This window comes from Durio zibethinus, chromosome 7, assembly GCF_047325235.1.
Source record: "Durio zibethinus cultivar Kanyao isolate XHJ-2024 chromosome 7, ASM4732523v1, whole genome shotgun sequence".
NCBI classification, from domain to species: Eukaryota; Viridiplantae; Streptophyta; class Magnoliopsida; order Malvales; family Malvaceae; genus Durio; species Durio zibethinus.
Genome location: NC_143168.1, coordinates 16049573 through 16121661, shown reverse-complemented (window position 1 = coordinate 16121661; position 72089 = coordinate 16049573). Strand labels below are relative to the sequence as shown.

Genomic DNA, 72089 nt, shown 5'->3' with positions numbered 1-72089 from the left:
TGATTCTAATTCCTATGTGTAAATACAATTTCATCAAAAAGTTTTTGATTGCATCTAATGTTTAAGTAATAAGGCCTTGTTCAATAAATTGTTGAAAATTTACATTGCAATGAAATTAAAAAAAAAATTTCAGCACTTTCAATTTTTTAATACATTTGGTAACATATTTTAAAATTCATTTAAAAGAATTTTTTGAATCAAAAAATATTGAGTAAGATAAATGAGTATGACCTACTTATCACTTAATACAAAAAATATTCAGTAAATTTTTCTCTAATTTTTTTTTATTTATTATCCTGTTAAAAACTCTACTTTATTATCTGTAACGAAAATATAGGTAAAAAAATAAAATGATAAAATTCAAAATTTTTATTTATCAAATAAGATATTTATATTTAGCATTTAATTTTTATTAAAATAATAAACAATTTTTATAACTCAAATTTAGTACTTATCAAACTTAGTATTAAAAATTCAGTATTTAATTTTTCAGTTGACAGAAATTTCTGTTTGGTTTGAAAAAATGTCTTTTTTTAATTATTTTTTAAAAATATAGTTGGTAAATGAAAATAAAAATTATTTTTTAAAAAATTTAAAAATAAATAAATAAATAAAATATTTAATGATATTCCTATTAATGACATCTAATTATAAATATAATATATATTTATTAATTAATGACATTAAAAAATAGTCAAATATAATAATTTACAAAACATAAGGAAAAAAGTAACGAATATCCATTTTTTTTACAATTGAAAATATATATTCTTTTTATTTCAACTCATTTTTAGTTTTTTTTTATTTTATTTTTTTTATTTTCAATTATCAAACAAATTTTTATTCAAAATTTTCATTTTCCAAGAAGATAAAAACAAAAAATATTCTACTTTTTAAAACCAAGCACTAACTAAATATATTACTATTTTTTAAAACCATATGCTATCTAAATATAATTTGTCTTTATCCGATGCCAATAACCTAGAAGTTTATTTGCAGCATGAAACCAACAAACCAATCAAAATAAAAAGTTTATTTGCAGCGGATAACAGCTGTTTCCAAATATATATATTTACAAATTAATGAAAGTATTGGATCTGAGTTGCATAATAAATAAATAAATAAACCACATTTTCATTGAAAAAAATTATGGTACAACAGAATCAAAGAATGCTGTACTGCTGGTTCCAACAATCTAAGCAATAGAAGTGGGTAGTAAAGCAATTAGTAAAGTCAAGAATGTTAGAATTCCTCCAATTGTCGAAGTGGAAGCTGAACCAACATCATGGGCACCAACAGAATACACCGTTCCTGACTTTTCATCCTTTACCTTGATGCTTGAAGAGCCTAAAATTAACCACAATTACATATTACAGAAGCTAACTCTTTTATTTTTTGTCTGAAAGTGTTTTAAAGACTGTAAAAATGGAGGTACTGACTTACAGATAATAGTGAAGGTCTATGAAAAAAAAAAAAAACTAATTAAAGGATTCAACCAAAAAAATAAAGATCTTCAAGAAGGTACTCACAGTTGTATTCAGTCCATCCAATAGTCTGGCTTTCGATATCATATATAACCAACTTATTTGAAAGCACCAAATCTGCATTGTCAAGAGATTAAATAAATAAAATTGGAATCACAACCTTTCACATTAGATTATTCTTCTCTTCACGTTGTAGCAAATTAAAAGAACAGATTAGTTAAAACAAATCGTAGCTATAATATGTTCAACTGAACTACTTTTCTTCAGTATTCTTCAGAAGATCAATGCCACCAACCAACAGTCACATTAAAGCAGCATGAGGGAACACTAAAATTCACATTCATAGGCTTTTGGTTTCACAAGAAAAGTTAATAATGATAAGTTGGGATGCCAGGCAATTATAAGAGCCAAATATGCATAAAACCAAAGTTCTATTTGTATGGTGGAAAGTGTTTTTTATGATGTAGAAAAAGATTCTTGTAAACCATAATTTATTAAAAAAAGAAAATAATGGTCTGTAAAACTCATTTTCTGGTAGATCCTTTGGAAGTATAAGTGGCTATTATGTCTCTGAAGGGGATAGGGTTATGAAAATGTTACTTCTGGTGATGGATGACCAATGAGGACAAACGGGATAATTGACAACTGCTGTAGGTAGTAAATGGGCAGTTTTGACTCGGATTGTCTACGGGTTTGATTCATCCTGGGTATGGGTCATGTTCAGGTCATTTCGAGTTTGAATTTCTTTGAGCTAGGGTACTATCAAATTTTGGTTGCACATCTTATAGTTTCAGGCTGCTTTTACGAAGCTGTGACCAATTTAGCATGATTTTCAGGTTCAGATCCATTTTGGTTTGGGTTTTCTTAAGTTCAGAATGTTTTAGATTCAAGTTTCTTTGGGTTTGAATCTTTACTTTTTTTGGTCAACTCCAAGAGGCTTGTGTTCAAGTTCAGGCTTTTCGGGCAGATTTTCGAGTTTGGGTTTATTTTGCCACCTCCAACAGATATAGCTGAAACTCTTTTTTAAAATGCGCAATTTAGACCATCAGAGAAGAGCATCAGCATAAAATAAAAAGCACAGAGACATTGCACATCTCATATTTTGCAAGCAAAATGTCAAATGAGTTCTTAACGACAAGAAATTCTAGGATATACCTCCCAAAAGGATAATTCCTTTGCCATCTTTAGATTGGTTTCCACTGTTCTGCCAACCAAAACACCAAGCATCTTCCTGCAGAAAGCCAAGAAGTGATATTTTAACCCACAATTAATAAAAAAAAAAAAATGAAGATTGACTCCATAAATATATTGGAATAAATTATATAAACTAATTTAACAATTGGTTGCCCAACAAATAATTAAGCACTAATGAAAATAACAGTAACAAAAAGAACATGCTTCCTGGCCTTGCTAATTCTCAGGAACTAGAAGAAATGAAACTCAGACGGAACTACCTTATTTATCAAATATAGCATTCATTAAAAGAAAATAAACTCCATGCAATAAGCTTCACAGTTGACTATAACAGTACCATGGAACATAAGGCTATTAGTAGATGCTCTCGGCATATGACAAACAAAAACCATCACCAGCATCATCCTTGAACGAACCAGTTTTCTATTCCCTCTCTTTGTGTCTCCCTCCCATCCACCCACCCACCCAGCCCTTCCATCTCTTTCCTAGGTAAGTTGGCAGTTTGAAAGGTGTTCTTAATGAAGAACAGACTTACTATGTAGGGATTGTAATTTAAAAGCTGCATTCCACAGAAATGCCAGTACTCATAGAAATGATAAATTAGGGTGCATGATAACTGCAGTTACATAATTTCCAGGTTGGAAGCATTGTCATTAAAGAACTTGGTCAATTTAATTTAATTAAATACTTTTCAAAAGAGAACTTGGATGAAGTAATTAGAATTTATTTCTCCACATTTTATGTTTTAATTGAAGCATGAGCGGTGAATAATTTATCGATATGTGGGAAAAGTAATAACTACCAAAAGAAAGTGACTATCACCATAAAAAAAACTACTTGAAATTACTTCTAGATCAAAATTCAGTTTCAGAAGTAGGACCATTAAAAGGAAGAATTTTTTTTTTTTTTTAGTAGGCCATAAGAAAATGGAGCTATAGGAAAAGAGGTTCACAAAATCTTAAAGGTTGACAGAAAGATTAAGAACAATCATAGCAGTTTACCTACAAAATCAAAGAATGATGTATTCAAGATGGAAGTGTCAAAAAAAATGAATAAACCAAGAGGCCTAAGTAAACTTAGGAAGTTACCTTATTTGCCTCTATTATGAAAATGATGACTATGTTGAGAAACAAAGTTCACTACATACCTGACCATATAATGAAACCTTATGGACTATTAGCTAGTATTCTTCATTAAAAACAATCATTCCCTCCGTAAAATTCCTAACTTGATTAGCAATATAATACTTCAAATATTTACATTGACATACGAGAGAACCATGTTTGTGGATCATAAAATGAATTAAAAGAAACAAACTGTACTTACGCGAATTTGGAACAGATACTCATGGGGATAAACTGCTAAAACAAGGGAATCTTTAAAATGGAACTTTACGACTGGAAATCCATCATCAACACTGCAAGAGCACAGGAATGGAATTAAAAAAAAGAACCAGTAAGTCTTAGAACAAAGTATTTCACAGGAATTAATGAAGGAAAAAGGCATTGATCTGTCCAACACAAGTAACCTGATCTTGAGGTAAAGAAATGAAATAACAAGGCAAACAGAATATAAATCAAGAATTTCCCCTTTTCTTTTAAACTTTTTAATAGAATATGGATAACGACTTTCAAAGTTGTTTCAGCACAAGAAGGCAACATATAATAAATCCCCTTTTCTCATAAGCAAGGAACCAAGAAATACTTGTGAAGTAAAAAACTTGCTCTTGATACACAGGTCACAACTGCATGATACATCTTTTTGACAAGAGTAGGATGAAAAATCAAATCATCACTAATTACAATTTTGTGACATTTCTCTAACTCCTTAGAGATTCCAAGCTAGAACAACGTTTTCTGGTCATTTTGGTTGTTCAAATTTAAATATATATATATATACATATTGCAGTTAACATATGATTTCTCATCTCTACTTCTTGCTCTTAGAAAAATCGGGTTTACAAACTAAGAGCATTTGACATTTTAATTATTTTTTCTTAAAGCAGCATCCTTGGTTAAATGCACATTCTTTGTTGGTAAGCATTAGGGAATATTAGTAAACAATACTTCAATTTGGAATTGAATCCAAAATGAGATATCTACCAGTTTCAAAACACTAGATATAAAATCAGCATAACCAGTCATAAAACATAAGTATTATTGAAGAAAAATATTTATATATAGCAGCAAGAACATTGCAGCATAACATGTTTATTGATCAAAATAAAGTAAATGTGGGGGGGAAATGTAACAAATATTTGGAACAACAGAAGTTGCAAGCATAGCATTCAGATTGTGCTGTTATCCATATCACAGATAGACAAATTATATGCATTCACAACATATATAGCAGAGAGTGCAATTGCAGTGTCTTACTTTTCCACAAACTTGAAACAAGTAAACTGGTCCTGTACCGTATGCAATTTCAATGCAGGCTGCTGGGAGAGAACCTAGTTGATAGAAAGGACAATGTGATTAGTAATAGACAATGTCAAAATCAAAGTAAGGTAAGGAGTAACACTTACATTTGTCATTAGTGGTTCATAAATTGTGGATGGAAGATATGCTAAGGTTGTACCACTATCAACTATTGTTCCTTTTTGATCTGCATCATCAAAAGTATCACTTGGTAGTTCTAGTACAGCATCACCAACCTCAACTGCCTTCATTACAATGTTATAATGTGCCCTAGGATTGTTGAGAAAAGTATATTTATTAATTTATAAACCAAGAATTCACCCGACAGATGAAAAAGAGTAAAACCTTAAACAAAAACTTTAAAACTACAAGGCAATACAAAAACTTTAAAACTATAAGGCAATCCACAAACAAACTCAAGTAAATAGAAAAAGAGTTAAATTTTTAGTAGGTTTTTATTTTAGGAGTTTTAACATTTTTTGGGTTATTTTCTTTATCTTTGCATTTGGAATTCGAATTTGAAAGAAGAGATTTGGATTCTAAATTTTCTTGTTCCAATATCACCCTCAACGAGAAATGCTTAAATTATAAGTCATCAGTTATAAAAACCATAGATGTTAAAGAAACTAAGAAATTTAAGATAGATAACTTACTGGTTAGGAACCATAGGTGTTGTTTTCACTTTTGGTGATACTACTTCACCGATTGCAAAGATTCCACCACCATCTATATTATCCAAACAGTGTGCAAACATTCTTTTTACTTGCCTGGCTGCAGCTAGTTGTGAAATCATAGATGAATTTGCTTGTCCAAATCCAAGTATCCCATCTAGTGCTTCACTTGATGAACCTAATTCCCCAGATTGTTTAGCACCACACCTAACCAGAAAATGGAAATTCTAATAATTCTAAATTACATGAATAACCAAAATTACATATCAGCAGCAGTGCAGAAAAAGATCCTTCCGTTGACAAAGTAAGTTCCACCCCTCCAACCAATACACATCAAGAAACTGGGACCATCTCTCAAACCAATACCTCTAAAAACCATGTGCAACTTCATTTTTTTTTTATTTGGGGGGTCCAACAACGTGTTGAAGAACTAGCAGAGAAAGCAAAGGATGGGCACAAAAAAATACAGGAAAATTTTAACAGAACTTTACAATAATCAACCAGATTGACTCAGTCAGAACTAATGCCAGTAGCTAATAAACAACAGAAGAAAGAGGTGGAAGGAAGATCAGCTGAAGAAAAACAAGATCTCATTTAGTATGTCATGCAATCCAAGGACCACAAACATGGAGGAATTCATACATCATAAGAACTGGTGCACACCATACATTAGTTAATCAGTAATTAAATGTGATAGTGCAAAAACAGTCTTGTTTAAAGAAGATGGAGAAACAAAAAAAAAAAATTCCATTTGTATAGGCCATATGCAATTTTTTTAACCCCCATTTTCAGCCTTGTTTAGTAAGATCCTAACCTAAAAGCAGAACTAAGATTTTACCACAACAAAGCAAAGTGGTTTCTTGTATTAGTGCCAAACACTTAGGGAGAACAAGAAAACCTTCTTTGTATGCTATAGACTATAATCTGTAACAAGATTGCTCAGCAAATCTATGAATACTTGAATAATTTTAGACTGTGAGCACCAAAGTGAAACCACTCATCTATGTGCACCCAATAGACTTATGTAGGACAGAAACTGGTTGCAAACAGATGTTCCTAGGTCAAGTAACTAATGAAAGCCACCCTCAAAGACAAAGCCATGCTCAAGTGAATTACTAAACATTTAGCTTCTTAATAGAGAAAACCATCGTTATAAGGGGCATTTTCAAAAACAAGGTGCATAAGCAACAATGGCAGCCAAATAAAATGTGTCATGAAAAATAAGAATTCATCAGAATTCCAACTAACCCGAATATAACAGTCCCATTTGTAGATCCAGTCTTAAGGTTTCCAGTCACCTTCTGGAGTTGTATGGTGTCCTTAACAAAGTATCCAGCAGTTGAGCTTCCATCACCATAAATGACATTATATTGGCACTGAAGACTGGGTTTGCAACCAGGGAGCATACCATCATATGTCGAAGTACAAAAATCGTGATCACAATAAACCAAGCTTGAAGTGGAGGACTTTTTTGGATCATATAGTGTCAATTCTATCTGCAATAGAATTATTAAAACAATAAATGTTTTCTTAACAAAAATTTATCATAATTCAAAAAGAACACAACAACCACAACTTTACAGTATGACATAGAACTAGTGACTGTTGCATATCTGATAAAATCTACAGAGATTAATATAAAATTATAAAAGGAGCATACACCAAGGTCACTTTTTGTAGGGCAGTTGTCACATCCAGCACAATTCACCCATAGAATGTCACTTCCAGTATCAACTTGCACATAATAGTCCTTTGATGGATTTCCTAATCCAATTTTAGCAAAATATAGCCTGAAAAAAATTAAGAAAATGAGCAATAAATTAGCACCCCAATATATGGAAAACGAAAATTGTTTTCAATAATACATTTATAAAATTAATGCAAAGAAAATAAAGTCCTCTTCCTTATATATCCAATAGAGCAAGTCAGCTGGATCTTAAGCTACCATTAGCTCAAGTAAGATGCTTTTCAAGTATCTCAGCTTTAAAAATAATTACAACTATATGTATACGATGGAATTTGAGAGCAATTAAGAATATAATGGCACCATGGAATTTACAACAGCTGAATTTTTCTACTATGTAAAGATGAAGAGTTAATTACATTTTTGGTACCTGAACTTTGGGAAAAGGTATAAATTGGTACCTAAAGAAATAAAATCTATAATTTGCGCTTGACCTTTCAAATAATATATTATTTTAGTCCAAATTTTAATACCATTAATTTAACTCGCCTATATTGTATTTAACCAATATAATTTTGTATATACATGTTATTTGTTAAATAAAAGTGTTAAATATTTTGTAAAAAATCATGTGTATGTCATTGGATAGTATGTGTGGTAAATAAAAGAGTTAATTTATATTGAAAAAATATGTTGATAGTATGTGTGGTAAGCACATAACTTGATAACATTTGTCAAAAATCATATGTATAAGCTGATAAGATTAGCGGGAGTAGAGTTTGGGTTAACATGATGCATAATTTGAAGGTTGAGGTGTAAATTGTATATTTTATTTCTTTAGGTTCCATTTTGTATTTTTTTTAAAGTTTAGGTACAAAAATGTAATTAGCTCCAAAATCAATTTGAAAATGAAATTTGAAAATACTTGCGAAAAGATAGCAAATTCAAATTCAATTATAGTTGACCCTCCAAAGAAGAAACTAAAATAAATTAATCCTTTTTGGCAGTAATTGAATCTCATCATCAAACAGAAAACATCAAAATTCAGCCAAACCAAATTTCTTTCAAAAAAGAAAAAGAAAAATAGCAATTCCCTTCACCTGAAAATCTATTTAGTGCAAAGAGAATTCCTTCAAATATAAGATATAAAAACACCAATATCTGTATATAGAACCAAAAATAATTCATAGAAACAAAAACCAACAAAGAAACATAAACATTTGAACATAAATATATAATAAAAATGAAAAAACTAACCCAGTTTCAGAAGGTTGACCATTGCCACCTATATGGAGATCGACGTCGACAGTAGAGAGAAGTCTACCATGACGACGGATATCATGAGCTCTCAATGCAGTTAAATTCTTTCCTTTACCTGCAAATTTATGTTTTACATCAAAAGTAACGACATTTCCAAAACTACAACAACCGAATTCACCCACAACTGCCATCGCCACCGTCACAACCGCCAACTCCAATCGCCTTAGATCCGTCATCTTTAACAATTATAAACAAATTACCTCCCCCTCTCTCTGTCTCTTAAACTTTCAAGCTTTTTTGTTTATTTTAATAAAAAATATAGCTTTTTTTCTGGGTTTTTTTTTTATTTTTATTTCAAAGAGGATTCAAATAATGTGGGACATTGAGAGGGAGAGAGAGAGGAGGCAGAGGCGAAGGCAAAAGCCCAAGAAGAAGGAAAAAAAAAAAAAAAAAAGTAGAGAAATGCGCGTTTTCAACGGCAAATGACACGTCTCATTTGTAAGAGCACGGCGATCCAGGAAATTTTTGGTAAGCTATAAAAACGTCCGCTGCTTTCTTGTTTTGTCATGTTTTTATTTTTATTTATTTTTTGTTTTCGTAAATTGTCTTCTTTATTGGGGTGACGGATGAGTTTAAATTTTTCATTTTTTATAGACAAGCAAAATTAAAATATTAAAACATGTTTTATTAAATATATTTTTAAAATTTCACCCTCCACATATAAAATAATAATCTATCATTTAAATATGTGAATTTCATTTGTTGTTAATTTTTTGGGTTGCTTTTCACCTTTAAAAAGAAAAGAAAAAGAAAAGTGTGGTTAAATAAAAAATAAATAATAATTTTATAAATTAAAATTAAATTTTTTTAAGAAAAAATTTTATATTTATATATTATATAAAAATTATGTTAGGAGAGTGTTAAACTTTTATTATTTATTTGTTGTTAAATTTTTACCCCCTTTATCATTTTTGTTATTTTATTCATTTTTAATCATTATAATTTCATTTTCTAGTAATTCTTTGTTTTTATTTTTCATCCACTTTCTATTAATTCCTTAGATAGTATAAAAACAAATAACAAACACTGAGTACCAAAAATAATAACTAAATACAGCCAATCTATCAAATATATATATATATATGTATATTTTGCCATATATCAAAAATATATTTGATATTATATTTTTAAACTTATAGTTAAAAATATAGTATTCCACTTCCTTTTTTTTCAAACAAAACCAAATTTGATCTTTATTTATTATAATATTATTTGTAACTAAAATTTCAAAAAAAAAAAATCACTTTTGAAAAATTCTAAACTAAAAATTTTCAAATTTTAATTCCACTTGATATCACTAATATCATGAAGAAAGTTGATTAAATTTAACCCAAAAATAAATATAAAAAATGAGAATTTAAATTGAAATAAAAAAAATACATTACCAAAGAAAATATTCGTTTTGGTTGTTTGTACTCTATTCTTTGTTTTGGGTTTAGGTCTGTCCAGCTCTAAAGTCTTCTTTGCTTCACGTTTTCTTTTCTTCTCATTTCTATTGTTTTGGTTCCTTTCCTTTCTGTATTTGCGTTGGCATAAGGCTTCTTTTCTAGCCTTCTCTCTATTGTTTAAGGATATTGACTTCGATTATCAAAAGTTAGGATTTTTGCCAAAAGCTATGAGGTTTTTAGTAGAGTGCTAGATTTAATCAAAGAGAAATATTGTTAATATATTATAATAACTTAAGATTTTGTTTTTCAGATCAATAACATGATTTTAGAACTTAAAGAATTATATTAACAAGATTTTACATGAAAGCAGTTCATTACCATGCTCAAAGGAGTCGACTGCTTTAGACATCCAAAGAGAAGTTAGTTGCTAAAGACATGGAGTTGACTGCTTTGATAAAGAAAAACTAAAACCTGGATTTTGTATAAATAGCAATCGACTGCTAGCCTAGAGCAATCGACTACTATAGCTGGAAGTAATAATAATTGATTGCTAATTCTAATGGAATTGACTACTTTGGTTAATTGTTTTTTAGAAAATTGATCTATGTTAAAGCAATTGATTGCTATTAAACAGGAATCAACTGATTATAGGAAGCTGAATGTTGAATCTTTTTGGAAATTAGAATTACAAAGCGGCATATGACTGTTTTGTGTAAAAAAATTTTAATTTTCAAAAATGTGAAAAATAGTTTCTCTTTGTACAAAAAGTTTGATTATTTAAATGAATAAATATATCTATAATCTTTCAAAGAGATATTTACAATCAAAAGAAAATAATCTTTGATTGAAACAATACAATTAATGAGTCATAACCTTAGAATTTAATCTTTATAAATAAAGGTTGAAAGTATTTATTTGTACATTTTAAAGAATTGATAACTTAAAAACTCTCTTTTTTTTTCTCCCATTATTGCCAAGAAGTGGCTAGTTACTTTGACATAATTTCTACAGAAATTTATGTTCAAAGTATGATATTTTCATTTTCATCAAAGGATATTTAGTAGTTTGATATCACAAATGCAAGATAAAATCAAACAAGGCTTTATTGTATCTTAAAGGCTTTTCGATTATATGTCTTTTGCATGTCATAATTGGTAGAGAGACGAAATAAGCCTTAAGCAAAATGACATTTGCAGCATGCCTTAAAGTTATTTTATTGTTTTTTGAAGGTTTCATCTTAAGTTCAATCAAGGCTTGAAAAGGAAAACTACAATCGAAGATACAAACGAAAGATCAGTATCAACTTCAATGTTTGTGAAGATGCAAGCTTTGGAACTAACAATCTTAAGACTTAATTTTGTTCATTCAAACTTAAAATGGAAATGTTCAAAGGCACATGAAAATGGCTATACTATTTTGGAAATTGAAACAAAATTAATTAAGCAATTTGTGAGAAAAGGAAATGGTTCGCATATGAAGGTATGCCAAAGAAGAGAAAAAGGAAGGTTATCACCAAAGAAAGCTCATGATGATTTCACCAAAAATTAGGTAAGTTATATCCACCTTTTGATTTATGCTTGATTTATAATTATATTAATTGTTGTTACGTTTATATGATAAGATAGCAACTTTGAAAGGTAACTTAAAATGAACTTTCTTAAATTCCTTTTGTTCTCATAATTCATGTGTATCTATCATCATGAAGTTAAAGTTTCAAAAAGGCCATTGTTATGAATGATAATTTTTGAAATGCTTATGTTTAATTCTTAAATAAGAAGATTGGTAACATAAAGAACAAAAAGAAAAATTAAAACTATTATAGTCTATTGTTCATGAGATGGAGTTAAGTTTGTCTTATTCAAAAAAAAAAAAAGATTCTAAATTAATGCCATAGAGTGCACAGTTTATGGAAATAAAATCACTAAAATGATTGACATCTTCTTGTAGCAAGAAAAGTGTACTGATAACAATAAGTTTCAATTTTGTTACAAGCTTTTGATAGGAGCAATTGACTACTCACACAAAAAATTCGACTATCTATAGCTTTTGAATCAAATGTTGGCTTTCTTCTTGAAAATGAGTTGATTGCTCTATATTAGGTAGTCAACTGCACTACTTCAAATGTTAAATAACCAACTTTTGAAATGACGGTAGCTGATTGCTTAACCAAAGAATTGACTACCCTTTATGAAAACCATTTTGAAAAGTAATTACAATATCTAAATGATATGTAAGGTATATAAGTAAAGTCTAAGAATTTTTTAAAAGTGTTTCAATTATATAAAGAAGGAAATGTGATAAATATGGAATTCCTTCAAATTGAAACCTAAGTTAAAACAATATAAATTTATAATTTATAGTATGCTATAAAGGTTGGTTTCAAGATAATATTTATAACAAAAGTAAATTTGCTTTATTTAAATATGAATGTAATTTACAATGGAATATACTTTGAATATGATTATGTATGAAAGGGATATGGCTAAAACCTTGTTTGCTATGATATTTTGGCAAATAATTTAGCATGTTTATTATGATGCATGAAACTATAAAGTATATTTTTATGATTCTATGATTAAGCATGATTAATTGATATATTTAATGAATTGCATGTTTAATAAAAGATGTATAAGAATTTATTTTCTAAAATTAGAATCATGTTCTAATATGCCTTAATTGTTTCATAATAATTTTGATAACAATTGATAAAATAAGAATATATTTGTTATGGTTATGCTATGATTTTGACAAAATATGATTTTATTGTTTACTATGATATATATAAGTATATAGCATGCATGAATGATTCCAAAATTAAACATGTAGTTAACATATTTGACTCATTACATGCTTAATAAAGAATTTAATAAATTAATTTTTTAAAAGAAAACTAGTAAAATGCTTGAAACAACAAAATATGCATAGCTAATTTTGGTTAATAATACATGATTTTATAACTATTATTATGAAAATATGTGTTATGATTTTTGAACCAGAAGATTAATTGCACCTATAGTACTTGATTAAGATTAATAAAAGAAAAATTATATGAAATGTCTATTGGTAATAATCTTAAGAATTGCACTAATTGTATTATACATAATTTGATGTGAAATTATTTTTAGAATTATTCAATTATATTGAAACAGGTGAATTTTATTATATAGAGTCTACTAAAATGACACTCTTTTTGTATGGCATAATACTTTTTAAAAGATTAACCTAAAAAGTTAATGATAAGCTCTTAGTTAAAGACAAGATCATGAGACAAAGGCATTTATAACATTATATCATGATTAAATATAGTTCAAAATTAAAAGGAATAAAGTTATTCTCATGAACTAAGAACTGTAAATCAAACCTAATATTTCTAAAGGTTTGAGTATGTTGAGCGATTATAAAAGGTTTTCAACACCTATAAACTAAGAAATTAGAAAAGAATAAGTGCATTGGATTATGCACACAATAAGACATGTAGATTCATAATTTATTGAATCTAAATATCACAATTATAGTTTTATTTGTATTTGAATCAAGGATGTCATATTAAAAAAATATATTTATAAATATATTAAGGACAATTTCTCAATTTATCTCAAATTAAACTTGGAAAGATTTCTTCAAATATGAAAAATATAAAGACCTTGTTAAAAAAGTTAGAAAGTGAAATATGATTCAAGTTTTTTAATAAAAGAATAAGGGAATTATAAAACTTAGATTTCATAAAGGTTTTTATTTAAAAAACAAGATAGGTTGCATATAAACCTATACAATAAAGTTTATTATGAAACCTAATATAAAGTGTTAATAAGACAAACAAAGTTTTAATATGTAACATTCAAGAAGGATGTTATAAAAGATTAATATATACTTATGGTAAATAACATTTGTATCTTAGCACACAAAATCTCCTTGGTTCAAACCAATAAAGGTTATAAATGATATTTCATAAAAATAAAGTTGATAAGACTATAAAAAATGAACATAGCCAAATGTTTGTTAAAAAAGTTTACACAAACATGTTTTAGTACATATACATCATAGAAATAATATAAAGCTACAAAGAGAATGCTTATTGCATTCTTGGTAATTCATCAAAGTATGTGAAAATCTAATATACTAATAAGATGAATTGATAAAGGTTATAGGTTCCAAGATAAGGTTATTAAATATGTAAATTAATTAGAGTTCTTTAATGAATTTAATAACATCAAAATTGATGTGATAATTTTGGCTTATGATATCATATGACATATGATATGATAAAAATATGTTTATAGTAAGTTCAATAAGATGTCATCATTTAAAAATTATGAAGATGACATGATAATTTTGATATGAACCAAGAACTTACTAAATAACAAAAGATTTTTCTATGAAAATAAAGTGTTGTGAAAATGATTTTGAAAATAAAAATTTCTACAATATATCAAGTGAATTCTCAATTTCACTATAGTAGAATGATTTTAAAAGGAATCTATTATTGTGCAATGAAACAAAATTATTAAAAGAAAGAGGATTACACTATGAAATATGTAAAAATTATTATATGCTTCATGTATGCTAAGGCATAAACAAAGTGGGACATTACTTTTGTACTTAGCAAAAAGATTAACAGACACATGACCTAAAGTTGCATTGGGATGGTCTTTAAGATAATGTAATATACATTACAAATCAATTCTTTGGTTTTAAAAAGATAGACCAATGCAAAATAAAATGATCAACATGTCAATCTAGATTTGGATTGGTATACATGAATGGTAGGTGAAATATTTTTTGAAATTAAACAAATAATAATTTATATTAAAAAGATCTATTAAAATTTGCAAGATTTATAAGTTTTGGAAAAGACAAGTAAGGAATAAATTATATCAATAATTTTTTTAAGGCCTAAGCCAATGTATTACAAGTAGATAATTATAGGTAAGATATACTATCAAAAGGCTAAAAGCCAAATAAATAAAATCTAAACACATTGACTAAAGCATAGTTATGTTTAAATTTGACAAAAGATATGCACAATATAAATATTATGTCAAAATCAAGGAAATAAATTTTTTTTATTAAAGAATTGATTGATGTCTAGACTTTTACGAGAGATGGGTGATAAGCTTATTTATTAAGTCGCATATGATGGAACCTCAACTTAATATTGAATTGCACATTAAGTCTTGAGTTTTAATGAGAAAAGTACATCATTGGTATGTGATTGCAAATACTTACCTTAAAAAGTAAGGTTAATTGAGAGAACATAAGTGTTTTGTGGAATGATCGAACCTCTATAATTCTCGATGTTTGATTCTCCATCTCTACCTTTTACTTTTCTAAATTATTTAGTTATGCATATATATCGTCTTTGTTTGCTTAGAAATCTATATTTTTTATTCATTGTTTAATTTGGTAATCAAATTGTTAAATTTTCTAATTAACTAATTCACCTCATCTTAGTTTATTCAATATTTGGAGCTAATAATTGGTATTAAAGCTAGTACTCTATTTTATAGGTCTATCAACCTAAAAGTGATCCAAATGGCTTAAAGCAAAGTTATGTTAAGTGGAGAGAAACCATCAACTAGCGTCAACCAAAATGAAGATCAATAAGAAGTATGTCTTATATTCATTGAAATAGTTGCCACATCCTTTGGTAATGAAGGACATTTTATTGTAAGACCTCCTATATTTATTGGTAAAAATTATTCATATTAAAAAACTAGGATAAGATTATTTATTCAAGCCAATACTATGAAGTATGAAGGGTAATTTAAATAGTCATCTCATTCCAAAGAAAATGGTGAATGATAGAGAAGTCTTCAAAGAAAAAAGTGAATGGGATGCAAATGAATTCAAATGGCTCAACTTAATACCAAGGCAATACATACACTCTTTTATACAATAGGTTAAGTGAATACAATAAAATTTTCGTATGTGAAAATGAAAAGAAAATTTTGGTTAAATTAGCCATCACCCATAGAGGGACAAATCAAGTTAAGAAAACCAAGATTGACATGCTTATTCATAACTATGAACTCTTTAAGATGAGACCAAAACTAACAATTTGGTGAGATGTCAAATCATTTCACTGACAACATCAATTAAAGGCTCTTAGGAGTCAATTTGGAGATGGTGAAAAAAATCTTGAATAGTTTATCAAAGAGTTGGGAGGCAAAAGTGACGGCTATTAAAGAGTAAAAAAACTTTCATACACTATCATCGAATGAATTCATTAGTTTTTTACTAACCCATGAGATTAAAATCAAACATGGATAAGAATTAACCAAAAAAGTTGAAATAGCCCTCAAATCAACCATTCAAGAAAAGAAAAAAAGATTGAACAAGATGAAGTTAATAAGGATGAAGAAATGGCCATATTTGCAAAGAAGTTCAAGAAATTCATGAAAATAAACAAGTTTTCAAATAAAAAAAGACCATAAAGAGAAATTATCAAAGAAAAATCTAGTAGAAGAGAAAATAATCAAATTATATGCTTTGAATGCAAAATAGAGTCATATCAAATTTGGTTGCCCCTTGTGAAAGAGACAAAATACAATGAAGTCAAAGAAAAAAGCAATGATTGCCATATTAAGTGATAGTGAGCTCTTAGATGATGAATCCAATAAAAAAAATGTGGCTAATCTATCTTATGTCTCTTGAAGAACCCAAGGTCACTTTCAATTCTAGTGATTTAAATTCATCCACATTTGATGAATTGTAAGATGCCTTTAATAATTTAGTCATGAAATTTGAAACAATGAACATAAAAGTATAAGAAAACGATTTCTAAGTTAAAAGTAGAAAATGAGCTTTTGACTAGGACAAAGAATGAATTAAAAAAAAATTGATGTCTTAAAATTTAATGTTGATGATTTAACTAAGAAGAATATGAATTTACAAAACTCTTTCTAACTTCTATAAGGGACATTAAAAGCTAACATGCTTGAAACTCAAAAAGCTTTCTTTGACAAAGATGAATTAGGTTAGAATGGTAATGATAAAAAAACTTATTTAAAGAATTTTTTTGTTGAAGCATGTAATTAAAATGAAACATCTAGTACATGTGCATATTGTCATAAATTTGGTCATTCTATGCAATATTATTCATTGAGAAAAGTCACTCATAAAAGTAAACTCATTAGGAGTATGTAGATTTTAAAAAAGTTAACACATCTCAAGATGAAATTATTAAAATGAAATGGATTCCAAAAGGCATAAGAATTGTAAGTGTTAGCACTCAAGGACTTAAGAAAGATTGGGTATCCAAAACCAAAGTTTGAATGTGTATTTGTTGGAGGATAAGTATTACTACAAGACAAATTCAAGCAAAAAAAATCAATGATACCTTGATAGTGGATGCTCAAGATATATGACTATAGACAAGAGTTAATTCAAGGACTTAAAGCTCATAGGTAGAGAAAATTTTACATTCAGAGACAACTCCAAATATCAAATTAAGGGAACTGGTTCCATTAGCGTACTTTAAAAAGATGGTGATGAGGCATCTTAAAAACAATGAAAAAAATGATCAAAAAAATGTTGCTCAACAAGAAGAAACCAAGGATGAAGAATTCTTAAAGTAACAAATCCAAAAAGAGCTTATACTTCATAAAGAAAGAAACTATATCCAAAATGGTAAGATCATTGGTGATTCATATCAAAGAGTAAACTAGATTGTCTTATAATGTACGTAATTATGTAGCTTTTTTCTCACAAATTGAATCCAAGAATATAGAGGAGGCCTTAGGAAATAATCATTTGATTTTGACTATGCAAAAAAAAATTAAATCAATTTGAAAGAAGCTAAGTAAAGAACCTAATATCTAGACCTAATGATCATTCTACTATAGACTAAATGGATTTTTAGAAATAAAATAGATGAAAATGAAAATGTTGTTAAAAATAAAGTTATATTAGTAGCCCAAGGGTATAGCCAAGAATAAAGAATAAATTATGATAAGACTTATGCCTCGATGAAGAAGGAATAGATTATGATGAGACTTATACCTCGATTGTTAGATTAGAAACCATTAGGATGCTAGTAGCATTTGCATGTTTCAAAATTTTTAAACTTTTTAATGGTTGTCAAAAGTGTCTTTCTAAATGATTTCATAAATGAAGAGGTATATATAGAACAACCTCCCACTTTTAAAAATCTATACTTTCCAAATCATGTGTTTAAATAGTTAAAAGTTTTATTGGTTTAAAACAAACCCTTAAAGCTTGGTATGAAATATTGTCAAAAATTTTTATTTTGAATGGTTTCAATAAGGAAAAGGTTGATACTACTCTCTTTATTAAAATGGTAGGCAAAAATATTCTCATAGCATAAATTATATTAATTATATTATTTTTGGTACAACTAATAAATTTTTTTGTTAAGATTTGCTAAGTTCATGCAAGATGTATTTGAAATAGGTATGATAAGAAAACTCACATTTTTTTAAAGATTATATGTGAAGCAAACAAAAGATGGCACATTCATCAATCACACTAAATATATCAAAGACTTGCTAAAAAGATTTGGAATAAAGAACTTAAAGTCATATTCAACTCCTATGAGTACTTCAGCAAAACTTGATAAAGATAAAATAGATAAATGTGTTGATTTTAAATTATCTAGGTTTATGATAGATTCATTGCTTTATCTTACTATAAGTAGATCCGATTTAATGCTTAGTATATGCACGTATGCTTGATTTCAATCATCCCTTAAAGAATCATACTCACATGCCATTAAATGCATATTTAGATACCTAAATGACACTTCTAGTATAGGTTTATGGTACCCAAAAGGATCACCATTTGCTTTGCATGTTTATTTTGATGTGGATTTTGGTGGCTATAAAATAGATAGAAAAAGCACTTTTGGTGTATGTCAATTATTTAGGAATAAGCTCATATTATGGTTTTTCAATAAACAAAATAATATTGCTTCATTCACAATCAAAGCGTAATATGTAGCTGTTGATAGTTATTGTGCTCAAGTATTGTGGATTAAATAACAATTAGAAGATTTTACAACAATCATGGATCACATTCCGATTAAATGTGACATTAGTAGTGTCATAAATCTAACTAAAAATCTAATTTATCATTCTAAAACCAAACATATTAAAATAAGATATCACTTTATTATAGATCATTTTCAAAAAAGTGATATTGTGCTTGAATATATTGATACTTTGAGTCAATTAGCTAATATTTTTACTAAACCTTTTGATAAAGATAGATTTTGCATAATTACAGGTACATTAGGCTTAACAAATGCTCCGTAAAATGCACATATGATGATTTCCTTTATTTTTGTCAGTATGCTTGTGACTTGAACAAGTTTATCCATGCTTAAATATATTTATTAGCTTATTCAAATAATGATAAAATGAAAATAATTTTATTTAATCTTTCAAGAGTTGAAATAAATACTATTCATTTAGTAAGTAGGAATGCAACATTGAAAATTCAACCCATAAGTATTTGATGAAGTCATTTATTATGGTCATTTGAAACTAGCTAGAAGTGGTCATATTGCGTAAATAATGACTTAACAAATTTTCATTACTCAAGTAAGCAAAAAAGAACATATTTGCATATCTTTAATAAATTTTTTCAAAAACTATTTCTGTTCAATTTTTTTATATTATTTCAATCAAAACATTGTCAAAAATAATGTTTTTTTATATGTTCTCTTTTAAAAAAATCAAACATTTAAAATTTGGAAAAAAAAATTACCATAATAATGTTTTAATGCAGAAACAGCAAAATTGATCAATCCATTATTTTACCCAATTGATCGAGTCTACTTATAAAAATCCATTAACGGAATAAAACCAGAATCATTTATCCCATATGTTACTCGATCAATCCATTTTTGTTAACAGCCTAGTCACAGGGGTTTTAAAACATTAAACCCTCTTATTTTTTCTCTCTCATCTCACCTAACTCTTTTTTCTTTTCTTCTTTTTCATCTTATTCTCTCAAAACCCTTAAAATTCATCTCACTAATCCTTTCAAATCCATCATCTTTCACTTAAATTTCTTTTTTCCCACTTGATTCTTACAAATTCATTTTTTAAATTTTTATAAAACATCATCAAAATCCATCACTTTCTTTTTTTTCTCTAAAAATTGATCCATTTTATGCAATCAATCAAATTTCTTCCTTAACTCTTTATTTTTGGCTCTCTTCAACATATATTCTCTATTATCACTCCTTATTTATCAATTTTCTTATCAATTTTACTAAAAACTTACCTCAATCTCTTTACACAAATTCTTTAAGCTCTTCTCATGGCATCCAAAACTAGACCACCTATAACTTCATCATCAAGATGTAGGAACCTTCATAGGGAAGCTTTTAAGACGCCCTCAAAACCATCATTCAACCAAAATTTCAAAAACCCTATGGCTAAATATCATTATGAGGTGAATTTTGCTCATCAGGACATCAAGATAGGGAAGGTGATTAATCTTGATTTTCTATGCTCAATTGAATTTTCATATATTAGTGTTTTTAAAGAATTTTAATGGATTGATTATTTGAGCATGGAAGAAAGTGTATTTGAGAATTTAGTTAGGGTATTTTATAGTAATACTACTTGTATTGAGGTTGATAGTAATGGAAATAACTTCTATACTGATAGATTTAAAACTTATGTGATGGGACAAAAAATTATTATGAATAAACAACTTTTGGCTGAAGCTTTCATGCTAGAGGATAAGGGAAACAAACACTAAATGCAATGTAGTTAGCCTAGCATAAGATCTCTTTAAAGATGATTCCATAATGGTTGTCCTAACTCAAGTTTCTAGGTTGTCAATGTAAAATAAGTTGTTATACTTTATTATTACGCATGTCTTATAACTCTTTGGAATCCAATACTTTACCATTAGGAAACGAGACTGGTCAATATATAAAATCAAATGTGGATAACTATCTAACCTTGTACACTTTATTTTTAATGATATGATGAGGGTAGTTCAACATAGAGAATACATATTGGTTTATGGGATAACAATTAGTATCCTACTTAAGAAATTGGGTATCAATACTAGAAGTGATCATGAGATTATTTCAAATGATCCTTATAATGTTCTAGGGCTACAAACATTTCATAGTATAGGATATATATAAAATACAAATGGTGTATGATTCAAAAACATGAGATTGCACTTGAGTAAGAAGAAAAACACAAGGATAATGATGATCATAAAAAAGGTCCCTTTAGTCCACATTTTGATACTCAAGGAGCTCTAAGTTCTTATAGTGCAAATGAATAGCTTACATTCATTGGTTAGGAATATGAACACTAGGCTTGAGAAAATGCAAATTATACAAAATGAGTTCATTGATCAAATTCGTCATATAAGGATTGCTTAAGACAACATGTAACAACGCTTTCAACATTTTTCATATTTTTTCCCTCTTTTGTGATCTACTTTTCTGTCTAACTAACTTAGGTTTCCTACATATGAACTTATTTTAAGCATTTAATTTTTTCATTTGGATAAATTTTTTATAACTCTTAATTTTGCACCTTGCATGCTTTATAATCAATGGCATGACTTTCACCATTTTGTAGCTAAATTTATGGTTAATTGTGTGATTGTACTAAATTTCTACTTGACATGTCTTATGTGTTGATACTTTTATTGTACTATATATACTTTTCTTTAAGATGTATTAAGTTAATCTTGCAAATTGTGGACATTACATAGGTATGACCCTTAATTGATGTCTTGCATGAGCTTGACTTGGTGTCCTTGATTATATAAAAACACAATCTAGATAGGTTTCATGCTTTTAATATCAACCATATTTTTGTAATGACATGACTTGTGAAATTGCATTTCCTTTATACATTTATTGCTCATACATGTCATGATTTTTGTATGCTTGAAGTGAGACATATTTCTATTATAAAATTAGATATCTACTATTTGTATATCTTGAGTTAAACCTTTCTGCTATGACCAAAAATGATGGAATTTGTTGGAAACTTGTGAATGATGGGATTGCATGTGCTTAGCCACATATATGCTTTTCATATTATCTTTGATTTGAATTGATTTCTTTTTATTTTGCTATAAAATGGAGAAATATTTTAATGGACAAAATTTGCATGTTAAAGTGATTATTGTGTTAAAAATGTGATGAATTTGTTAAGTATACTTCTATTTATGTAGTGAATATTGTGAAAAATGTCCTTAGTTAAATTGATTCAAAATTGAAAATTGTGTTTATATTTAAGAGGAACTTATATTGAAAAGTTACTTTGAAAATAGAAGAAATTTTTTAAAATTGATTTTCAAAATTCATAATTGATTAAATATGAGCTTTTTAAAACAAATTTATCTTAAGTTTTGTCATATAAAAAAGGGGGAAGATTGTTAGCCTTAAATTGATACTTATTGAAATCATAAAATACTAAGGTTAAAAATTGGGTTAAATTGCTTTGAACTCAAAAAGAGAAATTTTACCGATAGCATTTTTGAATGAAAAATTACTTGAGACCAAAACAAACATCTTTCTCCATTAAAGATATGTTTTATACAAAATTAAAAAAAAAAAAAGATTGATCCCTTTGTGAACAGATTGATCCTTTTTAGACAAAAACTAAAAATATTGTTTAAAACCTAAAAGAGGTTGATCCATTTAAAATGCGATTGATCAATATTTCTTACAAAATGGTCTTTTATTTAAAAATGGTAAAAATGAATCAATCCATTATAAAATGGATGATCGGTTTTTCTTACAAAAAAAGTTTCAAATTTGAAACTGGCAAAATGGATCGATTATTACGATAGAGATCGATCAATTTTTCTTACAGAAACACCATTGATTCAAACTTGACAAAAATGAAATAATCCATCACTAAAATGGATTGATTGGTTATTTTTCTAGAAGCATGTTTTGGCTTAAAAGGCCAAAATTGATCTATCCTTTCAAAAATGAATCGATTGGTTTAGCTTTAACAGCTTCAAATGGTCATATTTTCTTTTTTTTTTTTTTACAGAGCATTAAATGCATTAAATAAAGGTAGAAGCTCTTTTCTCATTTCTAACTATATTAAAAGGTCTCCCATCATATTATAAAGCATAAAGAGCTAAAAGAATTGATTATTATCCATTCTTTATCTTCTTCAAGCATTAAAAGAGTAATTGAAGTGTCTAAGAGCATAACTTCATATTTTGTATCCAAATCCTCTTAATATTATTTTAATATTTTATTTGTACTTAGATTTGGCAATTTGTGTATTCGTGTCTTGTAAAATACTAAAATTTATGTATTCATGCCATGTTTTATACTAAAATTATATGTCACAATTCATGTTGATACAAAAACAAAAAATACATTTTTTTAATTTGTTAAACCTAGATATAGTTATTGCTAAAATTTTAAGTTATGTCACCTTTGTGTCTTATATTCGTATTATGTTCATGTTGTGTTACCATGTCATGTTTTAGATTGCCAAGTCTATTTGTACTTCAAATTAGCAAATACCTAATCTTAAAGAGTTTTTAAGTTTGTAAAATACTTGTGTTTAGCCCAAAGATTGTACGCTTGAGGGAGAGTACAACCCTTGAGTGATTCTTTAAGGAACTTAGAAAAATCATTGAGAGGTTTATTAATTAATTGTATTAATAGTTTTGGAAGGCCTTGTTGTAAAAGTCAACATATATAATAGATTGGGCTCTTTGGCAAGTGAAGCTATGGGAAAAAACGTATGTACCTTGTGGAAAAATCAAACTCTATAATTTCATTTGTTTAATTCTCCATCTATACTCTTTTACTTTTCCAAATTATTTAGCTGTGCATATATTTTCTTTATTTGCTTAGATATTTATATTTTTTTTCTATCATTGTTTACTTTGGTAATCAAATTATTAAAATTTTTAATTGACCAATTCACCCCTCTTAATTTATTCAATACTTTGAGCTAACAGTATCAATACCTACATATTTTATATCACATAAGATTTTATTTATCAATTACAAAATTAGAAGATATAATTTACATTTAAATTATTTTACCCTAAACAAAATTTCACCTCCAAAACCCTAAATTAAACTTTATAAAAACTTAACCAATTAACCTTAAATATATAACTTGATCAATTAGGATTTTGACTTTATCATGAGAAGTATATACATCTAAATGTATATATCCTATAAGTAAAATATACATGTCCCAAAATGCTATATATCCTATATAAGTACAATATACATGTCCCAAAAGCATTTTGTAATATCTTATAAGCGCTATGCACATATCCCAAATGAGTTCATCTACCCTATACACCTTCAATACCTACCTTTTATTACACTAAATGAATTCTTATAAGCACTATATATATATATATATATCTTATAAGTACTATGTACACATCTTATGAGCATTATGTACATATCATATAAAATTTTAATTTAAGAACAACCTCAAAAGCAAAGAAGCAAGCAAAATATGCAAACATCACACCCTAAGTCAATGAAATTATTTTAATTAAAATATCAAAACAAAGCATACCTAAATAAGATCTAAAAAAGCAAATTTAAATATCTAATATCCAATTATCCAAGCTACAAAAAGCATTTCGACATATCTATGAGAATATTCATATACTTAATGTTATACACCAATCACATGTCAAACTACTACGACTATTTCAAATTCTAAACCAATCTACTAAACCAACCAGTTTCCAACATTTAAATTTTATAACCTTTAACCTAATAAACCCTAAATAGCAACCAATTAAAATGAAATCTTAAATAATTTGAAACTTAAATTGGGTTTATAAAAAAGAATTAGGACATAGATACATGCTTTAATAAGCTTATTTAATCAATTCAATAGATAAAGGATGACACTCGAAGTGGGGAAGGAATGGATTTCGACTCAATGACTTAGGGTTAATAACTGAGGGTTTTATATATAAAAGGTGGATCGAAAAGAAGAGAAAATAAAGAGAGATTTTCCATCTTATGACTTGAGCGACTTGAGGGAAGAGAATTTTAAAGAGGAAAAAAGAAAAAAAAAAGACAATGTAAAGAATGATGATAGAGATGGAAAACCACAAGGAGCTTTATTCTTTTTCTTTGTTTAATAAGAGTTAAGGTTATACTTTCAATTTCTTTATTATTAATTTTAGATTTTGTTATTTTTTTTAAATAATTTTTTTTTTAGATTTTTTTATAAAATTTTTATGATATCACTCTTTTTTAAATCTCCAAAATACACAACCGAATATGACTTTGACCTAACTTGGCTTACTATTTCTTTATGATAAAGGGTAAAATTTTTAAGAAAAAGAAAAATCATTAATTAATCATATTTCATTTTGTGATTTTATTTTAAAAATTTAATTGTACAGTCCAAACCATATGAAATTTTGATTTAAATTAATAATTTTCCACAATTAAATTTCATCAAATTATTTATTAAAAAACAAAACATTAATTAAATATTGTGGGTATTTATACTACCTGATTGACTTAGTGAAGTCAACTTACTGGTAAAAACTACAAAAAAAAATAATATCAAATAATAAAATAAAAGTATTCATGTCTTTCAAATTTCTAAATAATATTTCTTTTTAAAAATTTACATGTTTATTTAAAAATCCCTATTTCTCTTTACGTAATTCTTAGTACTTAAGTTATTTTTTTCTTCAAAAATATTTTTTTAACATAATTATTTCTGTTTCACTAAGGATGTGCATATTTTTAGTCTTAATAATACGAGAAAACTTAATATAAAAATAATATTTATATACAAAATTTGATCAATATAGATATTGAATTATTTTTTTAATATATTTTAATAAGTGTATCCCTTTAACTTTTTGTTTTAATTTATATAATGTTTTCTTCATTTAAATTACTTAATAGAGCTTATTAGTAAAGAAGTTTACGGACCAGGACCGATCCATTTAAACTCATATTATCCATGTTATTTATTCTAAAATTAAATTAATAAAAAATTATTTTATAATAAAACATTTCCACGGAAGCTTAAAAATCCTTACTCAAGACGGCTATTAAGTAAGTATTAACCAACCGGTGAAAGGATCTACTCGTTTAGCAATTTAATTGAAACTTTAAATATTATATATATATATATATCTGTATATTCATCCTCTTATTTATGTGGCCATTGTAAGCTTTGGAATCCATAAAAATCAATTAAATGACAAAAAACACCCCCACTTATACATACTTCGGGAAGTTCAGGTTAAATATGCGACGTCTAATATCGTCATTTCACCTCCAAAATGAAATCCTCCTCATCTTTCACTGTCGCTGCTCGCCCAAATCCTACACCTCTCATTATCCTACCAAAATTTCTCTATATGACCAAAATACCCTCATATAATCATTAGAATTCTCAATTTGCAGGGGTAAAATCGTTTTTATGCTCCAAAATAAAATATCTCCGTGGTTTTCTATAAATTCACTCTTTCCTTCCCCCCCGCAACTCACTGCTTTTTCCAGCCACAGGAATTTGTTTTAATTTTTCCATTTTTTTTTCAAATTTTCATATTTCTCAAATATGTTGCTCCTCCAACTTTCCGTCTCTCCTCCGTCGGCCGGTCGTTCTTCGTCGTCACTATCATGCACCGAGGCACACCCAACCGCCGCCTTCTGTAGAGTTTCTTCCACTTCAAAATCCTGCTTCTTATTAGAATCGTCGTCGTTAAAGACCGTTAAATCCATTTCGAGAACTAAGAATAATAAACGTAACGGCGCTGTCTTAAAGGTGAGGTCGAGCTTGGACACGGCAGCAACGGTGGGAAAGGTGACGGAGGTTACAAAGGACACCTTCTGGCCCATCGTTAACGCCGCCGGGGATAAAACCGTCGTCCTCGACATGTACACTCAATGGTACGTATACAAATACATGTACCTTGACTGTTGTTTCTACTTAGACGTATATTACGTTATACGTAGGTATTCCGTTAGTGTGATGTAAGAATTTAGTTGAGGTCGTGTTTGCGGTTGGCTATTTTACTAACTTTTGTAGTTTGTTCTTACTTAAAAAAAAACAAATCTAAATTTTTGGAAAATAAATTTTGGGGACTAGGGAAATGCATTAAAGTTCAACCAGTTGAAAAGTTTCATTTTGGTCCTTAACTTGTCTCCATTCTTTTTACTTAAATTCCAAACCTCTTGTAATTCAATAGTTTTAATTGGATCATTTATTGGATGGATGGATGGATAATTCCATTAAAATGGACAGATATGTCTATGTGAGAGATGACTTTTGTTTTCTTTTTTACAAAAATGCGGCAGTCTAGGAATATTGAGTGCGATTGGCCTATAATTCTTTTTATTACCATCTTACAATTAGTTAAAATAAAGAATTATATAGGTTTCACTAGTCTATATAAAATGTTGATAGGCTCTGCGCAATTGCAATTATGAATTGCGATCCTTAATTGTAGATGATATACTGAGTATAGGGACACTTCCATTCCCTTTTATTTTGGGGAAGGAGTGGAATTAGGCTCTTGGAGCCAAGGATACTTCCATTGATAATTGAACCAAATGTAAAGCTTACACTGAATTTCACCCCTCAAAGTAACGGAGAATATGTTTCATGCATTATTATAAGTTGTAAGATGCGTCAACTGTAACATAGAAGATGTTCTTTTAATAAAACTAGTAACTGATTAAGATCTAATAACAAGCTGGGCATTGGATAAAATGAGTGGAAGGATATAGATTGATTAATTGATTGAGTTGCCAGAGAACAGTGATTCGCTATAGCAAATGAAAAAGCAGTTAAGTTAGATATTATGCTGAAGAACTGAGGAAAGTTTTTATATCTGAATATTTTAAGTAATTTTTTTGGCTTTTAAATTGAGTGGAATATAAAGAAATTGATGCATTTGCTCATTCCCAAGGCTTAGTTGAATCGACATACAAACATTTTGCAATTCAACCAGAAGATTTAGGTTAAGATTTGCGCCATTACTTGCCCAAGCCGGAAAAACTGGTTTTGGGATTTATGGATTCTAAATTCTAGATGCATCAAATTTATTTACGTAACTTGTATGAATGTTTTAGGTGTGGTCCTTGCAAAGTGATAGCTCCCAGGTTTCAAGAATTGTCTGAGAAGTATCTTGATGTTGTCTTTCTAAAGCTTGATTGCAATCAAGAAAACAAGGTATGAAAATATAATTCCAATTCAATTAGTTATCTCAACTGTTTGAGGATGTGTAAATCATGTGGGTTTCAATGACTTAGCAACCACATAGTGTTTTAAAGGGAGACAATGTTTCTGTCATGGTCTTTTTTATTATGGTACTAAAAAACGAGACTTGCAATCATCTAGTTGCACATAGGCTGGACAATTCATGTATCTGTATTGTGTTTTTGTCTGTCCAACACATGTAAAACATGAAAATTATCGTTTCAAATTCATGTTGACATGTCAAACACAAAATGCATTTTTTGTTTTAGCCAAACTCATATACAATTCTTGTTAAAATTTTAAATTGTATCATTTTCTTATCTTATTTTTTATCGTTTTATTATCATATCATTATATTGTATTTAAAATTCCCAGATTTAGTTATGCATATAGCATAACTTTGCAGATGAATAAAAGCATGAACTTATTCGAACTGATCAACAGAAATGCACACAAACACACTCTAGGAAACATTCTCAAACTCTCACACGACGGATTTTGCAATGATTTGGCAGCCATTGGCAAAGGAGCTTGGCATAAGGGTGGTTCCCACTTTCAAGATTCTGAAGCACAAGAAAATTGTAAAGGAGGTTACAGGAGCCAAATTGGAAGACCTGGTTCTTGCCATCGATACTGTTAGGTCCACCTAATTTTCTTCCCAATCTTTCACTTGTAAAATATTCCCATCGAAGATAACCATACCTGCTTTAAAATGATTATCGTACTTGTGTGTATCCATTCCATGGGATGGTGCCCAATCGTTCAAATGGAAAGGGGACACCGGATGTCTGTAACTGCAACTTGCTTATTGGGCTTAATACATACCTTCGTATTTCAGTTTATTGGGAGAGGACGAGTAAATGTAAAGAAAACCAAGAAACTATCAGCTAGGGATGGTAATGGGTTGCCCGGGGAGGGGTGGGGTGTTTCACCTCAAATTCAATCGATTTTATATTTATAATATTTGAATTTAATTTGATCGATAAAATTTTTTATATCAAATCTGATTTGATTTATCATTATATTAAATTAATCAGATTCATTTAAAATTAATAAAATATTATTTTTAAATATAAAATAATTTTTAAAATATAAATATAAACTTAAATAAATATATAAATATATATAATTAAATAAATAATAAAAAATATTTATATATAGATGAGGTTGGAGTAGGTTTCTCTAAAATTTGATTTTACTTTTTTTATTATTCGATTTGATTCATAATTTGATTTAAAAAAAAAAAATTAATCTTATAAAATTGAATTGGATCAAAACTTGATGGATTCAGATTGAATTATCATTTTTATTTGATTTTATTTTATATTTATAATATTTAAATTTGATTCAATTGATAATTTTTTTATATGGAATTTGTCTTGATTCGTTGTTATATAAAATTGATCAGATTCAATCTTAAATTAATAATATATTATTTTTAAATATAAATATATATAATTAAATAAATAAATAAAATTTTATACATATATATAGGGTCGGGTGGATTTTCTTAAAATTTGATCTTACTTTTTTTATTACCCGATTTGATTTATAATTCAATTTAAAAAAAAATAATCATATACAATCGAGTTGAATCAGAACTCAATGAATTTAGACTGAATTACCTTCCCTGTTACGAGCTTGTTAGCATTTTGTTCTCGGTGTTAGCTTAAAATTTCTAAGGTTCATGATTTTTCATATGGGTGAGTATTCATCAATTCAATCGGCATGATGAAAAATCCAAAATCGAATTAATCCATCCGATAGAAAAATCAAAATCAATCAATCTATTTTTAATAATTGAAGATAATCAAACTAAAATTAATAATTGAAGATAATCAAACTAAAATAGAACGATTGGTTTTATCAAAAAATTAAAAATTTTCATTATTTTTTTTGCATTTTGAACAATAATTTTGTAACATATTTCAACCAATAAAATTCATTTTATAATTTTATCTTAATGTCATATTTGTTATTCTTAAAATATAAATAAAAATATTTATATATATATATATATTTAAATCATATAAATATATTTAAAAAAAGTAAGAGTTTATCTATATTAATGTAACTCTTTTTTTTTATATATTTGAATCACAATTAAATTCATAACTCATTTAAATCAAAATAATATTTTTAAATTTAGTAATTTTGATTAAAAATTTTAAAAAATACATTAGTGTAAATTAATTTTTTCTCTTTAAAAATTATTAAAAAAATAATTAATTCAATCGATTTGATTTATTAATTTTAGATATAAAAAATCGACCAAATTAATCATTAAACCATTTTCTTTAACTAATCATTACCGAAATCAAATGAATCAAATTGATTTGATCAAATTTAATTAGTTTCTATCAATCATGTCGGTTAAACTGATTTTTGCTCACTCTTACTTTTTCGTAACATTTCCAAATGTTTATTGCAATGATTCTGAGGTGCGTCACTTGACTGAAATAATAATTTTAGTATTGAAAATGTAACTAAAACACAAAATAAAAAGATAAGTAACAATTATGAAAATGTATGGAGAAAATAAAAAAATAATACAAAGTGGTACTTTAAAATTTTCATACCTAAAGGAAGAGTGGGATTGCTTATCCCTCGTTAAAAAAAAAAAAAAAAAAAAAGTTAAAGAAATTTTTAAATATTTGCAAGTAGCGATCTCTAAAAAAAAACTCGTTATATATATATTTTTTTATTTTTTTATTTTTTATTCATCATCTAACTTTTGGTTTTATTATTATCTATTTACATGAGTTTGTCAACTTATGGTTTATGGTCCATCCACCCCTTTATAATATCATTTCCTAATATTGCACAATGATTAGAAATCTTGATCGGACTGACCGGTTCAACAAATTAAATCGAGAATTGATAGGATTTCTTGTCAAAATACAGATACATATCATATACAATATTTTTATTACAATACTAAAATAATTAATTATAATAAAAACCGTGTAAAAGTTTACCATTTAAAAATATAAGTTCTATATAATTTTGTTATAAACCTTACACAATACTAAATTATAATTAATTAATTACACTACAATAATTATAAACTATATGTTACTGCCAAATACATGTATTAAATCGAGATTTTGACTCTTGAGAACCGAAAAAAAAATGTGGAAAAAAGGTCTAGAATCAAAAACTGGTTAAACCAAATTTTATAAGTTTTTTTTTTTTTCAACCCAATTTGAAATGGATCCTTAAAATGCAAAGAAATTATATATGCAAGCCCAATGTCATTAACTATACATTTATATTATACATGATAATTTATATTTCTGTATCGTGTTTCATGTTATATTTGGCACATGTAATTACATAAATTATTAAAATATAAATACGATATAAATTATAAAATGTATTTAAATCTTAAATACGAACATGACATATTTATTATACGTGTTACATGTTACACGACATGATTAATATAAATAACACTGATAACACTAATATACATGAATAAACATGAATAACATTGATATATAAGAATAAATATGAATAACACTAATATACATGAATAAATAGGAGCTACATATCATCAAACATCATATCCAATTCAAGGCATATCAATCTACTAGCTTTAAAGTAATCAAAAAATAACAATTATTTATAAGTGACAATTTAATAGCATTGTATCATGTAATATAAAATAAATTATTTAATTTTTTTATCATTAGACATATTATTTAGAATATGCATTATTTTTAATTTCAAATGTATATTCTCTTATTTTAACTCTTATAATTTAAAATAATCGTACATCATAATTCATGTTATTAAGATGACAATATAATTTCTTATCATTATAAATGTTATTTATTATCATTAAAATATATTATTGTATATTTATATGATTTGGATTTGCTTTACTTTATCAATGATTATATTGTTGGATGTTACTTGTTATTAACAATTAAGAGTATATTTGTCCTTCTAAATTCTTTTTTAATAAAAAAACTATTTTTTTAGCTTTATTATAAAAATTTACAAAGAACAATATATATTTAATATGTAAAAATGTATATATTATATATACATTACTAATATAAAAAATACTTGCTTATTTAAAAATATAAAAAATTGATATCCGTTTAATATGCATTTAACATATATTATATATTATTTAAATTTTAATGTATACATTATTAATGTAACAATTATAAATTTATACATAACTATATTAATTTTTAGTACTAAATCCAAAATGATAAACTATTAAAGATTAAATAATAAAATAATGATGTATTGTACTAATATTATTATTTATATTGTATTTATATTATTAATATAAAAATAATTTTATAATAATTATTAAATCAGTATCATAATTAAATGTTTAAAATAATTTTTATATAGTATATTAAATAGCTAATTAGGTATCATAATTAAAAAATTAAAAATTAAAATAACTTGCATATGTTTATATTACATTAAAATAAATATAAAAAATTATGTTAACTATGTTTTCATGTCGTGTCGTCTCACATATCAAATATGTTTCTATGTGACACATTTTATTTAAACATATTTTTTGTATTTTATATGTATTTAAATGTATCAACATAAATAAGACACGAATTGTGTCGTATATATGTTTAGACATGTCGATACATATAAGACACAAATTGTATCATGTCGAAATTTATGTTGACACAAATAAATATAAAACATGTTTTTTAAAACACATTGTTTTTTGCATGTCATTTTAGTAACGTATTACTATATCGTATCTGAAATTGTCAAGTTTAACATTTATTTTGAAACTTAGGGCACCTTTTTTTTTCTCCTTTTTTTTCTTCACTTCTAACTTTTTTCTTTCATTCTTTCCTTGTATTCCAACTACTACTGCTTACCTCCTATGTCTTTTGCTTGCTCATTTGCTACTTTATTGTTCTCATCTGGAACACTTTAACTCTTTAAGACTTCAACTTTAAAAGCCATTTATGCTTTATTCTTTACTTTTTTAACCTTTGATTCTTCAATTTGGGCATATTCATATTCACATTCTTTACTCTTTAGCTCTTTTTTTTTTCTTTCAATGCATCAAGGCCTAATTCAGTTTTTTGATGTGGTTGAAAAAATTTTGGGTTGGAAAAATGTGTTTAAAAGTGGTGAGAAAAATATGTTTAAAATTTTAAGTGTTTGGCATTGTTGTGAACAAATGTTATGATGAATTGAAATGTCCAAAAAAATATATACATAAAATAATAAAAATTTAGAGATATAAGGATAATAAAATTATAACTGATGCAAAGTATCTTTTTGCCAGCTTTACCTTAGAAGATCAATCATTTTACTTCAAAATTTAAATTTTGATCGTTAGAGACTAGAAATCAATCCTTCTAAAGAGGGTATCGATCCTTTTATATGAGATGTAGACATTTTATTTTATCCATAATAATTTTGATATGATTACTTTCAAGGTTTTGATCCATTAATATTATGAGCTAGTAAAATGCTAACTGAGCTTTAGTTAGCTTATTTAAAATTGAATTTGTTTTGGTGTAGGTTTGAAGCCCGAGATAAGGAGTTCAATTTTATTTATTTTATTTATATTATATTATATTATATTTTTTTGTTATTTAAAAAATTAAAAAATCATAAAAATTTAAATTAAAAAAGAAAACAAAAATTGAATTTACAAAAAAAGGATAAATCAGAAATCTTAGGCTCTTCTGAAGATTATCAAGCAAATAACATGAACAAATCCCTTTAAAATAAAAATTTTGTTATGATATGGAATTTTATCATTAAGACTTTGTTTTCATTTAGAGTTTCATTTTCACCAAAACAAACTCCTTATAAAATCATCAACAATCAACACCAAATGGGATATCAACACAATCCTAAACAAAAATAGATACTAAAAAATCAGTCAAAGAAATTTAGGTACTTGGTTGTTTTGTTATGGGTTTCGAGTTTTATAGGGCATCTAGATTATACGGAGACAATTCAATAAGGGGGAACAATTAAAAAAAGATGATTTATTCACAAATACACAAGAATCATAGCTAATACAATACACAATTCACAAAATTTTGGCCAACAATTTGACTTTTAGGTTAAATGGTAATCTAAGAGGAGAGGTGAATTTGACTTTTTCAAAATTTTTTCAAATAGTGATTTCAAAATAATTGAATAAAAAATTAAAATCAATATCAAATATATGCAAATGACAACAATTAATATATCTTGAGGTAAATATAATCAACAATGAAAATAAAGAGATAGGGATAGAAAAATCAAACACAAAAATTTATAGAAGTTTGGTCTTTCTCCACAAGGCACTTACGTCTTTTTTCTTGGTTGTCCACACCAAGACTTCTATCTACTAATCTTGAATTGAAAATATAACCCTATCCTTTTCTCTCTAAGGCTTAAGAGAAAAACTTCTACTCATTGTAGTATTTTACCCAATCTCACTACAAAGCTCTCAATATGATACCTTACCTCTTGCTCTTTTCTTCTTTTATATATATAGAACAACCTTTTTAAGGCTAGGTGTTTGCTAAGTTTAAGTACAAAGAGATGATTAATGAACAGCAAATATGATTTGGATACAATAAATACAAAGATATAGACTTTAAAATTCTTAAACTCTTGATTTCTTTAAGAGAATGAATAAATGACTTATTTGATCTTGCTCTCTTAATTTATTAACCTTCTTAGTGTGTTGGAATGCCCCATTTGTAGAGGAATTAAGAAATTAGCTGCTAGGAATGCTTGGGAAATGAAAACACATTATTTTCTCCTTTGAAACTAGCAGTTGGAGCTTGTTTGGGATGAATAGATCAATTGGTTTTGATAAAGGATTGATTGGTTCTTGAATTTCACTTAATTTTTGGTCGTTTCAGCTTAAGGATCGATTGGTTTTGGTACCTGATCAATTAGGTCAGCTAGTTCTAGATACTGAATGATTTTGGATGAATAGTGACATTGGTTGTATATTGTTTTGCACTTTACTCACTAATTTGATCATATCTTGAGTTATACAATTTCAAGTCAAAACCATTTGAAAATTTAGAAACTAGACTTAAAGGGCTTTCTATACATATAAAATTCATTATCTAATTCATTGTATTAAAATTATAGTGAATTTTCAAATTTATCCCTTAAGCAGTTTTTAGACAATTGCATAGTGCTTAATAAAAATTCAAATTTTTTTTAAAAAAATTTAAATTTAAATTTTGTTTGATCCATTAGAAAGTGACTAAAAGTGCTTTCCAACCACATAAAATTCAAATATTAAAATTTTGTGAATTAATAAAAAAATAAAATAACTTAATGTTAGAAAACTTTATTCTTGTAAAACAACTTTCTTAAGTTAATCTATTTCTCAAAACTAATATTATCCAAATTATATTGAGTCCAAAATGAATAAATTTACTTTAAAAATAACAATTAGACTTTAATTTAAGCTCAAATAAATAATGTTTAAAGATAATTTTGATTTGAGAAATAAGAAAACATAAAGAAAGGTTTGTTTAAACTTTGAAATCATATTATTTATTTAGTATCAAAATAATAAAACTTAATAACATGTACTAAATAATTTTTTTTTAAAATCTTGATCAAGCTGATTTCATTTAATGTTTTTTGTCATTTCAAAGTAAAGATCAATTCAAGGCTAACAATCTCCATTTTTTTGATATGATAAATTTTAAAGATAAATTTGTTTGATAAAAAACTCCCTTTTAAGACATTTAAAATTTTTTGAAAAATATTTTAAAAAACTCTCTTAAACTTTGCATGACAAAACTCCCCTTCAATTAGTACATTTTAATCCAACATAACTCAACAAATATATGTTAGCCTAATATATTGTTATAACATATAGATCCGTAAGTCTATAGCTAGACTTAATAAATAGAGTCATCACCAATCTTTTTTAGATAGGTGTGATTAGTCACCTAAAGAATCTATCCTTTTAAGGATCTCCTAAGCTTGACTAAAGGTCCCTAAAATAATAGGTTAAAGTTTGCTAACTAGAATAGGGTTCGAGAGTTCGGTTACATATGAGAAACGTTTAGCACCCCCACATGCCCATACGCAGGATTATACTATTTTATTTTAAATTTATCATAAGGTCTTAACTCTAATGGTTTTATTTTTCTATTAAATATTGAAAATAATTCATAAGATTCTTCCATCAATCTGGTAGAATTCTTAAAAGTATTTTCTCACCTTATGAGTATTTAATAATCCCATTTATTTTCTTGAAAATGCTCTATTGTCGAAAAAAAAAAGGTTTAATTATTATTATTTTGTTGAAAATACATTTAATTATTTCACAATTTGAGCCAAATTAAAAATATCTTCTCTTTCAAAATTTTAAAATTCTCCATAATTTAGGCCTATTTAGAAATTTTTTTTTTCCCTTTTGGAAAGAAAATAATATGACAATTATTTATTTTGAAATTTCATTTAAATTTTTCCACCATTTGGGACAAATTTAAAGAAATTTCTCACCTAGAGATTTGTTAAAAAATTTACCATTTAAAATTTTTAAGATTCTCATCATTGGATAATTGTCAAATATTTTCAATCAAAATTTTTATTTAGAAAAGAATACAATTGCTTTTATTGAAATTTCATTTAAATTATTTCAACATTTGGGACAAATTTAAAAATATTTCTCACCTATATATTTCTTAAAAAATTTATAATTTAAAATTTCTAAGAATCTCATGATAGGGTAACTAGTATATAATTCCAAAAATTTTATTAATATATTTTTTTTATTTTTTAAATTAAAAATAAATATTAATTATTGTTATTGAAATTTTATCTAAATTACTTCACTATTTGATCAAATTTAGAGAAAATTTCTCATCTAAAAATTTTATAAAAATTTACCATTTGAAATTTCTAAAAATTTCATCATTGTATAATTATTATTTATTCTCAATTAATATATTTTATTAATGTTTTATTTCATTTATCATTATTTTTTTAATCTTAAATAATGAAAACCATAAAACAAAGTGAATAAATAAACAATTATGCATAAAACAAATGAATAAGCAATCAATTAAAGAATAAAAAAAAAAGAACAAGTACCAAACACTTAAAAGAATTTATAAAACAAAAAAAAAAAAGCTAAATAAAAATAAGTAAAAGTAGCAAAGTTGACGTAAGCCTTTAGGAAGAAATTCCACCAAACCAATGTACTAGCTTATCACGTGACCTTTGTCTTTAGGCACCATGTATCTTCATCCCCATTTTATTTCTTGTACTTTTTAGCCAAACTAGTAAGATCAATGTCTCCTTAATCTGCAACAACTTTAAAATATTCCTTCATGAACCATAGATCACTACCTTCGAAATAGCCTTTTTAGCTTCGCTTTTTTCCTTTCTTTTTCTCTAGAATCCTTTTTAGATCAACCACCCCAGATTTTCAACCTTCGACTGGTTTCAATCAATGTTGCCACTGTGCACCATCGCCAACTATCAAAGACTGTCTCTGGTTTCAGCTGAATGTTTTCTTTATTTCACTGTTGATTTCTTGTGTGTATTTTCTTGCTTTCTATATGTTTCTGTTTCTACTCTGTCCTATTGTTGTGTTTTTGATCTGTGATTTGTGTGTGGTCTCAGCCTTTGTGTAAGCATGTATTTATAAGGTTTCAAATTTGAGAACCATAAACCATAAAGGATTTCAATCATTTCTAAGTTTTAACTCCAAATTTTAATCCAACTTAAACTCCTTATACAATTTCACACAAACCCAACACCTATTTTTTCGTTTTTCTCATTTTCTATTTTTTATTATTTTTATCTTTTTATTAATAGAATTAATCCACATAGACCCTTAGACAGATTGAGGTGTCTACATGTATCAAATAAGTACAATTAAATATATGCATGTCAAGCACAAACAAATTTATCTATATGATATTTATCTCCCTTTTTGTCATAGTAAAAAGGCATAAGCATATTAGTGAGCAAATAAACACAAAAAGACATCATAACAAATATATTCATGAAATATTTCTCCTTCTTTTTATTTAAGCTCTTTATACCAAATGTTAAAGCTCATATACCAATTTCTATGAGCATACAAGAAGATATATTTATAAACTCTCTCACTTTTTGTCATAGCAAAAGAAAGAGAGATCAATTCAAAATATAGGACAAAATACTTGATACCAATAATATCAAGAGTATTTTGAATGTATGTAATCAAATGTAATATGCATAATGAAGTTCACACACATGAATTTAAGTACAAAAGCATAAGTGCATACAATTTAAACGTTAGAGTACAAAATCATTCATTCAACCTAGCCACATGAAATTTATGAGCAAAAAGATAATAAATGATATGCTACTTACTCATAAATCAAGTTATCATAAGATATGCTTAGAACTTAAAACATCAATAGCAATTAAGTATAAAGTCAAGCACATGCATACAAGCTCATACCAATTGTTAAGAATACCAATTGTTAAGAATACCAATTGTTAAAGATATATTATCACAAAGCATACCAATTGTTATCACAAAATAAATTAAGCAAAATTGTATTCTAAGATTTCTCATTTTTTTCAAAATATGGATTAATTAATTTAAGGTACACACAATTTTGCATGAAAGGTATAAGTTATATCAAAGATAGACATATAAATAAGTATCCATAAAAGTTCAAAAATTCTTTAGAAATTTTGATGCCAATTGTTAACGATTATTAGGTATTTTGCTCACAAACTTTCGAGGATCACAATGTATTTCAAGCATATGAAAAGTTCAATCAATACATGCATAATAGCATTCTTTCATAAACATATTTTATCCAAAACAAATATTCAATCATCATGTTATGGCAAAGAATTATACAAGCATGATGTTTCAAACATGATAAACACATATGCTATAGCAAAGATATAATGAAAGTATAATTATTCAAATATATTCTTATTTATTTCAATGCATAGCAATGAACTTAATCTAAACATATGCAAGTATCTAAATATATGTTTTAATCAAAATTATACAAGCATATGTAAAAATATTTGAAATCACATATAGCAATATACCAATAAAGATACAAATATTTAGACATAATATGGTATAAGCTATTTCAAAAATCTTAATCAACAAACATGTTCAAAGAAATCAATCAATTTAACTCATATCCATATTCAAGGATTCATACATTGATCAAATATTCATGCATTTAAACTATCAATCTTATTAAAGCAATTAAGAACTAGGCATGAATATTAATCAAAGTGAATTAATCAATCTAAGCTTTGAATAATGTTAAAACATATTCTATCAAGTAGCATGGTGACTAATTTGTACAATGTGTTTATATATTTAACCACAAAGTCATATATTTGCACATATCACAGCAAGCATGTTTATGTATTCAAACTCATACATTATAGGCATAAAGTCAATATATTTACCTCCATCATTTTCAAGCTTTGTTGTGCTCATTTGGCTTTGAATTCTCTAGTCCACTTCATTTAAGCAAAACTAGGCTTGATTGATGATGATGATGATATGCTTTGCTTGCTATACTTAAAATTTCAAAAATGTAAGCTCATTTATGCTCATTTCAAGTTCTCCTAACATAGATTTAGACAATATTTCGAACAAAGAAATGTTTATTAATAGCTTCAAGAATATCAATTGATAAAAATTATATCAATTGTTAGAAAATAAAATTTATATTTAAGTCATAATAAGGAAAAGAAAATTTTATCATTAAACATAATTGCTAAAAGCAAAGGAGATATAAACTTAAACTAAATGCCATATATCAAATTAAATATCATAAATCACAAGAATGGCACAAAAGCTAAAGTTCTCATGTAATGTGCAAAAGTCAATTTGTGAAAATAATAAACACAAAGAAAACATATTCAATATTCAAAATTATTCAATAAATCATAAAAAAATATGTTAAAAGCCATATAGAAATTAAAAAGTTCAAAGAAGACATATGTATTGTCCAAATATATTCAAGAAAATTTCATCACAAAAACATAAAATGTTTACACAAATTATAGGCCATAATGGACAATGACTCAAGGTAAAAATAAGCTTCATAAGAAAATCATTCATTTAAGTCATGTTCTAATCATATGAACTCTAGGCATAAAAATTCAAATATCAAGTAAAGCTAAATTATATTTAGCATACACTTAACAAGAACAATGGATGAACCAATAATATATTTAACTTAAAATCAAGTAGTTCATTGTGCATCAAATTTAAAAGCAAAAATAAAAAAATAAGTCAATTAAGCATAAAATAAGCATATTTCAAAAATTAAGAAATAAACAATTTAAGCATTTTCAAATCAAGCATTTTGACCACATGAGCATTGCATCAAAAAATAATTTCATCCATATATGTATATGAGATTTATGAAAGTAATAAAATTAAATTTCAAATATGAGAAATAATAAATTCAAGTATTGAAAGAAAATTCCCAATTTTAGAGTAAATACTTATTCCAATGTAGCATTTAAAAACATAATCAAATAAATATTCATAATGCATACACTTTTTAATTTTAAAAAAATAATTTTTTCAAAAAAATAATTAAAAATTTTAAGACCAAAGTCAAAATTGAAAGTTAAAGCTCAAAAGTCAAATAGTCAAACAAGTGTAACATAAGCTTGGTACATGTGATTCCAACCCATTTGAATAGCCAAAACTTAATTTGGTCATTTGCTAGAATCAATCAATTACTTCCATGAAGAGATAAATCCTATCATTTAGTTGATTGATCCCCTAGGTAGGGTGATCAATCCTTTCTTATGATTTTTAAGTGCATTTTGCTTTTGACTAAAAAATCAATTGATCCCTTAAAAAGATTATCAATCTCTTTTTCTACTAGAGCAATAAAACAATGAAAAATTATAGCTTTTTGATTCCAAATCCGAGATTTTGATGTCTTTAGTCAAAAATAAAATTTAAACATGTTAAAAACATCATTTTAGACTTGTAGAAATAAGGCATTTAGATTAAAAACATTTTAAAGTAAAATTTTTGCTTGATTTTGCAAATGTTCTAACTTTACCCCTTTTTGCAACTTAAGTATGAAAATGTATTTGGACAAAATTTATGCATTGAAACCACTTCAAAAAAGTTTGAAATGATCAAATAAATATGATAAAAGCACAAATATTCAACAAATGCATGTATTTCAAATTTTTAATGATCCAAACCTCATTTATGCATGAATATTGCCAAGAACGCCTTGAAATATTAAACCTTTCTTACTTTCATTCAAAAGACTTTGGAACAAGTTTGTAAACATTTTTTATAAATAAGAAAACTTGTTTGAGTCATAAAACATGTGCAATATGAACAAAATTTTCAAGCCTTATATTATTCCAACATTAATATATACCACACAAAATGCTTTAAGATCATGAAAATAATTTTTGTAGCACTAAACTCATGTAAGCAAATTTATTTATGCAAAACAAAATAGGATAAATCATTCAAAGCTTAATATATCTAAATTTTGATTTTTGACATTTTAAAGCTCATTTTTGCTTGAAAAAGACCTTGAAAAATCTCATAACTAGTTAAGTTTACTTTTAACCATCTTGAACCATTCAAACAAGTTTCAAATGGCAAAACAAAGTTGTTCAAGTCATAATTGGCCTTAGAAACAAGGAAATCAAAAAGTAAACTCTTATACCCCATATTTCCTTGAAAAAGACTACTAAGATGAGCAAAAATGTTAGAAATATATTTTAAGCTCTTCAAACCATTTAGAAAAGTTTTATATCACAATTTGAAAAATGTTTAAATGGTTTTTATGCCAAAAAATGTTCAAAAACAAGATTTGATCTTTTAAGTTCTAAAAACCTTTGAAGTTTACATGTAATAGTATGAAAAATAAAAACTAATGCAAGTTATTAAGTTTCTTTGTTTGAGCAAGTTTAAAATATTGAATACAAGATATTCAAATTCATTTTACACTTAAAAATTTGCTAAAATAAAATTTTATATTTTAAAGATTTAACTTTAGCATAAATCATTTTCAAAGCAAAACATATAAATTCAAAATCATTAAACTTTGAATTCTCCTCCTAAATTTGTGCATAAATATAAAAATGATAAAGCGTATAAATCACACACACAAGAAATATAACATCAATATTAACCATTTAAAGCAACAACTATACACAAATGGTTTTTAAAATAAGTATAAACATATCTTAAGTAATTAACAATTAAAATCAAGTTTAGCAATCATATGACAATTTACACTCAGTATTCAATCAAGAATAGACAACCAATTTTAAATTCATAAAAGTTTAGATGTTATCCATCTCCATTGTATGTCTAGAGTTTTATTCTTCAAAAGCACATTGTAACTCCTTGCTCTAGTATACTTACAAGAGATATTTTTCATTTGATATTTGTTACCCAAATTGCTTTGGGTCCTTCAGAGTTAGTGGCCAAGTCTCTAGTTCCTTTTGGAAATCATATTTGCTTAATTCTAAATGAAACTTTTCTCTTTATAGGATAAGTATGTGTAGAATGACCATAAAAATAATCAAACTTACATTTAATCATTTTAGTACTTAAACTCCTATTTAAAAGCTGTTATTTTTCATTCATAAAAACTTCAAACTTTTTTCTCAATTCTAAATTCTCTTTTTCTAACATTTCATTTCTCTTTTGGCAAGTTTCAAAATTCATTTTCAATTTATCATTTTTTTTTCCAAATCATTCTTTGTATTTATCAAGAAATCATTTTCAATATTTAATTTTGAAATCATTTTCTTGTATTTCATTCTCATTGACTCAAATTTTATAACTAACTCATCAAAGGCATCTTGTAATTAATCAAAAGCATATGAATTTGAATGAATTAAGTTAGAGGTTACCTTAGGCTCTTCAAGAGACATGAAATATGATACATTTTGATTGAAAATTTATCTTTCATGTAGCTCATTCAACTTGTTTAAAGATGAACAATTTGAGATTAAGTTAAATTTATAGGAGTCAAGAGCTCCATAGAGTAAGCATTTGGCCTTGACATCATCCATTACATGTTTAAAATAGTTTGTATCATTTGAAGGAATTCCAAGCCCTTTTTTCTATCACATCCCAAACTTTAAAATTTTGGGCCATTATGAACATTTTCATCCTCATTCGCCATTCGTAAAAATCATATTTATCGAACTTAGGAGCTTTAAGGATTACTTCACCATTTTGAAGCCTAAATTAAGCCATAGAATCTTTACTCAAGGTGGTTAAACCTATAAAAAGATACCAAAGCTTTGATATCAATTGTTAACTTTTTAGGTGCGATGGTGATCCAATAGTGGGTGAGTTGAATTTTTTTAAATTCTTTTAAAAAATGATTTCAAAATAATTGAATTAAAAATTAAAATTAATATCAAAATATGATGCAAATGACAACAATTGATTTATCTTAAAGTAAATATAATCAATAATGAAAATATGAGATAGGGATCAAGAAATCAAATATAAAGATTTATATATGTTCGGTCTTTTTTTACAAGGCACCTACATCTTTTCTTTTTAGTTGCCCATACCAAGACTTCAATACACTAATTTTGAATTGAAAATACAACCCTATCTTTTTCTCTCTGAGGCTTAAGATAGAAACCTCTATCTTTTTGTAGTATTTTATCCAATTTCACTACAAAGCTTTTAAAAGAATATCACACCTCTTGCTTTCTTCTCTCTTTATATATAAAAGGTAATTTTGTAAACAATAGAATAATCTCTTTAAAACTAGGTGTTTGCTAAGTTTAAGTACAAGAAGATGATGAATGAACAACAACTATGATTTGGATATGATAAATACAAAGATATTAGCTTTAAAACTCTAAAACTCTTGATTTTTTTGAAAGAATGAATATATGACTTGCTTGATTTTGCTTTCTTGATTCATCAACCTTCTTGGTGTGTTAGAATGCCCAATTTATAGAGAAATTGAGGAACTAGCCATTTGGAATGCTTAAAAAATGAAAACACATGATTTTCTCCTTTGAAACTAGTCGTTAGAGCTTGTTTAGGATGGAGAGATAGATTGATTTTTGAATTTCACTCAATTTTTGATAGTTATAGGTGAAAAGATCGATTGGTTTTAGTACTTGATCGATTGGGCCAGCTAGATTTTGGATACTGAATGATTTTGGATAAAGAGTGCCATTGGTTGTCTCTTATTTTGTACTTTACTAACTAATTTGATCATATCTTGAATTATACAACTTCAAATTGAAAACCATTTGAAGATTTAGAAACTAGACTTAAAGGGCTTTCTATCTTTATAAAATTCATTATCTAATTCACTGTATTTGAATTATAATAAATTTTCAAAACTACCCAATTGTGCAGTTTTTAAATATTAAAACTTTGTCAATTAATATAAAAAATAAAACAAGTTTAATGTTGAAAAACCTTATTCTTGTAAAGCAACTTTCTTAAGTTAATCTATTTCTCAAAACCAATATTATCAAAATTATATTGAGTTTAAAATGAATAAATTCACTTTAAAAACAATAATTGGACTTTCATTTAAGCTTAAATAAATAATGTTTAAAGATAGTTTTAATTTGAGAAATAAGAAAACATACAAAAAAGATTTGTTTAAACTTTAAAAATCATATTATTTATTTAGTACCAAAATAATAAAACTTAAGAACATGTACTAAATAAATCTTTTTCAAAACCTTGATCAAGCTTATTTAGCTTAATGTTTTATCATTTCAAAATAAGGATCAATTCAAGGCTAACATACTTACTTATAGAGGTGGGAATTATAGATCTTGGTTTCCATAGGAATTCATTTAACCTTTCATAATTATGGTTTTTGACATTGTCAAAAGAATAAAAGATGATGAAATAAAATTTTTAGTTCCTTTTTAAGGAATTGACTAGGTTGAAAAAATTAATTGTCAAGTTATAAAAATGACTTGTGTTTCATGTTTACCAATTTCTTGATAGTTGTGGAAAATCTAAGTATTAAAATAAAGTGGATTATGATTCTTAAGGATGATGGTTCTAATATTAAAACTTAAGGATGGCACTAGCACTTATGTATCCTTTTTGTATGCTAGGTTGGCTTATGATAATTTAAAGATCATGATGTACATGTTTTAAAAAATTATAAAGTAGTTAATAGTTAACATTTAACATTAAACTATCCTATTTGCTACAATAAAAAGTAAGAACTTTATAGGTGCTAATGTTTACCTTTGCCAAGCTTTATATTTCTTCAATAGCTTCTTTCTTTTCCTTTCTCCAAGTTTCTAAATGTCTGAGATTTGATATGAACTGGGTAGGCTATTGTGAATTGTCTGAGATTTGGTATGACTTGTGTATGCTATTGTGAATAATGCATTCTTTTTTTTTATATGTTATTTTTTATTTCAATCATATTATTATCTCATCGTCTTTGAACTATTACTCCTTTATATTTAATTAAGATGATTGTGTGAAGTGCAAGTAAAAGTGGGGAAATAACTACAACTTCTTTTATTAGGTATATTTTTCTATGTTGAATGCTAAGTTGCAAATAAGGTTACTTATTTTTTTTGTGAACCAACGATGATAACAAACAAATAAGTCTTTAATGAATAAGTTTAATATTTCATCATCTTTAACTTCAACTAATGTAAATATTCAAAATATAAATAGCTATACAACTATTTATCTCTTATTTATTGTTTAATATTTCAATTATTGATACATAATTTTATTTTACTTTTGTAACTAAATTATAGGTATATAACTTTATTTTATTTTTGTGACAAAGTAAGGAGTTAAAATCTAATTACTACAATTTCAAAGCTCTAAAAGCTGATAGTTCTAGAACTTTTCATGTTAGTTGGAAATTTTTTTTTTGAAATTATCAAATCTCAGCTTTAGTTAATATTAAATTTGAAATTGGGTTGGAATAAGCATTACAAAATCAAATGTAAGGACATGACACTTACATCTTTAGAGTGTAGAGTACGATCACAATTAAATCATTTTGTCCATTTTTTATGATCTATAATACATTTTGATTAGGGGTGTAAATGATATATTAGTATTTGCAAACTACTTAGGTTTAATTTGAATAAAACTCGAATTCAGTTTGATTATTATCGAGTCAAACTCAAGCTCGAGTAGCTCAACTCATTGATTGAGTCGAGTTCAAGAATTCATATACCTAACTCAGGTAGTTTGCGAGTATAATTGAGTTTTTATATTTAAATATATTTTTATTATTTTAATTAATAAAATATATTGAACTCAAGCTTGAGCTCAAATATAAATAATTGAACTTTTATCGAATATAAGAATCAAATTTATCTTTACATATTAATTGAGCATAACTGAATGAATTTGAGTAGCTCAAGCTTGAGTTAAAAAAATAAAACTCGATTAATTTTAAATCAAGTTTCGAGTTTCGAATTTTAAATTAAATTCGAGCTTCGAATTTTAAATTAAATTCGAGCTTAAGCTTAATACTTAATCGGTTCAAACTCAGATCAATTACACCTCTAATCCTGACTATAAAAAGATGAATCAACAACCATTAAAAAAAACAAAAGATAAAAAATTTTGCTTACGTACTTGTGGATTATAATCATTAGTGTACTCCATCAGTCACTTCAACCTTGTGTGCAAGTCTCTGTGAATTTGGGATTGCAAAAAAAATGATCCGATTTGCTTATTATTAATTAGATATAGGCAATGGTGAATGTCAATAATAATGGTGAATTTTTGAAAAGGGTTTTTGAAAATTTAAATTGATAAAAATTAACAGAAAGATGACGGGTAAGATAATAAAATTTTAAGCGATTTTAAGCCAACGAAAGAGAAGTTTTTTGGGGTTTGAAGCTGGTAGGTTTTAGGTTTACGTCTAGGTTTTTCTTAGTTAATTTTGAAAAATTCAACCCATGTGAAGAAAAAATCAAGAGGATTTTAAAATATATTTTAAAAAAAATATAAAGACTTATCCAAAAAAGTAATAAATTTTAAAATTTTTTTTTATAGTTTAACCAAAACTAAATTGAGCAAAGATCGTTTGAGGACAAATATCATGTTTTGAATCTTAATGATCAATTAGTTTGACCTAAACCACATAGTTTATTTATGGTGTTTAACCAAATTTTTTTAGGTAAAATTGAAAGATATTATTTTTTCAGTCACATATATATGCTGCTGCAATTTTAATTTTATTTGATATCTTTTATAATTATTTTAGATTCTCCATTAATATTACTTTACTCGAAACATCAAATTAAGAGATTTAAAGTGTAGATAAAAAATTCTTGTAATGATAATTTGCTAACATGAATGCATATAACTAAAAAACCATAGCAGCAGTATTATAAAACTGTATTATTTTTAATTGTATTTTTTCATTCTTTTTTAATTTCATTTAAATTTAAATAAGCTTTATAGACTTTTCATGATTTATTTAACTTTACGGGGAATGCCACAACAATCGAAATAAGCATTGCGTTTCGATGCTTGAGTCAAAACTAATCCACGTCATTTAACTTTTCAAATTCAAAACCGGCAACTCACAATTATAAGTAGCCTTACTTCATTTAAAAATAAAATAAAATTTTTAGAGGAATGCTAGGAACCCTTCTTTGAACATAGCTTTTTGAATCTCGAACATAGAAGAAACCATGTCATCTAGTTTTTTAAGCTAAAAACTTGTCACCGGATGTGTGTTTTAGTGCTTTACTCCTCAAAGTTGTGTACAAAGATTAAAATGTCCTTATCATGTTATGTTGGTTTCAATCTTTTTTTTTTAATCCAAAAACTTTTATCTAATCATGATTAGTTTTATTTTAACATTTTTTAAAATAAAAAGGCCACTCATTCATTTTGCTTAATTTTTTTATTACACAAAAAATAAATATAATATTATTGATATTTTTTCATTCAAGATATTTTTTTAATCACTTCAAAATCTTTTTTTTTAATCAAACATTCAATGATCTATAAATTCAAGATAAATAATTAAACAAAACCATGAAAGTGAAGTTTAGACTCCATTTATTATGCAAAAAATAAATTTCCAAAAATAATTTTTAAAAAATATTTACATTTTTTGAATTGAAAGAAATTTTTTATTATTTGAATGAGTTAATAAAAAATATTTTCCTTATTTAGTTGTTTTTTGAAAAAATCTTTTTTTTTCAAATAATATTAATATAACTATTAAAATATTAAAAATTATTTATGATTAAAATATATTGAAATTATTCATTATTAAAATCATTAAACTTAAAAAATAATTATATTTTAACAATAATATTTAATATTACAATATTATGTTAATATAAAAAATACTTAAAATAAAACTATTTATTATTCTTTATATTATTTATTAGTATATTATAATATTATTTATTAATAATATATTATTTATTCATATACTATAATAATATTTATTAATTAAATTAATAATATTTATTATTATTTTATTTATCAATATAATTTTATTTATTAATAGATTATAATATTATTTCTAATTATTTTTATTAATATATTATATTAATAGTATATTATTTATTCATAGAATATTATTTATTAATTGTAATATAATATTATTTATTTATTAATATAATATTATTTACAAGTAAAATTATACTTAAAAGTATTAATAAATATTTATACTTATAGATGGTTCTTTTTTGAAAAATGATCAGTTTTCAAATTCGTAAGACAATTTTTAAAAAAATATCTTATTTTTCATTAATCAGTAAGTCATTTTTTGTTGATCAGTTAGTTTTCTATCAAACAAATATTTGAAAATACAAAAATTATTTTTCAAAAATCATTTTTCACGAAACAAATAGAATCTTAAAAAAATTAAAGAACGTCACAAACTATCATAAATTTTGTACTAAAAAATTTTCAAACTATAAATTTAATTCTCAGTTTTTTAATTTATCAAACAATACCTCACTTAAAATGTAAAAAACAAATGAATCAAATAATAGAAAAAATATTAATACAATATTAAAGCACACCTATTTTACAAAAATAAAAAAAATCATTTTACTCTTAAATTATATTCTTCAAAATAACTTATAATAAATAATTTTTTAATTAAATTTTGTAAAGGGGATTGGAATAAAAAGCTTATAGTATTTAAAACAAGATCTCAACAAAAATATATGCCTATTAATTATTTTTCATTTAAAAATTATAATAAAAATTTATTACTTCTACTTAATCAATTACTCATAAAATATGTTTTCAATAAAATTATAAAAGAATTTTAAATTATTCTAAACAAACTTATCATTTATAATTATCAATCATGCATAATCATGAATTAAATTATCTATGATTTACGAAAATAATATATGAAAATATTTTTATAATATGGTGGAAATTTATGTAATGTTTTGTAGTAATTATATAATTGTAAAATTATAATAAAAATAATTGTAAATAAAATGTTATTTTTTTTTAGAAAAAAATCATAATCTAAAGAAATTAAAATATAATTACAAGCTTGGGAGATTGACTTTAAGTTATACAATCACATATTTTTTTATTATATATAAATGTAGATGGGAGAATGAATATTATTTTTAATTATAAATTATATTTTTATTATATATAAATATAATATTTATTAAATGAATCTTTTAAATTAAAATTTTAAATAATAAATTTATTAATATAATATATAATTAATAAATAAAAGTTGTTTTCACATGGAAGCAATCAGTTGTTTTTTTTAATTTTTTTTAATTTTTTATTGGGAGGTTGGTGGGTTGGTACATGGCGGTATCCCGACTCAAAAGGTTTACGGAAACATCTTTTGTCCTTTTCTTCTCAAATTTAAATATTTTATTTTAATTTTAAATGAAGTAAGGCTACTTATAATTGTAAGTTGCCGGTTTTGAATTTGAAAAGCTAGACGACGTGGCTTTGGCTTGGCTAGGATTCCAACTAACTTTATATATATGTTTCAAAGCAGAACTCTCTCTTTCCCTTGTCCACCCTCTCTTTTTCAACTTCAAGTTGTTTGATTTAGGGTTTCAGATCTCTTCTTCTCAGGTATCTTTACAATCTCCTCACTCTATCGATTTTCGATTTTTTGGATTTATAATTACTTGAACGACTTCCAGATCGATCAATTTTCTTCATTTCCTAAGCTTTTGTTTCTTTTCTTCTTTTCTTGCGCGACTTTCTCAGAAACCAAACAGGGCGGTGGATTTGAGATGTCGAGGTTCCATGTAGGTGGAAAAGTAGTGGACAAGGTCGATTTGCTTAAAAAGAAACACAAAACATGGAGATTAGATGTTTGGCCTTTCGCAATTCTCTATCTCCTTTGGTTAACTATCGTAGTTCCTAGCATAGATTTCGTTGATGCAGCCATCGTCTTTGGCGGCGTTGTTGTTACTCATATATTGGTCTTGCTTTTCACTGCTTGGTCCGTCGATTTCAAGTGCCTTGTTCAGTATAGTAAGGTGCTAGACATTCTTTTGCAATTTTGATCTGTTACAAGTTTAGTAGTGATTGATTGATTTATTTATTTTTAATTTTGAAATATAATGGTGTGCGTAGGTTAATGATATTCATGTTGCTGATGCCTGCAAAATTACTCCGGCGAAGTTTTCCGGTTCAAAAGAGGTAGTGCCACTTCATTTTCGCAAACAGGCAAGTTTCTCTCTCTTTTGTTTCCTTTTTTTTTTTTTTTTTTGATAATTGAAGGTATTGTTTATTTTACTTTTTTTTTGTTCTGAAAGTAGAAAAGCAAAATTGTGCATTTTGATGAAGAAATGAATTGTATTCATATTATTAATAGTAATAATATTATGTGGTTTCCCTTTTTGCAGAACCAAATGCATGATTTTAGTTCTATGCCACATCGTCTAAAAAAATAGTGTAGCTGTAGGCTTAAGTTTCCTTGCACTGATAATTGTTGTTTGTTAGTTTGTTCCTTTGTTTTACCGAAATATGTTCAATTTGAGTTGTAACTAATGATATTATGCTTCAATTCATGATAATATATCATTATGGATAATATGTGAATATCCTTTTCAGCAATGTGTTCTTTGTGGGTGCTCTTTGAGTCAAGCTAGTGACTCTTGCAGCATTATTGAAGTATTGTTTGAATGTCCCTAAGGTGTAGATTGTTTGGGTGTTGTTAACATGCAGTATAATTGAGAAGCAAATGCTGGAAACTTGAGATCTAGTGTATTTGATGTTTCCTTTCCTAGTTAGGTTGGGAAGCCTATAGAGGGAGAAATATTAGAATGGTAGATCAAAGAGTTGTGTTCTTGAAGATGCACTCCCTCCCCAATAATGGATACTCTTGATTGCATTCACTTGGGTCAAGTATACACAGACGTACAAACAGAGATAGAGGGAGGGAGATTCCATCTAATCTCTTCCAATTGTTGTAGAGTGGTTCTCTTTCTCCCTCCTGGTAATTTTGTTTGTATAAGCTGTGTGATTTATTTTTGCCTCTCCACTTGCCCCTGTTCATTTCCCCCTTATTGGGATCTAAGGTCCTTCATCTCCTTTCAACTCTCTCTCATTTCATATAAATTTTGCAATTCATATTTTGCTTCTAGTGCCCCTACTTTTACCCCGCTTCCCCTCCCCTTTTGGTTCTTATTTTGTTTTCTTGCTTTAATTGCATAGGTAGCAAGTTCTTCATCAGCAACAGATGCGGAAGAGATCTACTTTGATTTCAGGAAGCAGTGCTTCATCTATTCTAAGGAGGGGGAGAGCTTTTGCAAGCTTCCATACCCTACCAAGGAAACATTTGGCTATTACCTAAAATGTTCTGGCCATGGCTCTGAGGCTAAAGTTCTTGCTGCAACTGAAAAATGGGGACGGAATGTGTATGTTGGTATTATAATAATTTTCACTTTGGCCTTTCAAATTGTTTTGATTTGACTTGCTCTAGATGCATATGACTATTGAAAGTAACCTTTTGATTGTAGCCTAATGCACTTAGCAATGGACTAATGGTTTTACTATTGAATTATATGGAATGTCAATATTTATTTGTTCTCATGTGACAATGTTGTTGTAAACAATAGATACATGACTATTGAAGTAACCTTTTGATTGTAGCTTAGTGCACTTGCCCCTGGATTAATAGTTTTGCCATTGACTTATATGGGGTATCAATATTTTCTTGCTCTCATGTGATAATGTTGTTGTAAACAAGTGTTTTAGTTGGATGAAGTAGAGCTTATTAAATATGGTTAATTCTTGATAAATTTAATATACAAGGTGGTGTTGTTTCACTAATTTCTAGCAATTGGTAAGTGCTAATTGGGATTTTGGAATTTGGACAATTTTTTTTTTGTCTTGTTATATTTTGCTATCAGAAGAAAAAACAAAGAATTAAAACCTTCATTAAGATGGCAGTGTTGTCTTACATTAGAACATTATTCTTCTTGAAAAATAATATACGTAACTCATGAAAAGAAAAACAAATTATCCTACATTAGAATGTCATTCTTTTTTTATACTTTCAGTTTTTATGAAACTGAACAATAAATATTCCAGTTAAAACAACATATTGATTGAAAAAGCTAATTATTTGGTAGTTTGGTGATTTCAGATGCTGTTTGTGTCTTCTTCCACTACACCTATTTATTCTTTCTTTGTTGTAATTTTATTTTGATGCTTTCCGATATTTACAAAGCATGATACTTTCCTCCTTTCAATTTCAAATTCTGATTTTTCTACTCATATCAGTTGTGACTTGTGAGCTACATTTGTAGACTATGACAATTTGGGTTATTGTTTTAATTTTTTTATAATAGTATGACTATTTCAAACTTCACGTGGATGTTTTTCCATCATGCAGATTTGAATATCCACAACCTACTTTTCAGAAATTAATAAAAGAGCATTGCATGGAGCCCTTTTTTGTATTTCAGGTTTTCTTGTTGTTACTCATTCAAATGTCTTTCATATTTTGACGGTTTTTCTTTTTCTTGACGACCAAGATTTTTTTCCTTTAACATTTTTATCTTATCTGTGCATAGGTCTTCTGTGTTGGTCTTTGGTGTCTGGATGAGTATTGGTATTACAGTTTGTTCACCTTATTCATGCTGTTTATGTTTGAGTCAACAATGGCAAAAAGTCGGTTGAAGACTTTAAGTGAGTTAAGACGTGTTAGAGTGGACAGCCAGACTTTAATGGTGCATCGTTGTGGGAAGTATGTTTCTCTAAACATCAACTATATTGCTTTGTATAGGGCTTGTGTGTGTTTTGCTTCATTTTTTTGCGTATATGTTTTAAGCTGTTTCAGAGTTGTAGATTTATCTTTCAATCTTTGGGAGTTGCAGGTGGGTGAAACTTTCTGGCACTGATCTATTGCCTGGGGATGTTGTCTCCATTGGTCGGTCGACTGGTCAAAATGGAGAAGATAAGTCTGTACCTGCGGACATGCTTATACTAGCTGGAAGTGCTATTGTGAATGAAGCCATTCTCACAGGCGAGTCTACTCCCCAATGGAAGGTGATCTCTTCTTCTTAATACCTTTCTTGTTCCCTATTTTAGTAAGCAACAATGATCTCTTCTTAGGTATCTGCTATTTGATGTTTACCTGTATGAAACTTTGTTGTGGAAGCTCAATTTTGGGATATTGGGATGTAAACTTTCTGTAGTAAAACAAACTATATTTCTCTTTTATGGTTAGTATAATTATCTTTTATATTTGACTTGAAAGTTTTGTATTGTCTGTGCTCACTTCTGCTGTTGCCTTTAAATTCTTTCCGTATGCCTTTAAATTGTAGTTTAGACCAATTGGTGTGTATATCTGTTGCACTTCATCTGGGGTTGTTTTTCAAATTAATTCCCTCATAGAAGCTGGACCAGAACAAAACCTTGTTGAGTCACATCTGAACAGTTTACATGAGGTGAAACTATTTTTTTAGGTTTCTATAACGGGCATGGGAATTGAGGAGAAGCTATCTGCCAAGCGTGATAAAAATCATATTTTGTTTGGTGGGACTAAAATATTGCAGCACACTGCTGATAAGGTAGGCTATACCAAGATTCAGTTATTTACACCTCTGATATGCTTATTCCTTTTATTTACATTTCTATATTTCTAAATGGAGCCAGAGCTTCCCTCTGAAAACTCCAGATGGTGGCTGCTTGGCTGTCGTTCTGCGCACTGGATTTGAAACAAGTCAAGGGAAACTTATGAGGACAATTTTGTTTTCTACGGAGAGGGTAATTTCTTGTCGATCCTTACTCAAGTACCCTTTAAGATTTTAGTTTATCTATATTCATCTCTTATTTTGATTTTCAGTAGTTTCATTTTCAATTATGTGTTGTAGGTTACTGCTAACAGCTGGGAAAGTGGCCTCTTCATCTTATTTCTTGTTGTGTTTGCAATAATTGCTGCTGGTTATGTACTTAAAAAGGTAACTTAATTCTTATTGAGGTATTCGACACTATATTAGCTTACATTTTATGGCTAGGTATATGATAATGATGTAATTTTTACATGTAGGGGCTGGAAGATCCTACAAGAAGCAAGTACAAGCTCTTCCTAAGTTGTTCTCTTATTATTACTTCTGTGATTCCTCCAGAGCTACCAATGGAATTATCAATAGCTGTTAATACATCTTTGATTGCCCTTGCTCGGCGTGGAATATTTTGTACAGAGCCTTTTCGAATCCCATTTGCTGGAAAGGTTTGTGTGGCCTATTCTTTTTCTGGGCTAAAGGCCTAGCAATTTGGCATGAAAAAGTTAGAGAAGATAGTTTGTAGCTTTAGCATCCATGGTTGTGGGTTATATTTTCTTTTCTCGTACTTTTCCAGTTCTTTGTTTTGGCCTGGATTCTGGGGTAATTGTCACATTACAATACCTTCATGCTGTTCTGCATCATATTGAATTCAGTGTTTCCGGCTGTTTCCTTCCACAGGTTGACATATGTTGTTTCGATAAAACTGGAACACTGACATCAGATGATATGGTATGCTACTACTAAGGCAAGAAATGATTTTCTATAATGTTTTTATTTTCATTTAATGATTTCATTTTTCTTTGCTTTTTCCAGGAGTTCTCTGGAGTTGTTGGGTTAAGTGACAGTTCAGACTTAGAATCTGATATGACTAAAGTTTCTCCCCGCACAGTTGAGATTCTGGCTTCTTGTCATGCCTTGGTGTTTGTAGACAACAAGCTGGTATGCTAGTTGGATAAGCAAAACATATAATTCCTGTCTTTTGATTTTGCCTTCTTATAATTACTGTTTGGAATGCTATTTTTTCTTTTCTATCTGATGATAAGTAGTTTTATAGAAAATGGTTGGAAGTTATGAGAAACTAGTATTTCTTGTGGAATGTTTTGTATTTCCCTCTCATTTAATTTGTGGGTTGGTATTATCCATTGTTACAAAGAGATCTATTTAGTTTGCCAAATGCTAACTGGAATTTAAAATGCCACCTATCTAATACTTTTTAAACATTTAGAAGGACCAGTATATCTATGAAATTTGTGGCTTTTAAAATTTTAGGGCAAAATAAACCTCCACATCTACATTTAGCTTTATGTTTTATGGAACTATGTAATTCATCGAGATTCCTGGTCTTGATATATTCTGCTCTTGAGCTTGAGCGTATTAAATTTGTCTTTGAGAGCCTGGTATGGTGATATTGTGTTGCATTCTCTGTATGTTGTCAATTATATACTTTTAGTTTTTTTGGTTTAAGTTATGTATATCTTACTCCTGTAATTTACTTTTATTCTGCAAATGCTTGTAGGTTGGTGATCCTCTTGAGAAGGCTGCACTTAAAGGAATTGATTGGAGTTATAAATCTGATGAGAAGGCTATTCCAAAAAAGTAATTTTCAATGCCCATTGGTCATATTTGCTTTGATTACTAATTCATATGTTTGCAATTCATTTCTGCTATTTTATTTTGAGCTGGCTTCTAATTTCTGGTGCTTTTTTATGCATTCCTGATTATCTTTGTACTTCACGCTAGTTTAAGTAGTGTATTGCCCTTTCTAGGGGAAGAAAAAGGTAAAAGTAAGAAAGAGATTCCTGAGAAATGATGAGAACGGAAAGACAATATTTCATCCTTGAAAATTCCTAAACTTCTAAAGTAAGCCTAACACTTCTTTCTTGTTTGTTATGGCTGTGAAGATGCTGTTTACATATACTTTGTGTTGATTGAACTGACACCCATCTTATTCAGCCACAAAAATACATGCTCTTTGAACTACGGGAACTCTAATGGACAGTAATTGGATTTCTTGTTCCTAGAAAAGAGAAAAGGTTGTTCCTGCTAAATTGACCATCAATTTGGTTAAAAAATTGGCTTGTTATTGGTAATTAATAATTAGGGAAAATCTCTGAATATAAGGTAATGCATTGAATTAATTGATGTGTTTGAGACTTTTTGGGCTAACATGTTTAAATAGAGTGCCGGTAAAGTGTTTTTTAAATTACAACAAATCCTTAATGGTGAAGTAAATATGGGCAGGAAGTTGAACAGAGGTGATAAAAAAGAACTGTAGAGAAGAAACAGATCATAAGCTAGAAGGAAAGTTCAGGATAAGAAAAAGAAGGCATCTGATAGACAAGAAAACCTTGGATTCAGACCTGCTCTTTTCCAAGCTAAAATATGAAAAATTAAACCAAATAATTCAACATATAAATGCTGTTTGATATTTTGTGACTGAACAGGAAACACAAATATAAGTTTAATTTGAGAAGGTTACCATAAGTGTCACTGAAATTTATATATAATAGCTGATAATGGGCAGTGGATTCCTACAGGAGAGCATCTGATTAGATGGATTGAATCTGTTTTGAAGTCAGGATTGACAAATTTTAGTAGTTCTGTTTTACCTATCTAATTTTTTAGTGTTTAATTTTTATCTAACCGGTCGTCAGGTTGCAATTATGGTATACTGCATGTTTGTTTATATTTCACACATTATATGTACATATGCTATTCTTCCAACACTTTTGTGATTTTCATCACTCATTATTTTAGAAGCTCCTTTCTTTATGAAGTTGTGGTTTCACGCACTAATTTCTTATATCTTATGAACTTCAGGGGAAGTGGCAATGCTGTGCAGATTGTGCAGAGGCACCATTTTGCATCCCACTTAAAAAGAATGGCAGTTGTTGTTCGTGTCCAGGAGGAGTTTTTCGCCTTTGTCAAGGTCTGTTTGCTAGTCTTTTTTTGTTTGCTCTTTGTATATATCTATTATTTTGCTATTAGATTATTTGCAGGCTATCTAGATTCTGTTCATGGAGCTGAATTTTAGTTGTTATGGGTTTCCTTAGAGGTTATTTATTAATAAAATTTCCATAATGCAATAAAACTAACTTAAACATTTGTATGTCAAACGGGAAGCATCTCACCTGTCACAAGTATTTTTTGGCTTAGGAATATTTGAAGCATTATTACCCATCTTAGGGTTGACATTTGTTATGTACATTAAAAGTTAAAACTATATTCCTCCTCTCTTTTCGATGTGCCAACTCGTTAATAGGTAATAAGTGGATCTTCCAGAATGCATTGCTAGCTTGTATTAGTTGATCTATGCCATGTGTCATAGCTATTTAGAAAGAAGAAAATATTTAATAAATTTTCTCATTACTTTGAACTTATGCTTGCAGGGTGCACCTGAGACTATCCAAGATAGACTCTTTGATTTGCCTCCAGCATATGTTGAAACCTACAAGAAATATACACGTCAAGGGTCACGTGTGCTGGCCCTTGCTTACAAGTCTCTTCCAGATATGACAGTAAGTGCTCTACGGATTTAATATTCAACACCCCAACCCCTCCCTTCCTGCCTTTTTCCTTTTCTCAAACAAAATAAAATGCATTTTTTTTGTTTCTCTGTCTCCTTTCATTAGAAGATGTGCAATAGCTGTTAATCTCTAAATGTTGCTAGCAATGTTGTTTCAATTAGTTAATAACTGATTGCTGGGTGACACTTTGGGCTCCATTTGGTAATTCTGTTGTTTTTTGTTCTCTGTTTTTGTTCACTTTTTTTTGAAAACTTCAATGAATCTAACATCCATTTGTTTAAAAAAGAAAAAACTGAAATGGTTGGTAACCAGAATTTCTTGTTCCCAACATTTCCAAAACATTTCATGCAATGGTGAACAGTACCTTTGCACAAACATTACCTCTTTTTTGGTAAAAAAAAAAAAGAAAGAGATTTGACTGTTATCATCATGTTTAATTCAGTTTTAACTAATTAACCAACTGAACTAAAATAATTTGGCTGGCTATTGAAATTATTTTGGTCAGTATTCGGAATAAATTTTAGGTTATTTCAGTGTTTGGGTAAATTGATCATTTGAAAAGCCGAAAGACCCGATATTTTACCTTAAACAAGTTGCTTAATCTATTTACATAATATCAATTTGTTCGAGTTTGTCAGTTTTATTTACCTAGTATCAATTTGTTAGAATTTATTGAAATTGTGAACTTCGTTAACTTATTTTATTTGCTTAATGCTAGAATGAGAACTTCAATATAATTCAGTTATATCGAAACCATGACCAAATTAACATAGTATTTCTGTCGGTTAAGGTTTGGTTTCAAAGAATTTTGGTTTGGTGATAGGTTATGAAAAATAATAACATTCTTAATTCGGTTTTGGTAATTCAGTTTTTGTAACTTAAACGGCCAAATGATCACTCCTTATGGGATGTAGAAATCAAGACCTTATACTCTAACCACTTCTATTACTTGGCCATGGACTCACTATGGTTCAGAATTTTGTGACATGTTTTAATTAGCAAAGTATGTTTCTTCTTGTCACAAATTAAAACAAAATGAAAACAAAAATTTTGAAAACTCAAAGCATAAAACAGGGAATTGACAACAATAGAGGAACAACCCCCCAATTCAAACATTCAGTGCAACTTTTGGTTTAATATAATGTGAAGGAAAAAGCAACTTTTGTTTTAATAGTCTTTTCTTAAGAGGGGATTGAGTAAGAATATGGTGCCTGATGTGGTATTACCATAGTTTTTTGGGTCAATGACCATATTCCCTAATTCAATCTGGGTTCAGCATTTGGTTCCTGCATTACATTTTCTTGGCAGCAAGATCCTATATCGCATTTCTGGGTTCAGGATTTGGTTCCCTCTAATTTTTTGTATATCCCTAGAAAAGATAATTAAGTTCGATCTACTTTTTACTTGGGATCAGTTCTCTCATTTTACACCTGAGGACTTTAGATATCTTAAATCTAGACAAGAGACCTTGATAATCAAAAGTCTTTAGATGCCCTCTTCCTTAGGATAAAAACCAGAAGTAGAAAAGAGCAAAGCTTATCAATATATTAGTAAAAAAATAAATTAGTTCGATTGCATGACAATGCACAAACACTTGCATTTTTAACTTCTTTCTTTTACCTGTAAATTTGTACAACCTTCTCATCTCAAGTTCTTAAGTAGTTGTCATGTCTTTTAATTTGCATCGTGTCTTCTGCAGGTTAGTGAAGCTAGAAGCATGGAGAGAGAGACTGTAGAGTGTGGCCTCACATTTGCTGGTTTTGCAGTAAGCATTAAGCAATGAATTCTTTCATCGTTGTACAGTTAACTGCATTTTTTTCTTTTTTTTGGTTCTTGTGCTGGACATATTTGCCTAGTAAAGATGTTTAGATCAATATTTTTATACTACTTACATTTGTTACCACTTAGTTCTCAAAACTTAAATTTCAGGTATTTAACTGTCCTATTAGAGCAGACTCTTCCGCTATTTTATCTGAATTAAAGAATTCTTCACAAGATTTGGTAAGTGGCATAATCTTCTGGACATCTCCCTAAATGTTGTGGTATTCTTCCACTATTAAAAAAATGGTAAAGAAAAATGATATTGATTTTAAAAATTGTAAATCTTGAAATTTCTTTTATTGCAATCATTTCAGTCACCTTGCAATTGGATTTGTGAAACTTTTTTTGCCTGCACAAGTTCATTTGTACCTACATATATGCAACAGTAAAGTTACTTGCTTATTATATTTTTGGCTTGAGGTTTGAAAGTTTGTAAAGAAGTGTTTACTGGAACTCAAACATGTTATGGATTTTTGGACACATGGAAACCTTCCCCCTCCAAGTGCTAAACTGTGTAAGCTGCCTTATTTAATTTGGGATGTCAACCATCTCTGACTTTTTAAGTATTAGATGTTAGGGATGATTGAAATTTGCCTAGATAAAAACTGAGAAAAGGAAAAGTCAGCTGGTGTATTTGGTTGGATAAATAGAACAATGGATGGAAAGGGAAAATATTTCTCTTTTCTTGCTTGGTAGGATAAATTTGATAGGAAAGAAGTTGAAATCTTTATTATATCCTTATTGGTTCATATCAGTAATGCCTTTCTCCACATATAAATCTCTTTTACCATAATATACAATTTGTATGAAATTGCATTTATATTACAAGGAAAAAGCATTAATTTCTACTACTTAAGTACCTTAATAATGAAATTGCATTTGTATTCAAGGAAAAAGCATTAATTTCTACTACTTATGTGCCTTAATAATGAAATCATTGATGAATACATGTATATATGTATGTATGCATACCTTAGAAAGGTAATTGTACCAGATTGCAGAACTTGACTCACTTATCGTTTCCTCTTATAATCACCAGAACTTGGCACTTGGGTGGATTAGATGTTGGGGCCCTAGGGAGAATGGTCTTCATATTACTTCATTTTCTACCATACCCTTCCCATTTTCCATCCTCCATTTGTTCTTTCCCATAAATCATGTGTTACTTTATGGAGCTGTGAGCAAGGTTTTTAGGGTTTGTTTTATGTGGAAAATACCTCCAAGGTTTCATGTGCTCTTCATGCATTCTCATCTCACCTTCCTTCTCTAATTGGGAAAGTCTTAGATTTGAGAAGCAACTTTGTGTTTTTCTGAAAATTGATTTTCATAATTTTAGGTGATGATAACTGGTGATCAAGCTTTGACAGCTTGCCATGTTGCTGGCCAAGTTCATATTGTATCAAAACCAGCATTGATTCTTGCTCCAGTGAAGAATAGTGAAGGATACGAGTGGGTATCACCAGATGAGACAGAGAGGATTCGCTACAGGTTATGTTTCTCTGGTTACCCTCAACTCTATTATTTTACATCTAATTTCCTTCTAGGCTTTTACTGGGTTTCTTACATCTAATTCCGATAAACTCGCTGAGCATAAATCTTGCTTTTCCTTATATATAAAGGTTTATTTTGGCCAGTATATCTAGGTTTGTTTGATCATACCTTTTTTAGCGGAATTAGTCATATTGATCCTCTGATTTGGTGCCACCCCTACCCCTCATTCTTCTGCTTAACTGGACTGACAAAAGGATTTTACCTGATATTCAGTGAAAAAGAGGTTGAAGCTCTAACTGAAACTCATGATCTCTGTATTGGAGGTGACTGCATGGAAATGTTACAACAGACTTCTGCTGTTTTACGAGTCATTCCTTTTGTTAAGGTTGCAACTCTACCATCCATTTGTTATTGGTTTTCTGCATCACTTTTCTGCATCACTTTATCTAAGTTATTGGCACCACAATGTCATTGTAGGTTTTTGCTAGAGTTGCTCCGGAGCAGAAAGAACTAATCATGACCACTTTCAAGACAGTGGGAAGGATGACTTTAATGTGTGGTGATGGTACCAATGATGTTGGAGCTCTTAAGCAGGTAATATTTTGTTTAAGGATTTTTAGTTTTGTATTCTCATTTTGGCATCTCATTTTAGCTACATGTATCAAGGCTATATGTTTTCATTTGTTTATTGTGCAGCCATTATGTTTAAGGCTTTCTAGGTCTGTACGCTTATTTTGGCATCCCAATTTAGTATTATGTATCAAGGCTATATATTTGTATTTGTCTCTTGTGCTGCCATTAGTTGTCAATATATGATTAACCCCATGATGAAGAAGAAAACAGATCTCCAATAAAGGTCAACTCAACTGAGCCTTAAGTAGTTGATAGGATCTGCTCCATGAGCTGTCCAAATGCTTTGTAGGATTACATTTGGTCAGCTGTAATTGCTTTGGCTATGAGATGGATCTGTATCTTTTTCTTTGTCGTTCTGATGAAATTGAAATCCAAGTTCCAAAATCTTTCCCTTTTGTTTATGGGCATTGTCTAGGTTAAGAACTACAATGGCTAAGAACTACAATGTTTACAATCATCTGGTTAGAAGAATTCATGAATAGAATACTAAGGTAGTGTTTGGTTTTAGAAAATAGAGGCTTTTTTGTTTTCATTTTCTTGAAAAATGAAAAACAGGAATGAATGTGTTTGGCAAGTAAAATTAAAAACTAAGGCTCCGTTAGGTTTGAGAAAATGTTTTTTGTTTTTATTTTTTATTTTTATTTTCTAGAAAGTAGTTTTTATTTTTTATTTTTTCTAAAAAATGTATTTAGTAAGAGAAAATAAAAATTATTTTCTAAAAATACAAAAATAAGAAAATAAATGAAATATTCAATAATATTATTATTAATGTCATCTAATTATAAATATAATATATATTTATTAAGTAATGACATTAAAAAGTGTTCAAATATGATAATTTGCAAAATATAAGAAAAAAAATAATGTACATCCCTTGTTTCCATAATTGAAAACATATATATTTTTTTATTTTCATATTTCAACGTATTTTAATTTTTGTTTTTTAAAAATTTATTTTCATTTTCAATTACCAAACACGTTTTTACTCATGTTTTTCATTTTCTAAGAAAATGAAAACAGAAAATGACTTTATTTTTTGAAAACAAACACTACCTAAGTTTTTAGAAATAAAATGAAAATAAGTTCAAATATGAAAAAAAAAGTTGTTTTCAATTATGAAAATAAGAGATGTTTATTACTTTTTTGCTTATGTTTTGCAAGTTAATAAGTTGACCTAGATTTGAATACTTTTTGAAGTTTTTAATTAACAAATATGTATTATATATTTATAATTAGAAGCCATTAATAATAATTATTTCCATTCACTTTTTGTCTTTAGAAATATTTGGCATCTTGAATTATTTATAATATGTTTTGTCTCTTTCAACTCAAGTTTCTTTTACAATAGTTTATAAAAGTACTAAATAAAATTAAGTTTGAAATGAGAGATAATATTATTGAATATTTTATTTATTTCTTTAATCTTTCTTTTTTTTAAAAAAATTGTGTAGTATATCAAACATATTTTTTATTTTTTATTTTTAGAAAATAACTTTTATTTTCATTCACCAATTTTTTTAGTAAACAAAAAAATAGAAAACAAAAATTGTTTTCCATAAAATGAAAATTTTAAAAAAAAAAAAACATTTCCTCAAATCAAACAAAATGTAAATTTTTTTTTTCTCTCCTTTGTCATATTTCCATTTTGTATTTGTCCTTTTTATTGTGAATCCCTTCTGCTCTTTGTTTTCAAATTTGTACACAAATATGAATTAAATTTTTGCACATATAATAAAAATTGTCTTCTACTATTTGTTTTTTATTTTTTACATGAATATGGATTAATTTTGTCTACACATTTGACTAAATTTAATAATAAATTTATGCATTAGGAAAAGTAACATCAAACGGTGTTTTGTGATAGAAATTTTTTGTGCACACAGTAGTTAATATGAATTGCTTATTATATTTTTTCAATTACATATTTAATTACTTTTAAGTTGGTTTAAGATTAATGGAAGAGAAACTAATTGTTCCTGGAATCTAAGATAGCTGAGAAGTATGGACATGTAACACCCTACCTTTTTTCAGGCCCATGTAGGTGTTGCCCTATTGAATGCAGTGCTTCCTACTAAAAGTGAAAGCTCCTTACCAGGAATATCTAAAGATGATGGCACGAAGTCATTGAAGTCGAAGAAATCTAAGCCTAATGTAGAAGCAACGGGCAAAACTGGGAGTCTTAATGTGGATTCCTCTTCAAAAGGAAAAGTTGCCACAAGATCAGAGTCTAGCAACCATGCAACCAATAACCGACATCTTAATGCTGCAGAGATGCATCGGCAGAAACTGAAGAAGCTGATGGATGAGCTGAACGAGGAGGGTGATGGTCGCTCAGCTCCTATTGTCAAACTGGGGGATGCCTCGATGGCATCGCCGTTTACAGCAAAGCATGCATCAGTTGCCCCAACCACTGACATAATTCGTCAAGGACGCAGCACCCTTGTGACTACCCTTCAAATGTTCAAGATACTTGGCCTTAACTGTCTTGCTACAGCTTATGTTTTAAGTGTGATGTACTTGGATGGTGTCAAGCTAGGTGATATCCAGGCTACAATCAGTGGTGTATTTACAGCTGCTTTTTTCCTGTTTATCTCACATGCTCGCCCACTACCCACTCTTTCAGCCGCACGGCCCCACCCCAATATTTTCTGCTCCTACGTCTTCCTTTCTCTCATGGGACAGTTTGCAATCCACCTGTTTTTCTTAATTTCTTCTGTGAAAGAGGCTGAGAAACACATGCCTGAGGAATGCATTGAGCCAGACTCTGAGTTTCACCCTAATCTAGTGAACACAGTTTCATACATGGTGAGCATGATGCTTCAGGTAGCAACGTTTGCAGTGAACTACATGGGTCATCCTTTCAACCAGAGCATCCCTGAAAACAAACCATTTTTGTACGCACTTGTAGCTGCTGTTGGTTTCTTTGTAGTTATAACTTCTGATCTATTTAGGGACTTGAATGATTGGTTGAAGTTGGTTCCTTTACCTATGGGATTAAGGGATAAGCTATTGCTGTGGGCTCTACTAATGTTTCTGGGCTGCTATGCGTGGGAGAGATTGTTAAGATGGGTTTTCCCTGGTAAAATCCCAGCTTGGAGGAAGCGCCAACGTGTGGCTGCTGCAAATTCAGAGAAGAAGCTGGTGTAAGTGAACAGAGAATTGACATGAAGAATTTGCACTCTACTAATAGAAGCAAAGCTAGAATGGTAAAAAGATTATTATATCGAATTAGCTCTAGATATGCAATTGTTGTCTGGATAATCATATTGCTTCATCCCTTAGAATGGGAATTTTTGTCACATTTTCTGGAGAAAGCCAATTCTTTAGGAAGTATAAACTGTGATTTTTGTTTTGAAAGAATAGTTTCTGACACTTAAATAACAAATTTTACGTGAGCTTACAAACTAGATATTGATTAGATTTACCATATTCTAACAAGTCGATACAGAAATTGCTGTTATTGTTGTGTTCAAAGTCCTAAAAATGTGTTTGTCAACTGCAGGCATCCATGACTACATATGTGGTGATTATCGAAATCTTTTTAAAATTTGTTAGATCTAGGTTTTATGTTCAGATTTTGACCTTTTTCTTCACCAATTTCATCATCTAAAATTTCTCAGATCAGTTTTAAATCTTATTTTTATAACTTGTTATTAATCTTAGAAGAGTTTAATTCAAAAACCATAGCTGCTAGCACTTTTTGTCAAAAAAAACCCTTTTTCTTCTAAATTTCCTTTTTGGCTTTGATATTCAATAATTAAATCTGTTAAAATTTTTCTTTCTTTCTTTAGCTGTTAAATTATTGTGCAATTAGTTTCTGATTATTGTGTAATTTGAGACAGATTGTGTCTGTCTATAAAAAAAATTTGTGCTAGAAAATTTTAAGAATTTGATTAATGGAATTCAAAAAATTGGATTTGCATTTGACTTTTTAGAAACTAATATTCAAAAGATCTGTCAAATTCCGTTTACTTAACTATCTCTTGAGTGGTTTTTAGCACTCTTTAAGGGTAGTGCAGTGGTTGGTATGAAAGACACTTTATGTAAAGTGAAATATAAAAAATTTTAAAATGTCATTGAATTTTTATATGAAAATTTTTTTATTTAATTTAAAATTCATTTGTTATAACGAGATTTTTTTTTTTTTTTTGTATTGACGTAAGTTCGTTTTTGCATATTAATTTTTTTCGTTAACTTAAATTTCATTCGTTATAACGAGATATTTTTTTGCATTATCACGAGCCGTGTTGCTAAGTGCGTCTTGCTTTTGAAATAATGGGTACCTTGTCTCACAACTTGACTTAAAGCTAAGGTTATCATCCTTTAGTTGTTCAAATTTGCAGCTCATCTTTATTGATATGGATGGTGGGAGTGCTATAGTTAACTTGCTTTTCACGCCTCTTTGTTTATTGCGGATGAAGAGATATTTGAGTTTTTCTTGCATGTGATTTTAGGTGATATAGTTGCTTCACTCCTTGCCCCTATTTAAGCGGATGAATCACTTATAAAAGGAGGTTGACTAGCTATGAAAAAATTTCTGTCAACATAAGCACCAAATATTATGAAAGTGAATTTGGATGTTCATCATAGTGAAGAGAACATCAAATGTTATGAAAGTGAACTTGAATGTTCACTATAGTGGAGAGAGCAATTGTGGTAAGATTAAGTATATAATTAGTTGGATATAATATATAACTAATATATAACAAATATTTTATTTATATATTAGTCTATATTTGTATTTCCTTGTCTATTCCACGCTTTTTTTTAAAGTGAAGTTTTTAGTTTTAAATTATTCGATATGCATATTAATCAATTTTTAACCATTTTAATTTGGTATATGATTGTATCAATATTCTTTTATTTTTTTATATTTTTTTTTATTTAGTTCTTATTTTTTTAATTATTTTTTTCTTTATTCTCGAGTCAATTATTTATTTTTTTAGTTTATCATTTTCGAATGATTTTTAGTTTACAGTTTTGAATGGTTAGGAGTTGAATTTTCATTGATTAAAAATTAGATTTTTAATATCACTAATTATTTTTTTTTAATTTTTTATTCGTGCATAATGATTATTTTAATATTGTTAATTTTAATATTGTTAATATTGTATTATTTATTATATTGTATGATTTATTCATTACTATATTTTTTAGTTATTACTATATTTTGTATTTAAGTGAGTTTGAGCTGGGCAAATGGTGGCTCCAAAGGTGTTCCTCTGAGTGCGTTTCAGCTGTAGCCTTGTTTATGAGATGGTAAAGTTGTAAAATCATGAACAGTAGCCTCCCATATACAAGCCAACAAACGGATGGATCTATGTCAAGTGCTGTCATCTCGTGACTTCCTCCACTTGGTGTAAAGAATAGGCCTATCTCAAATATAAGATTGAGGGTTGAAGGACTAAAATGGCCCAACGCAGCATATTGGATTAGATCCAATCTTGTTAGGTCTTGGCTGAGGCCGTCGCTAATAATTTTGTTTAACAAGATCGTATGTTATTGATGTGCAATATTCAATGTCTAACTAACGCGTGGTATTTGTTCCAATGATTGATAATTCATCGAAAAGATAACATTTAAAATGAATATAATATAAAATTTAAAACATATTTTTATTTATGTTCATAAATTAAACATGATTAAGAAACTCTTATTCTCAATCTTTTACTAATCATTCATATAAGACGAGGAATTTCACATTTTTTTATCTTTATTTCTCTTGAACGTTTTCCTTTCTCTCATAGTGTACATGTATCCAATAAAGATCTAACTGATCAATCTTCAACCACTGCGAGGTTTGTTTTCTTGGTTTTGCCGCGGCATCAGCAATTCACTATGCAAGAAAAAAAAGTATTAACATAAAAACAAAAAAAATTATAGTCAAAATAATTAGCAGTTCCATTCTCAAACTAAAACATATGAAGACAACCAACCCCGAGAGAGCGAGGAGTGAACCATAACCAATCATACGACAACACCCTGGATGATATCACAGCAAGCTTGGGCCCAAGCATTTTGACCCACCACTTGCCTTCTCAAATTTCTCAATCGATTACATTCTTTTTCAAACTCCTTTAGCTTTAGCTTTGATTTCTTCAACAATTTTCTCATCCTAATTTTCCTAGCTCTCATCTTTACTGCCTTCTTCTCCATCTGCTTCACAATATCCTCCAATTGAAGAGATACGAATATTAATTAGCATAGAGAAAAGTAGTGAGAACTATTGAAAATGAAATCCAAAGAAAAGTAGTACCAGAAGCCCCATTTTCAAGGAGCTACGTCGTCTTTTTCTCGAAGCTTTCTCATCACCTGCTTTTGTTTTCGCCATTGAATATTCTATGTTGGCTCAAGAATAGATGCTACTTCTTTCTCTTGAAACCTCCGGGAAACAGCAATCAAGACTACTTGTATAAATATAGTTCTACATAATGACTAATATATTTCTACACAATGACGACATGCATTATGAATCTGGCATTGCTGTCAAATCATCTAGAAATCCATTAATTCTAGGAATTTTCAAAGATTCTGTTAGTTCTCTTTATTATTTTTCTTTGAAGACAGATATTTGACCATTCCAAACGAAGAAAGTTTTGCTGCCAACGGGGGGTTTTCAAGGAAAAAATTCAATAAACAATTGTCTCTTTTTCTTTTTTGGATAACTCAATGAAATGGAAAAAAAAAGAGTAAACTAAGTATAAAAATTTTTGGAAAAAAACTTAATATATAATTTTGAGACCTTAAAAAATAAATAAAAGAAATGGAGAGAGTTTGTTGGATAGCTTTGTTTCCATGCAACATATGGTACATATAATCACTTTATTTGTTTTATTTAAAATTATCAAAAATAAAATTTGATAATTAAAATTAAATATTCAATAATAATATTTTATAAGTTTAAAATTTTAAAAGTATAAATATGTGTAATTCTTTCGCTACTAAAATAAGACTTAAGTTTCAACTTCTTCTATAAGATAAGGTATAAATTATAAGTAATAAATTTCTATAGATTTTTGACTGTCCTCTCCCTCTCAATTTAATAATTGATCGATTTATTTCTTCTCGCATAAGCAGCAAAGTGTAGTCCAGGCCCAGGCTGATGGCGACCCAAAGGAATAAATTAAAAAATCGAACGTTTCATCAGTTTCCGTTCGACAATCGCACGATTGAACTGCAGAAACCCCCTCTTTCCGCAAGTCACGACCCATGTCTATCAGAATGGAAAGTGGATCTTTCCAATGTTACCATTCCCAGAAAAACTGATGTCAACGGTGAGATCCAATCGTGGTGCAGTCATGCCCGCTCTTTGCTTAATGAGACTTGTAACCTACTTTGAAGGTCAAATCCGACGAAATATTTATTCGGTAAATCAAATACTATTATTTATAATCTCTATAAATATATTATCCACTTTATAATTTTTTAAATGTTTTTTTTTTTTTTTATCATTTACTACTCTATACTCTTCAGTCTTCACAATGGCCAGACCCGGTTACTTTTGTAGAACACAATAAAGTGCCGTAATAAATTGATCACTCCGTCACCTGATTCGTCATTTTTAGAGTTAAATACTAACTGGCGACGCATGTTTAAACGTGTTATCAGTTGGTTATTAACGTGTTTTTTGATGTAAAAAAAATATAATACGAATTTTTTTAATTAAATTATTTTTAATTTGAAAAAAAAAGTAAATAATAATTTTTATTATAATATAAATTAATTTTGTAAAAATAAAATAATTTATAAAAATATTTGATTTACTAATAGGTAATAAAAAATTAAAAAATTATTATAATTTTTTCTTTCTTCCCTTTTTTCTTTTTTTACTTTTTTTGCTTGTTGCTTTTTTTTTTCTCTTATTTATAAATAAAAATAATTTATATTGTAATTTAAATTAATTTTGTAAAAATTAAATAATTTATAAAAAATAAAAAATATTTATTTACTTTGATTTCATAAAAATATTTTTACTTCTTTATTTCTTTCTCATTTCCCCCACTCTACTCCCTCCAACCGGGGGCCAATCAACCAACGAGAAAGACCGAATTTGGCCCTTCAACACAGCCTCTTACCACAAGAGTCAAGACAATCCCTTGTGCTGATAAATCGATCGGGCTCTTTCCCAATCTAGTGCAATGTGTAAATATAGCGCCTTCGAATGCTAATCCGATGCCGTGGAGGATAGTCTGACCCTTCGCACGGCTGAATGGGAGCCCAATTTGGCTCTCATTTTTAGCCACAACATCTCCTCTCTCTTTCCATATTTTCTCTCGAAAATAACATTTTTTTTTCTTTTCTAATTTTCTTTTAAAAAAATATTTTAACTGTAAAAATGCCACCAAAACCTATGTAAAATGTTCAAAATATCCTTGGAATAAACTTACAGATTCAAAATTATCCAAAATAATTTGAAAAATGTCTTCCATATCTTAAATAGAATTAAGGATTTTTCAAATAAACATTTTTCTTACAAATCAGCTGCAACATTAGCACCTAATGGTAAAGTAAGGAGACAAATTGACGAAAAGATTAATTAATTATGGTTTTTGAAAATTAAGAAACAAGAAGTTATTTTTTGATAGTTGGGGACCAAAATACTATGCGATTCAATGTTTGGAAACAACGGTGTAATTTACTCAAATAAAGAAAAAATTTAGTATTTTATATTTCACAAGCTATATATTTGCATCTAATTATCAAATTTGGATGGGTTAATAGCTTTTGTAATTTTTAAACTTAGACCCAAAATTATTTTGTACTTAATCTTTAAAAGATTTTAATTGAATTATCAATTGCACAAAATTATCATATTTTAATTTTTTCATCTATAAAATCATAGAATTGATGATAAATACCAACAGCTCTCATATAATGATGTTAGCTAATATATTACGTGACAGAAGAGATACAAATATAAAATTCTCTCAAAGTTTAAGGATTAAAGATAAAATTATATCAAAATTTTATATATTTTATAAAATATTAAATTAAGATTATATTTATATATATTTTTTAAATATGATTTATTAGTTAGATTTTTGTTTTTAATAGAAAATAAATTTTCAAAATTTAAAATTAACTTAAAATTTTGAAATTCCTTTTTTAAAAAATTTAATATCATTTGAAAAAAAATTTTATTTTAATCATAAATCATAAAAATATTATTTTTTTAAACATTAAATATCTTTTCTTTTTCTTTTTCAAATATATTTTATAAAAAATAAAAAATATTTTAAATTATAATATTATTTTATATGAATATATATTTTTTAAGAAAAACTAAATTAAAATTAGATTTTGTGTGTAGAAAATAAAATGTTAAATAAATTAATAAATCCATTTTTTAAAATGATATCTAAATTTTGCATAATCTTTTAAAACAATATAGAGTTTTCATTTAAATTTTTTAAATTGATATAGAAAATTTTACTTAATTTTAATTTTTTAAAAATTTATTTCTATTTAAAATATTATTTTATTGATAAATCATATCATAATAAACAATAAAATATTTTAAATTATAATATTTTATAAAATATATTTGAAATATGTAAAAATCATTTTTCCTTTAATTATTTTTCCTTTTTTTATAAAATATATTAAAAAGGAAAAGTAAAAGATATTTAATATTTCAAAAAATAGATTTTTTTGGATAGATGAAATTTATGAGTAAAAGAATATTTTTAATAGAAAGTATTTTTTTTTTAAAATGATATTGCATTTGTTTTAAAAAATTTTGAAAATTTTAAATTAATTTTAATTTTTAAAAATTCATTTTCTATTAAAAACAAAAAATCTTAACTAATAAATTATATTACAACAAAAATATAAAAAAAAATTTAATTTACTATTTCATAAATTATATATGAAATACATAGAAAAAATTGAAATTATTTCATCATTAGTTCTTAAATTTTAAGAGAATTCTATTTTAGTCTATCATCTGTTATATGAGATGTTAGTTGATATCATTATATAATGTTAATTGACATTTACCTTTAATTTAGACTGTTTCATAAATTGAAAGACAAAATAAGACAAT

General features: G+C 27.5%; 3 protein-coding genes across 10 annotated transcripts; 2 read left to right on the top strand and 1 right to left on the bottom strand.

The window, feature by feature from the left end:
• Nucleotides 1-1012: 1012 nt before the first annotated feature.
• On the bottom strand, nt 1013-9221 carry LOC111277705 (aspartic proteinase 36-like). The gene is made up of 10 exons (XM_022864119.2): nt 8708-9221; nt 7427-7556; nt 7015-7262; nt 5749-5973; nt 5203-5365; nt 5054-5127; nt 4005-4095; nt 2640-2715; nt 1530-1601; nt 1013-1347 (listed from the first exon to the last, which is right to left on the bottom strand). Exons 1-10 carry the CDS (start codon nt 8944-8946, stop codon nt 1196-1198), a joined length of 1470 nt encoding a protein of 489 aa, XP_022719854.2. The 5' UTR covers nt 8947-9221; the 3' UTR covers nt 1013-1195.
• Nucleotides 9222-26632: 17411 nt separating this feature from the next.
• LOC111277704 (thioredoxin F-type, chloroplastic-like) lies at nt 26633-29192 on the top strand. 2 transcript variants are annotated; one of them, XM_022864117.2, is made up of 3 exons: nt 26633-27037; nt 28223-28322; nt 28794-28931. In XM_022864117.2, the coding sequence occupies exons 1-3, from the start codon at nt 26706-26708 to the stop codon at nt 28854-28856; spliced, it is 495 nt and encodes a 164-aa protein (XP_022719852.1). In that variant the 5' UTR covers nt 26633-26705; the 3' UTR covers nt 28857-28931. The 2 variants fall into 2 exon arrangements, with proteins under 2 accessions (XP_022719852.1, XP_022719851.1); XM_022864116.2 differs by having other exon boundaries at nt 26635-27037; nt 28865-29192.
• A 21145-nt stretch (nt 29193-50337) lies between these two features.
• LOC111276830 (putative manganese-transporting ATPase PDR2) lies at nt 50338-65453 on the top strand. Of its 7 annotated transcripts, none has more exons than XM_022862715.2 (22): nt 50338-50400; nt 50539-50813; nt 50911-51003; nt 51994-52196; nt 53177-53249; nt 53358-53530; nt 53661-53832; nt 54252-54356; nt 54442-54552; nt 54660-54746; nt 54836-55018; nt 55251-55301; nt 55386-55511; nt 56089-56168; nt 57393-57501; nt 57962-58090; nt 59799-59864; nt 60029-60100; nt 61257-61408; nt 61685-61796; nt 61889-62005; nt 64076-65453. In XM_022862715.2, the coding sequence occupies exons 2-22, from the start codon at nt 50565-50567 to the stop codon at nt 65189-65191; spliced, it is 3579 nt and encodes a 1192-aa protein (XP_022718450.1). In that variant the 5' UTR covers nt 50338-50400; nt 50539-50564; the 3' UTR covers nt 65192-65453. The 7 variants fall into 7 exon arrangements, with proteins under 7 accessions (XP_022718450.1, XP_022718453.1, XP_022718455.1 ...); XM_022862718.2 differs by having other exon boundaries at nt 51994-52200; XM_022862720.2 differs by having other exon boundaries at nt 51994-52204.
• Nucleotides 65454-72089: the final 6636 nt, after the last annotated feature.

What these genes read in the sequence shown, in the direction of transcription:
- LOC111277704 (XM_022864116.2), top strand. Translation starts at nt 26,706, where the DNA reads ATGTTGCTCCTCCAACTTTCCGTCTCTCCTCCGTCGGCCGGTCGTTCT. An exon ending in CTCGACATGTACACTCAATG is followed by an intron (nt 27,038 to 28,222) that starts GTACGTATACAA and finishes TGAATGTTTTAG; the next exon opens with GTGTGGTCCTTGCAAAGTGA. An exon ending in ATTGCAATCAAGAAAACAAG is followed by an intron (nt 28,323 to 28,864) that starts GTATGAAAATAT and finishes ATGATTTGGCAG; the next exon opens with CCATTGGCAAAGGAGCTTGG.
- LOC111276830 (XM_022862715.2), top strand. Translation starts at nt 50,565, where the DNA reads ATGTCGAGGTTCCATGTAGGTGGAAAAGTAGTGGACAAGGTCGATTTG. An exon ending in AGTCTCTTCCAGATATGACA is followed by an intron (nt 58,091 to 59,798) that starts GTAAGTGCTCTA and finishes TGTCTTCTGCAG; the next exon opens with GTTAGTGAAGCTAGAAGCAT. An exon ending in GAGTCATTCCTTTTGTTAAG is followed by an intron (nt 61,797 to 61,888) that starts GTTGCAACTCTA and finishes ATGTCATTGTAG; the next exon opens with GTTTTTGCTAGAGTTGCTCC.
- LOC111277705 (XM_022864119.2), bottom strand. Translation starts at nt 8,946, where the DNA reads ATGACGGATCTAAGGCGATTGGAGTTGGCGGTTGTGACGGTGGCGATG. An exon ending in GGTCAACCTTCTGAAACTGG is followed by an intron (nt 7,557 to 8,707) that starts GTTAGTTTTTTC and finishes AATTTTTTTCAG; the next exon opens with GCTATATTTTGCTAAAATTG. An exon ending in ACACCTATGGTTCCTAACCA is followed by an intron (nt 5,366 to 5,748) that starts GTAAGTTATCTA and finishes CAACAATCCTAG; the next exon opens with GGCACATTATAACATTGTAA.